At 42.8% G+C, this 72,089-nt stretch overlaps 1 protein-coding gene across 1 annotated transcript; it reads right to left on the reverse strand.

Annotated features, from left to right (window-relative positions):
- Positions 1-11,104: 11,104 nt before the first annotated feature.
- On the reverse strand, positions 11,105-59,352 carry LOC306878353 (putative killer cell immunoglobulin-like receptor like protein KIR3DP1). Its single transcript, XM_079430641.1, has 8 exons — positions 59,303-59,352; positions 45,206-45,241; positions 25,919-26,203; positions 24,755-25,033; positions 19,055-19,408; positions 13,696-14,001; positions 11,504-11,611; positions 11,105-11,419 (listed from the first exon to the last, which is right to left on the reverse strand). The coding sequence occupies exons 1-8, from the start codon at positions 59,331-59,333 to the stop codon at positions 11,364-11,366; spliced, it is 1,455 nt and encodes a 484-aa protein (XP_079286767.1). The 5' UTR covers positions 59,334-59,352; the 3' UTR covers positions 11,105-11,363.
- Between the last annotated feature and the right edge of the window lie 12,737 nt (positions 59,353-72,089).

Genomic DNA, 72,089 nt, shown 5'->3' on the forward strand with positions numbered 1-72,089 from the left:
CAGATTATTCAAATATCTGTCAGTCTGGGGCTGCTCACTTCTGTACGTGAGGACTCAAATGCCGTGACAGCATATCACACATAAAATCAATAACTGTTCGCAATTAAATCCATTTCCTTCCTTTTCTTGTAAGTCGATAAAATCATTGCAATGAACGCCATCAGAGATGTTTAATTCACAATCATTCGGAGCATTATCCCTGCCGGCATTCACATCAATCCACATTAAGTCGTTCTTATAGGTTAAGCAATGTAGAATAAAGGTAAATTATGTGAAAAATAATGTTTTTTTTGTTGTTGTTGTTTTTTTTTATACAAAGTGCTAACACATTCTAGACTGCACCCCATGAACACAATCAAGCCTTAAAAAAAGTCAACCACTCCTTTAAGATATTTTACATCACTTTTGGTATGGTCACACTATCAGAGACAAAATTTAAACATCAACACATGTATAAATGACTTAAAGTGAATATACTCTCACACACAAGTGACACATCAAGCCTATAAAATGATATTGATTCAGACTGGATGGAGTGACGAGCTGCCACAACAACATTTGAAATGTTTATTTCTTCTCTAAAAGGAGTTACAAGACAGCAGTTAAGAGTCCAGGAGACTCTTGTGGATCTTCAGCAGGCTTCTTTATTGAGAATATGCAGTTTTACGCTGCAGTCATTCAGTCTAATGCAGTGAAACACTGTAGTTTAACATAGATTTTGGAGAGCAGGTCAAGACAAAAGTGACTTTAAAATCTGACATTAGACAGGGTTTCTAAGAAGGGGAAGTAAATGAAAATGACATGCACATGAATCTTGTGGTTATATTTTGAAGTTTATGGAACTAAAGATGCAGAATAAGAATAGCTATCTTCCCCGCTGGTTAAAATCATAGAGCAGAAACAGAGCAAACGTCAAACCACAACCATCAGCTCGACTCTTTTATTAGGTCTCTTTCTCACCGCAAGCAGCTTCTAAAGTTAGCAATGCACAAATAATAATGTGTCTTCAATGATGAGGTAAAGAAGCTGGTGAAACACGTGAAAATATAACTAACGTTATTATTGCTAACATAGCGGACTCATTGAAAAATACATTGGCATCATCTGTATTAAAGAGAAAATAATCACTTAATCCGATGTTTAAGTGAATAAAATAGCCTTGAGTCTTGGAGTTCTACAGCTATTGACTTTGTTCTCTCTCACTGGACTTTATTAAGCAGACATTACAAAGAGTAGCATAAGAAATATATTATTTGATTATTACACATAAGCATTTAGACTACAATGGCCTAACATAAACTAGGGAACATAAAATAAAAGAATTTGAGAAACATCCCAGTTTGAAGCTACACCGTCCAATGAGCGCATGACAGCCCTGTGCTTAAATAGGTCTGTTTTTGGTTTGGACCGGTGTTGCTACTTTAACACTGTTGCCGCGGGTTGTTTTTGATGTCCGCGGGTTGAAGCAACCACAATGACATCATATTTAGCCCCTGAAACTCAAATTTATTAGGGGAACCCTGCCAAAAAAATGTGTATTTTATACCCCAGAATGCGATTTTTAATGGGAGACTAAAAATTGTTGGTAGAACCAACCAAAAAATAAAACCAAGCAAACCGCTTGTAAATCCACCGGAGGCAAAGCCCCGAGAAAGCAGCTAAAAGCAGGTTACTAAAGCTGTTCGTAAGAGCGCACCCGCCACCGGTGGTGTTAAGAAACCTCATCGTTACAGGCCCGGTACCGTGGCTTTGAGAGAGATTCGCCATTATCAGAAGTCCACTGAACTATTGATTCTAAAACTGCCCTTCCAACATCTGGTGAGAGAAATCCCTCAAGACTTCAAGACGGATCTGCGTTTTATATTCACTCTTTGTTCACCCGTCGTCTGCTTAGAATAATTTTCTTCCTGACTCGACCATTCCCGCTAAATTTAGAATCAGAATTAGCTTTATTGCCAGGTATGTTTGCACATATGAGGAATTTGTTTTAGTGACAGGAGCTCCATAATAAAAAAATAATGTATAAATATACAAAATGGCCAAAATGCAAAATAACACAAACACAACATACAAAATAGACAATTCAGTATGTACAGGTATGTTAGGTGCAAATTTGAAAAGTAATAAATATGTATGTAAAATAAAAAGTATGATAGTGTTGTGTGTTTCATGTTTATTGTTAAAGGGCCCATGACATGCTGTTTTTTGAATGCTTTTATATAGGCCTAAGTGGTCCCTAGTACTGTATCTGAAGTCTCGTTCCCGAAATTCAGCCTTGGTGCAGAATTTCAGCCACTACGAGCCAGTCCCAAAATGAGCTTTCCTTAGGACGAGCTCTTTCTGTGTCTGTAGCTTTAAATGCTAATGATGAGGAGAGAGGCGGGCAAGGTGGAGGGTGGGTGTTGTAACACCGAGTTGAAATGTTAAACAGCCCGGATGGGAAAACTGTGTGGTGCTAATAATGCACGGGAGATGAGAAACATTGTTTGCACTAAATTACCACATTGTAAATAGTGTTATATTTTATTATCTAGACACTCTATGGGACATTCATGTCTGCACTCAACTACTATACTGTAAATACTGTTACATTTCTATCCTTAAATTTATCTTGTCTATTATTATACTAAGTGCCTTCTTATTTTATTTTATACAGTAATTTTATACTTTTACTACATTTACTATGTTCTGTGTGCTGCTTTCTTGTTTTACTGCTGCTGGCCTCTGTGAGCTACCAAACAAATTTCGTTGTATAACTACAATGACAATAAAGTCTCTTTACTTTAAGATGGCGTGTTTTCCCCGAGTTTAATAAAGCACCTCAAGCACCAACACACTCGTTCGCATACATGAGGAATGAGTGAGGAAAAATGTACATAAGCATAGAACTCAGGTCACAAACAGAAATGAATAAAATTAAATAAAGATAGACAGAAAATAAAGATGTCGGTAGAGCAAGATAATCTCTTCACCTTTTCATATAGTACAGACAGACGCTATGCACATGCGCAGTTGTCAATCTGCCACAAAACTACCGTAAATGCTCTAGTGGCCGTTACAGTGTGTCCTTCAGCTTGCGGCCACGGTACCATGCGCTAATGTTGACAGTGGATGTATCGCAATGGCTCGTAGACACGCAGTCCTTCAAGCTTTTCAGTTTGACCCAGAATCTGATCCAGACAGAGAAGCACCAGATGAAGAAGTTGCAACTCAGCGGCTACAGCAGGACGTCTCCGAATGGTTAGTGTAAAATATTGTGTCTGGATACGGTCAGTGTTTCCCACACATAGACTTTACCTGGGCGGACCGCAACAATATCCACCGCCCGCTGCCATCAGCTCCCGCGTCTCACACACACGAGCGCGACTTTAGCACAATATTTAGTAACTTTCAGACCCTTAAGGCGGCTTTTTTCCCATAACGGGTACATACTAACAAACCTAGCGACTTAAAAAATATGCGCAGTTTATTACTCTGACGCAAAACAGTGCTTCGCTCGTTTGCAAGCCATGATGTCTCTCTCTCAAAAAAAAAAGCGCTCGCCTCGCACGGTCGTAGCTCATTTTCTCATGAGCGGGCAAAGCAGAGAAAGGGGAGGTAAACTTTTCCAGATTGGGCCATCTGAGCTTTCATTTTCTCAAAGGCGAAGCAGGATACCCAGGGCTCGGTTTACACCTATCGCCATTTCTAGCCACTGGGGGACCATAGTCAGGCTAAGGAAACTCATATTAATGTTAAAAAACCTCATAAAGTGAAATTTTCATGCCATGGGACCTTTAAGAGTTCAAATGTTCATCAGATGGATTGCCTGAGGGAAGAAACTGTTCCTGTGCCTGGCCGTTCTGGTGCTCAGAGCTCTGTAGCGTCGAACAGATGGTAACAGTTCAAAGAGGGAGTGTGCTGGATGTGAGGGGTCCAGAGTGAAGTTACCAGCCCTTTTGCTCACTCTGGATAAGTACAGTTTTTGGAGAGTGGGGAGGGTTGTACCAATGATTCACTCAGCAGTCCAGACTACCTTCTGTAGTCTTCTGAGGTCAGATGAGGTAGCTGAGCTGAACCAGACAGTTAATGAAGTGCAGAGGATGGATTCAATGATGGCAGAGTAGAACTGTTTCAGCAGCTCCTGTGTCAGGTTGAACTTGCTCAGCTGGCGAAGGAAACACAACCTCTGCTGGGCCTTTTTGACAATAGAGTCAATGGTTGTTTCTCAATATGCGTTCTTACGCGATCTTGCGTCCTTGTGTTCTCGTTCTACGTCATCATTAACCGTCGAAGTTCAGTTCCAATTCTCAAGAACGCAAGTACAGAGGACGCATGAAAGTGCCTGGATGTGTTCTTGAAATCGAGGATGCATCAAGTGCAGACTTGAGAGAATCGAACCGTTAGAAATCCCAGAAGACGCTGCGGGCGGCCGGTGTACGGAAGCCTGTGAACTTTAAACTCGCTCTAGCAAATACTTGACGGCTCTTGAAGTGTGGTGTCATCTGCATACTTCAGGAATAAAACCGAGTTGAACGTTATTCATGGACAGCACATCCACACTTTGCTCCATCCTTATTCTGCTCTGTCACTCATCACAACCTGCCTGTTCTGTCTGAGGGCCGTATATTCACCACCAGTACAGCCTGCTCTGAGGACCGTTATACACATGCTGCACACAGACCTCACAAATAAAACGCGTGACGCAGAAAGCAGTGGTTCATGTGTGCATAACAGTGCTGAGTGCAGGCTGTACCTGTGGTCAATAAGAATAAAGCACAGATATGCTGTTCTGAAAGGATATTGGGATATTGCTATGCTAGACCGCCCACTCCCATTCAAATTAAACCAGAGTTACCAACCGATACCGCGCTTTATTCGGGAATTTAATCCCGCGTCGCAAGAAATCTGGTCGGTTTCCGCGGGAGAGCCGTGGGAATGCAAACCTCTACATTCGAGTTCATTAAGATCGCCCCCAGCGGTGAACCATTGAACCAGCGTCTATGGTTTTTAGTGAAGTGAAGTGACATTCAGCCAAATATGGTGACCCATACTCGGAATTCGTGCTCTGCATTTAACCCATCCAACGTGCACACACACACCGTGAACACACACATAGCAGTGAACACACACACACCGTGAACATACACCCGGAGCAGTGGGCAGCCATTTTATGCTGCATCGCCCGGGGAACAGTTGGGGGTTCGGTGCCTTGCTCAAGGGCACCTCAGTCGTGGTATTGAGGGTGGAGAGAGCGCTGGACATTCACTCCCCCCACCTACAATTCCTGCCGGCCGGAGACTCGAACCTCTAACCATTAGGCCACGACTTCCCCGATTACCTGATCTCAGATCAGTTTCATCAATTTGTAGACATTTTTAACAAGATATTTGTGTAAATAAAAGGATGAGAAGTATTTAATATATCTTTCTGGCCTATATATACAAGCTCTCCATAAAACAAAACAAGCCCTGTAAATTAATATAAAATATTTTAAAAGCCATATTATACAGACACTTCGCATTTAATTGTATTTTATCATTTTTATGGCATTTAATGTATTATACTTTCAATAAAACATTTGCAATGGGGTTTTACATTTTTTTTTATACGTTTTAGTGAGTTTTTGTTGCATTTACACACTTTTGACCAGCAGGCGTCACCAGCACGTGGTGTTTCGAGCGCTTCGAATCAGTGAATCATTTTGTGAAGCATTGGTTCAATTGATTCAAGCTTCGAAAAGGATCGTTTCTCTCATATCCTCCTGAAACATAAAAGGAAGTCATATTTGAATTTGAAAACCCATAACATTTTCCTGAGTTGTTGCTTTGACAAACAATTAGAAAATTATTCAGATTTAAATGACAATTACAAAATATAATCATATTTCCATAAGGATGTAAATTTTTTCACTAAATTAAATGTATCCATCTTTAAAGAGCTTTGAGAGGGTGTGGTCCTGGTGAAACCTCCAATCATTTAGTATCTCTATAAAGCCCTGAATGTGCTCTGTACAGGACATCCAGACTTACAACTGTGACATAATGTTACGGAATGTTGTTGTGGAATGAGCGTATGACGAGGAATGATGAAAAGGAGTATCTTTATTCAGCTTCAACACAACTTCCATTATTAACATTAACTAACATCAATCCAAGACAAAGACTAAGGGAGAACTGAGGACTTCTAAAGGGACCGACCAAACAAGGAAACAAGATAATTAATATAACACAGGTGAAGTGAAGTGACATTCAGCCAAGTATGGTGACCCATACTCGGAATTCGTGCTCTGCATTTAACCCATCCAACGTGCACACACACAGCAGTGAACACACACACACCGTGAACACACACCCGGAGCAGTGGGCAGCCATTTTATGCTGCAGCGCCCGGGGAGCAGTTGGGGGTTCGGTGCCTTGCTCAAGGGCACCTCAGTCGTGGTATTGAGGGTGGAGAGAGCGCTGGACATTCACTCCCCCCACCTACAATTCCTGCCGGCCGGAGACTCGAACCCGCAACCTTCGGATTACAAGTCCGACTCTCTAACCATTAGGCCACGACTTCCCCACGACAGGTGATGAGGATGAACGATAATTAACTAATGACAGGAAACTAGAACAGGAAAATCCAAATAAGGGCAAAAGGGAAACTAAACAGGAACCAAACCGTGACACATGAGAGTCTCAGAGAAATTCACTGAAATATAATGTCCACTACAGAGGCAACAACTCCATAGCTGGGTCTCAGGAGGATAGTGACATTTAGTAGAACCGCCCATGATCATGGTTTCACCGAGGTCCTTTAGCGAAGTATAACATGCCCTTCTTCTCTATTGATTTACTCAGATTATTTCCACTGGTGTGAATAATATAGCAAGTGTCGGTGTGTGAAATAGGGGTGTGCGATACTGTAAATTTTGGTATCGATCCGATACCGAGTAAATACAGGGCCAGTATCGCCGATACTTTCCGATACCGAAAAAACAAATAAAAAAAAATGAACAATACTAATGTTGCTATGACTAATATTATATTCACCTCAAAGCTACATGGATATTATTTGCCTTTCTAAAAGGACTTTGCAGGCAGAGGAGCCCAGAACATAAAAGCAATAAACTGTTTCATGTTAAGTATTTTCCTCCCATAGAAGTTATAAAAATAATTAATGTGGCTTATTAAATTAAGCACGTAATATTAAGACAAAACTCAGTATACACCTTAATAATGTTTCAAACTAGATATACAAGTAAGCAGATGTGCCCAGAATATGAAAGCAACGCTCAAAGTTTTCACATTATGCATTTTCCTCCCACAGAAAACCATTATAAAGAAAAGTTTAACGTAAGTGGCTTATTAAATGAAGACATTGATATGAAAAATAACTTGTTATTATTGAAAGGATTTTAGTATGTTATGTACGTAATGTGTTTTCTGTTTGTTTTATACATACTGTAATATTTGTTTGTTATTATCGCAATAAAAAATAACTGATAGGAAAAGGCCAAATTCGGTATAGTTTATAAAAATATATAGGCCTACTATGTATGTACAGGTAAGCAGATGAACCCAACACATGAATGCAACACGCTGAATTGCATTCTCTAATTGCAATATAAAAACATTTAATATGGTGCAATTAATGGAGGAAGACAGTGCTAAAGACCAAATAAATAAAGACTAAATTCGGTATACAGTTTGTTAATAAAATATAATATGTTGCAAGCAGCTGAATCCAGAATATACAGTGGGTATGGAAAGTATTCAGACCCACTTAAATTTTTCACTCTTTGTTATATTGCAGCCATTTGCTAAAATCATTTAAGTTAATTTTGTTTCCTCATTAATGTACACACAGCACCTCATATTGACAGAAAAACACAGAATTGTTGACATTTTTGCAGATTTATTAAAAAAGAAAAACTGAAATATCACATGGTCCTAAGTATTCAGACCCTTTGCTGTGACACTCATATATTTAACTCAGGTGCTGTCCATTTCTTCTGATCATCCTTGAGATGGTTCTACACCTTCATTTGAGTCCAGATGTGTTTGATTATACTGATTGGACTTGATTAGGAAAGCCACACCTGTCTATATAAGACCTCACAGCTCACAGTGCATGTCAGAGCAAATGAGAATCATGAGGTCAAAGGAACTGCCTGAAGAGCTCAGAGACAGAATTGTGGCAAGGCACAGATCTCGCCAAGGTTACAAAAACATTCTGCTGCACTTAAGGTTCCCAAGAGCACAGTGGCATCCATAATCCTTAAATGGAAGACGTTTGGGACGACAAGAACCCTTCTTAGAGCTGGCCGTCCGGCCAAACTGAGCTATCGGGGGAGAAGAGCCTTTGTGAGAGAGGTAAAGAAGAACCCAAAGATCACTGTGGCTGAGCTCCAGAGATGCAGTCGGGAGATGGGAGAAAGTTGTAGAAAGTCAACCATCACTGCAGCCCTCCACCAGTCAGGGCTTTATGGCAGAGTGGCCCGACGAAAGCCTCTCCTCAGTGCAAGACACAAAAAAACACCTGAAGGACTCCAAGATGGTGATAAATAAGATTCTCTGGTCTGATGAGACCAAGATAGAACTTTTTGTCCTTAATTCTAAGCGGTATGTGTGGAGAAAACCAGGCAATGCTCATCACCTGTCCAATACAGTCCCAACAGTGAAGCATGGTGGTGGCAGCATCATGCTGTGGGGGTGTTTTTCAGCTGCAGGGACAGGACGACTGGTTGCAATCGAGGGAAAGATGAATGCGGCCAAGTACAGGGATATCCTGGACGAAAACCTTCTCCAGGGTGCTCAGGACCTCAGACTGGGCCTACGGTTTACCTTCCAACAAGACAATGACCCTAAGCACACAGCTAAAATAACGAAGGAGTGGCTTCACAACAACTCCCTGACTGTTCTTGAATGGCCCAGCCAGAGCCCTGACTTAAACCCAATTGAGCATCTCTGAAGAAACCTAAAAATGGCTGTCCACCAACGTTTACCATCCAACCTGACAGAACTGGAGAGGATCTGCAAGGAGGAATGGCAGAGGATCCCCAAATCCAGGTGTGAAAAACTTGTTGCATCTTTCCCAAAAAGACTCATGGCTGTATTAGATCAAAAGGGTGCTTCTACTAAATACTGAGCAAAGGGTCTGAATACTTAGGACCATGTGATATTTCAGTTTTTCTTTTTTAATAAATTAGCAAAAATGTCAATAATTCTGTGTTTTTCTGTCAATATGGGGTGCTGTGTGTACATTAATGAGGAAAAAAATTAACTTAAATGATTTTAGCAAATGGCTGCAATATAACAAAGAGTGAAAAATTTAAGGGGGTCTGAATACTTTCCGTACCCACTGTATATGCAAACATGCTAAACAACATGTTAAGCATTGCACTCCCATAGAAAACCGTTATAATGAAAATTTAAAGTGTCTTAATGCATTAAGAAATAATTTTAAAAAGCTAAACTCAGTACACACCTTACAGTGATAATGTATAAAAATGACAAATTCATTATACAGGTATAATATGCACTATGTGAATGATAATTTTTTTTTTATAGTGTAGCTAAATTAATATATACATATATAGACTTTGTATTCAAGAAATGTAGTATTCTATGACAGTCAACAAAAAACTTGATTACTTTAGTTGCAAAACGTTCAGCAATACGGAATTATAAACTGGATGTTGATTATTATGGAGAATTCTTTCTTTTCACAACTTATTAACGTAACGTTACCTCATTTTAGTAAATAGCCACGGCCCATTTAACTGAAAACCGATTACAATTTCTTAATTGGTGGCTAGTTTGCTACTTTTTTATATATTTTGTCCACATATCATGTGCTGGGCTCAAACTACAGTATGCATGGACAGCTAATTTTAGATGGCAAATTTCCGTAGACACTGTACACACTGAATACACAAATACAGGCTAAATTATTATTTTTTAATTGTATTTTATTTAAATGATAGAAAATACTTTCTATAACCAAGTACGCGTCGCAAGACGTTTCATGAAAGTGATTGTTTTGACATATCTCCAGCCTCCGGCTGACATACAGCACAAGACTTGCACTTCTAAGGAAGGGCTATCTATCACGCATGCGCAGAATAACAAAGAGAATTCAAATAAATACATAAAAAATCAGATCGTTTTTGCTTTAAAAATTAAATTGTAAAAATTATACTTTCAATAAATTTTGATAGTTTGATAGCTGATCATTTTAGGGGGGCTGAAATGACAGACACGGGGGCTAAATCCCCACTAAAAAGGGTCTAGAACCGCCCCTGGTAGGAAGTATGAACAAGAAAGAGGAAAAATTATAGAAGAATTAAAAAAAAAAAAAAAAAAAACTTACATTTTTAAGATTTTTATAAAATGGTTAAGTGAAGTAAATAGCAAAGCCTTCTATGATTTTATTAGAGATGGGATTGATAAATAGAATATAAACTCCACACTCCGGAGCAGAAGGTGGCGGTGATGCACCTATTTACATTGGTTGCCAGCCGCCGTTAAAAAACCAAGAAGAAAAAGAAATTTCATGCCTGAACCCGCAAAGTCCGCGCCAAAGAAGGGCTCAAAGAAGGCCGTCACCAAGACCGTCGGCAAAGGAGGAAAGAAGCGCAGAAAGTCCAGGAAGGAGAGCTATGCTATCTACGTGTACAAAGTGCTGAAGCAGGTTCATCCTGACACCAAAAAATGGTTAATGTGCTAGATACAAGAAGTAAAGTAATAGACTTAATCTGAATGTCACTTTTTTTCTTAAGCACGCGATTTATTAATCTAGGCTAGAGTTTCAACAAACCGACAGTTTGAGAAGACTTCTGAATGGTAAGAGGGTGTTTCTCTGAATCTGGAGAACTTGAGCACTTTTAATTGTCTTATTAGCACGTTTTTGGAGTAAGAAAATTAATTTAAAAAATAAATATAAATGGCTTGTCTTACTAAAAAAAGTGTTCCATGGTGAAAGGAAGTTGTTTGATTATTTGTTGTCAGCAGAGGTCTGTTCTCCTAAAATGTCTTAAGGAACCGTGGTGTTCCTCACATTGTTGCTTTTCAATTTTTAAGACAAAACAGCATTGTTTTTGGATTAGATGATGAATTACAAACAATGATACACATGCAAGACAAACCAAGGTATTAATTTACTCCGTTTTACAGTTTTTGGAATATACACATTAATTTTAACAGTTATTCATTCATACAGAGTAAAACTTTCAAACTACTGGAAGAACAGACAAACATTACAGTCATAATAATGTCACTGAGCTTTTTGTGTTTGTTTGCACAAAATGAGCATATAAAATTGGAATAAAACACTAAAATAGTTGTTTAATGAAAAATAAATGGTATAAGGTAAATCACATGTTAAAAACGTTAACATCAGATTGAAGTTTCTTCTGTCACTGCATACTGGCTTTGGTCTTCAGCAGATTGAACTGTGAAATACACAAAATATTTAATTTTATTTTAGTTTGTAAAAAAAGACAGATGGAGGGAGAGAGATCAGACAGATGTTTTACCTCTTGCTCTGTAGCATTTGAACAGCAGCACGACTGTCGACAGCAGATACGGACAAGCTGCCAGAAGAAAACTGAGGATGTTGAAGACAGAAATCTGGTGTCCTGGCACTGGAAAAACAGATGGACAAGCAAATGGAAGCACATTACTAAACAATATAGCTGTATATTATATTTACATTTAGCAGACACTTTTATCCAAAGTGACTTACAAATGAGGACAATAGAAGTAATCAAAACCAACAAAAAAGCAGCAACATGCAAGTGTTATGACAAGTCTCGGTAAGCCTAACGCAGTACACGTAGCAAGGGTTTTTTTTTTTTTTTTTTTTTTTTTTTTTTTATGAAACAAGTAGATAGAATAGAAAAATAAAGCTAGTGTTAGTTTTTCAAGAAAAACTATCAGTTAAAGAATAAATATGCAATTGCTGGAGGGTCAAGTATGTTTTTTTTATATAAAAAAAGAAGACTGATAGATAAAATAGAATTATAATAGAGAGTGTTCGAGTTAGAGGGTCAAATAAAGATGGAAGAGATGAGTTTTTAGCCATTTCTTGAAGATGGCTAAGGATTCAGTTGCTCGGATTGAGTTGGGCAGGTCATTCCACCAGGAGGGAACAGTTAATGAAAAAGTCAGTTAAAGTGATTTTGTGCCTCTTTGGGATCAACCATCGTTCACTTGCAGAACGCAAGCTTTTAAGAGGGCACATAGGTCTGAAGTACTGAATTTAGGTAAAGGGGAGCAGAGCCAGTGGTGATTTTGTAGGAAAACATTAATGCCTCGAATTTTATGCGAGCAGCTATTGGTAACCAGTGTAAATTGATGAACAGAGGCGTGACGTGCATTCTTTTCAGCTCATTAAAGATTAATCTTGCAGCAGCATTTTGGATTAATTGTAGAGGTTTGATGGAATTGGCTGGAAGACCTGCCAAGAGATTAAAGGCTTATTAAAATATATTAAAGGCCTGTGTACATAAGTGTAACTTTTCCATCAACTAAATTAACTTAACATTGTTTACAAATGCAACCTCAGTGTTTATGTGCTTTAATGAAAAACTCTCTTCCTTAACGATAACAGACAATGCTGAAGAATAAAATGTAGATGGGTTGATTTTAGCCCAAAGGCTGGGTTTTTAATTTGGGTTGTTTTTAACGCAAGGGCTGGGTAAATATAGGACAGAACACATTTGTGACCCTGGACCACAAAACCAGTCTTAAGTCGCTGGGGTATATTTGGAGCAATAGCCAAAAATACATTGTATGGGTCAGAATTATTGATTTTTCTTTTATGCCAAAAATCAGTTGGACATTAAGTAAAGATCATGTTCTATGAAGATATTTTGAATAAATATGTCAAAACTTATTTTTTTAATTAATAATATGCATTGCTAAGAACTTCATTTGAGAATGAGAGAGAATGAGAATGAGCTTTATTGCCAGGTTTACACATACAAGGAATTTGTTGTAGTGACAGATGTGGCTCAATGCTAATTGTACTTCTATTTATATTTCAAGATGTTTTCTTTAAAGCATTATAGATAGTGTGTGTTTCTGGCATAGAACCAAACTTTATTTAGCTATATTAATTTGATGCTATATATTGAGCAGCAGACTATGCTAAATCCATATATGAGATACATATTTGAGGAAAAATACATTGTTGGTCAGTGCCACCTAGCATGCAGGTGTGAATTAGCGGAAGGCTAACATTCGTTTCACACTCGGTGTGAAAGACAAAACATCATGTCTTTGGCACCGCCCACTAATGAGATGGAGAGAAGAGCAATACAGGATAACTGGACTATAAATAACATTATCTTCCCAGGGATCCTAATGCTAGGAAAGTGCTTTTTTATCTTCAACTATGTGGATGTCTCAGTAGTGCATTATTTGTTTGTTCAGTTCACTGTGGATTCTTTAGTAAATCAGTTGCAGTTTAGCTGCAGGTTTTGCAAACAGACTTTTACTGTAAGATATGGACTTTCCCTCTATCTTTCTCTCCACCTACTAGCTTGCACTTATTTGAACAATGGCTGAGACTTGGTGTTACGAGCACTTCCTCTGTCTGACTGCCTCTTCAAGATGAATCGCTTTTTGTATTCCCCAATTGTAAGTCGCTTTGGATAAAAGCGTCTGCCAAATGACTAAATGTAAATGTAAATGTAATCATTTTGTGACTGGAAACAGGACTCACCATGATGTTGTACAGTGATGTTGAGAGGATGACTTGTAACATTTACCCACAGTGCATCACTGTATTGTGTGTAGTAGACTGGTTTTCCTCTTCCAGCTCTACACCAGTACTGGCCTCCATCAGACACTGAATCAATCTTCACTCTGCAGGAGTTTGTTTCTGTCTTTGTCTCAGAGTTCAGTGTGTGTTTGTACCAGTAAAAGTCCCATCCAGTGCCTGGATCCTTGCGACAGGTCAAAGTCACTGTGTTTCCTGTCAGTGCAGCTTCTGCAGGATCTGATGTGAGTTCAGGCTTTGGCTTCAGATCTGCAGGAGAACAAGAACACATTCAGATCCTGAAGAGTCAGAGTTAGAAAAATCATTGAATATTTGTCTGCCTCAGAAAAAATAATTCTGACATTTATGCATCCTGCACATTTAACAATAAGATTCTTCTGTATAAAAACAGGCATGTTTGCCCAGAAAATATAAATAAATAAATAAACAACTTAAATTAACGTCTCAGGTTAAGAGACACTGCGTCCTCTAGGGGCCGCTATGGGGAACGCCGTCAGTGTGACCCATGTCTGAAGCATACATACAAAAACACCACATGTTGGCCGACAACAGCCTATGACGTCACTACTGGCGCGACCACAGTATAAAGGGGTGCCGGGAAAATATGTCATTCACTTCTTCGTCTGAAGCTTGCGTCCGAAGCATGGCACCGAACCTAGAGGGCGCAGTGTCTCGTTCCCTACTCTCAGGGAACCATGGTTACACACGTAACCTGAGACGTTCTCTTTCGAGGGAACTTCAAACTGCGTCCTCCAGGGGTCGCTATGGGGAACGAAATACCCATGCCACCATGCTGAGGGGAGTGCAAGCTAAGCACAAAAGGCGAGCACTAAGTACCAACTCTACCTGGCTAAGGGAGTTGCTCCTGGGACTGTATGCTGGCTGTCAGTGACATTATCCCCTTCGGCCAAAGGCCTGAGCTGCATACCCCAGAACTTAACTGTTAGGGGCCAGGGTAGAGCTCAAAGGCTTGGAATCAGAAGAAGAGATTCCTTTAAGGGGATATGACCAAGCGCCTAGGATAGTAACTATGTCTTGGCCTGTCACCCAGGGGCTACTGCTTGCTCTGCAAGAGCTCGCTTTAGGAACGGTCTCAACAGATCCATGGAAGCAACACCCTGTGCAAGTAGTATCACTGGGGATACATAGGTAGAGTGGGGCCAAACACAATGTTTGTGTTGAGTGGCTTTCAGAAAGTGCACAGAGACTGGCGTGCGCACTTACCATATCATGGATTTGTAAATAATCTCGGGATGGAGCAGCATGCTCATAGGTGACCCTCTATGCTGAGGGGAGCAAAGCTAGCTCTACCAACAAGGAGAGCAACTTAACAGGGAGGCAGAGAGAGGCCTAACAACCTGAAGTAGCTGACTCACAGAGCTGAATTCTTTCAGATGCCCGGGAGGGAGCAGCATGCTCATAGGTGACCCTCAAAGTGAGGGGAGCAATGCTAGCTCTACCACGGCAGAGCTCTGGAGAGCGGATAACTTAACTCTCAATATGAGAGGGAACTCAGCACCTACATAGGTAGAGTGGGGCCCAAGATGAGACCGAGGCCTGACCGACTCAAAGAATGGGTACGAAGCTGCAGCGCGTAACCCATACCGTACAGGATTTTAGAAACAACGCAAAACACTTGGTGTGCGATCTTACCACAACGTGGCTTTCAGAAAGTGCACAGAGCTCGGAAGGGAGCAGCATGCTCATAGGTGACCCGGAGGGGAGCAATGCTAACTCTACCAAGGCAGAGCTCTGGAGAGTGGAGAATTTAACTCTCAGTGTGAGAAGGAACTCAGACGCTCAGAAGGGAGCGGCATGCTCATAGATGACCCTCTAAGGTGAGGGGAGCAATGCCAGCTCGACCAATAAGGAGAGCTCGGAAGGGAGCAGCATGCTCATAGGCGACCCTCTATAGTGAGGGGAGCAATGCTAGTTCGGCCAACAAGGAGAGCACATCAGATGCCCAGAAGGGAGCGACATACTCATAGGAGACCCTCTAAGGTGAGGGGAGCAATGCCAGCTCGACCAACAAGGAGAGCTCGGAAGGGAGCAGCATGCTCATAGGTGACCCTCTATAGTGAGGGGAGCAATGCCGGCTCGACCAGCCAGGAGAGCATAGGGTGCAGGAAGGGAGCAGTATGCTCATAGGTGACCCTCTATAGTAAGGGGAGCAATGCTAGCTCGACCAACAAGGAGAGCACTTCAGACGCCCAGAAGGGAGCGGCATGCTCATAGGTGACCCTCTATAGTGAGGGGAGCAATGCCAGCTCGACCAGCCAGAAGAGCATAGGGTGCAGGAAGGGAGCAGCATGCTCATAGGTGACCCTTGATAGTGAGGGGAGCGATACTAGCGCTACCATGACAGACTCTGGAGAGCGGAGAACTCAACTCTCAGCCTGAGAGGGAACTCAAACTCTCAGATTCTACTTACACCCCAGCACCTTTTTTTTTTTGGCTCAAGGAGATTGCTACTGAAACCCCCCCGGAAGGGGAGCAGTCCCCGAGATAGCACATAGATATCCTCAGATATCCATGCACCTTTCTATTCAAGGGAGGTGTCCCTATGCCAAGAACTGATATAAAAAGACCCGCAGGTCCTAGGCATTGTAGTGCTGGAGACCTGATGACCAAGCAGGCTCTTTCCACATGATCCAGGGGTATGAGGCCAGAAACAGGGTTCTCATCCTGGCCTGGATCTAGTATCGACGAGTGAGGTCATCACTGCACTGTGTCGAAGGCAAGAGGTGAAACACACACACAACAGGTCCCAGAAACTGCAAAGAATGGCTTAACAATACCAGTGATTCTTAAAACTGGATCGCATGATCCAGCGCATGAGATCAGTCCCGGAGGCGAAGTCCAAAGAGTCGAGTCCGGACCATCAGTAAGGTAGTTTCTATGAAACATAAAACTTAACCAAAACATCATAAGTCCAGCACAGAGACTGCAATTTTCTTAAAGCGCAGGTTCCTAGGCTCCCACCTAGACTCTGTCAGGTGGAATTGACAGTGGTTGCAGGGGAATTAGAGAGGAGAAGATGAGGGCAGATGTACAGGCCCCCTGAGGGAAGGGAGTAGATGTTTAAGAGTTACACTGGCCTGGACGAGAGCGCGCCCTCACCTCCCTAAACATCTCGACCACCGTCTCGACGGAGGTACCGAAAAGCTCAGAAGGCGAGACTTCAGCATCAAGAAGAAAGCCCTTCTCTTTCTTCCCAACATCTGCCAAATTCACCCACAGATGTCTCTCCGTTACCACCATGGCCCGCCATAGACCTGCCCATAGCAGTGGCGGCCTGCTTAGTGGCACGGCGAGCCAAATCCTTGGTGCGGCGCAGCTCAGCTACTTCGTCAGGCGACAAGCCCTGACCCTTTTCCAGGTCTTTCAGCAGATCAGCCTGGTATGCCTAAAGCACCGCCATCGTGATCAACGATTCGGCAGCCTGACCTGCTCCTGCGTATGCCCTGCCATTTAAGCAAGATGTTTCCTGAAGGGGCTTAGATGGCAAGAAGGGAGCCTTGAGCGAGGACGTCTCACCCTCAGAGAGATAGCTGGCTAGCGTCTCTTCCACAGGGGGCATCCTCTCATAGCAGTTTTCACGCATCCCCTCAATGTTAGCATAAGTGGTATGATGAAACCTATGAATGCGAGAAGAAAACGGCTTCTTCCATTCCTTCTCAACCTCCGCATGGAGATCAGAAAGAAATGGGAGGCTCACTCGAGCTGGGGGGTTATGGCCAGAAATATAATGCTCATCGAGACGACCCTGTAGCGCCACCATCTTGGCCCGCTTCCGTGGCGCTTTCCATAACCTCCAACAGTTCATCATACGCAGGGCAGGAGGATTGATAGGGCTCAGTCTCAACTTCTTCACCCTCAGACATCTCCTGCTCTTCCTGGGCATCACCCAGCAGAGCACTAGCCCCTGGATCAGCGAGATCGCGTCATCATCATCCTGCGGCTCGCCCGTGCTCGCGGCCGACGAGCGTGAGAAGGAGATCCCCCTCTCTAACTCATCAGCCAGCTCAGCCTGCGAACCCCAAGAGTTCATTCTCCTCTGTGCCTCAGCATCAGTGGGTCTTGAACCGCGCGAAGCAGACGGCAGTCCCTCTTTCCTCGAAAAGAGAGACAGATGAGAGCGGAGCTTTCTCATGGAAAAAAGCTCACAGTGCACGCAGATTGCCCCCTCGAGAACATCGCGTGCATGCTCCTCACGCAAACAAAAGACGCAAAGATTGTGCTTGTCATCAGTTGTCAAATAACAAGGACACGGATGCACACATTTCTTAAATGCCTTGCTAGTGCTCGCCATAGTAGAGTAGAAAAATCGTTCTTACCAGTGGAATGCAGGCTTCAAACAAAACAGTCACTGAAGACGAATGACATATTTTCCCGGCGCCCATTTATACTGTGGTCGCACTGGTAGTGACATCATAGGCTGTCGCCGGCAAACGTGGTGTTTTTGTATGTATGCTTCAGACACGGGTCACGCTGACGCCGTTCCCCATAGCGACCCCTAGAGGACTCAGTTCGAAGTTCCCTTGAAAGGGACCCCCTTAACATGGTTACGTTTTAGTTGTTTGGGCATAATTAGTGAACTTGCAACTAAGGCTTCATATGCATATGTTGTTCTTAACTTACTGTAACATTTTCACAGTTTTTTACCGTTAAAATCACTGACATTTTTTACAGTGTGTTTTTACAGTGTGTTTTTTACAGTGTGATTTAGTTTGCTCGTAGTTTGAATCGATTACATAAAATGTTTTTCCAAATATTGGTTGAAATCCAGTGAAACATTAATATTTATTTTATTTACATTTATTCATTTAGCTGACGCTTTTATCCAAAGCGACTTACAATTGCTATATATGTCAGAGGTCGCACGCCTCTGGAGCAACTAGGGGTTAAGTGTCTTGCTCAGGGACACATTGGTGTCTCACAGTGGATTCGAACCCGGGTCTCTCACACCAAAGGCATGTGTCTTATCCACTGCGCCATCACCACCCAATACATTTACATGTTTCTGGCTGATTAGACACTACTGAATTAATAGGCATTAATAGGAATTAATAAATGTCATGAGGTTACGTGACAGCAATATCAAATATTACTATTAAAATAATTTATCATTGCATAATGTATTCCAAACACTAAAATATTAAGAACAGTAGGACATATACAGTATATATTGTACTGTACTGAGTAAGCAGCAAGTATTTAATTCTGAACAAAACTAAATTCTCTCAAGTGGTTGTGTTATCATTATTTAGTGAGTTTATGAGGACAGTGATATTCAACTCACCCGTCACAGAGAGAGAAACAGCAGAGCTTAAACGTGATGATTGTGGTCTTTTCTCTCTCTGTCCTCTACACCGGTACTGACCCCGATCAGACTCAGTAGCTCCTGTGACAGCAAGAGTGTCTCTGTTTACAGTGTAACGATCAGACGTCTGTAACATTACACTGTCTGTGCCGTTATACCACTCATATCTCAATTCATATGTCTGGTAATATGTCCAATCATTTCTACTTTCATATGTCAGGCCATTTCTCTGTGTCCAGTTACTGTAAGACTCAATCTCACACTTCAGATCGACGGTCTCTCCAGTGAATACAGGACTGTCTGGTGTCACAGTCAGTGTAGATCTGGGTAAATCTGTAAAAAAAAAACAAAAAAAACAACAACAAAAAAAAAAGCTCTTTTAGAGAACTATTCAGAAACAGATCTGATGATATGAGTGTCTGTATTTGTGTAACTGATGTAAAAGAGGAGAGATGTGTAGAGGAGTGTGATGGTTTATCTTTTGTCTGATTCACTACAGGTTTAATGTGATTCAACATCAGACCATCTGAAACAGTCATGAGACTTGTAAGTGACTTGACAATGAATGAGTGTTGTTTTTATTATTACAGTTTTTTTTTATTATTAATCTTTCACTTAATGTTGTGCAGTAGCGTGTTTACCCACCACACAAAGCACACAATTGTGTGGGCCTCGTGAGCCGTGAGCAACAGCCAATAATTGCCTGTCTGTGAACATGTCAAACCAGCAAAGACTACAGATTTTAGCCTAGGATTATAGGAATGTTTTAGGATTTGGCAAACACTTTTTCACACAGGACCATGTGTGTTTGGATTTTGGTTTCCCCTTCATTTAAAAACTAAATGTTGTGTTTACTTATGTTATCTTTGATTAATATTTAAATTTGTTTGATGATCTGAAACATTAAAGGGTGACAAACATGCAAGAAAAAATAAAAAATCAGGAAGGGGGCAACACTTTTTCACACCACTGTGTGTGTGTGTATATATATATATATATATATATCTATATATATAGTGGCGGGGTGGAAGGAACACACGAGAAGCAAAGCTTAGGTGAAGGCCCCGGAGGGTGGATTTTATTAACAAGTGAGAAAATACGTGGGCGGTGATGGCGGTCTTCCTCATGGCGGTGCTCTTGAACGTGTCCAGGTGTGGGTGAATCCGTGTGGTGCTCGTGGCGGTGCAGATCAGCCACACACTGCTGTCTGGAGGGAGAATGAGAACAGAGGATTAGGTCGCTGTCTCATGGAGAGGCTACTCAACCTTCCTTTGTGAGCACGCTGTTTAAATCCAGCCCGGCTGACGAGGCGCAGGTGTGGACGATCAATCCGTGATGAGCTGTGAACAGGTGCTCCATGTGTGTTTCCAGGGCAACGCTGATGTGGACTCGGGACGCTCGTCCCATGTCGGAGGCATCCATCTGCAGCAGGAAGGGGCAGCTGAAGTCCGGGGTTCGCAGGACCGGCTCCAAGGCAAGCGCCATCTTCACCCTCATAAATGCCTCCTCGGCTTCAGGTGTCCAGCACACCTTTTTTGGCTAAAGAGGAGAAGTTAGAGATGAAACAGCGATAGTACCCTGACAACCCCAAAAAGGCTCGTACCTGGGACTTCATGCTGGGTTTCGGGGAGGACCGGACTGCTTCCACCTTTTCCTGGGGCTTCATGAAGCCCCGCCCGACCTGGAACCCCAGATACTTTGCCTCGGACAGGCCCAGGGGGTTGGCGGTAAGCCCAGCCCTACGCAGCTCCATTAGCACCCTCCGCAGACGGTCTAGGTGGTCTTCCCAACGCTCCGAGTGGATGATCACATCGTCCAGGTACGCCACGGCGTAGGATTGGTGGGGCCGCAGTAAGATGTCCATCATGCGCTGGAACGTGGCCGGAGCCCCGTGCAGGCCGAAGGGAAGGGTCTGGTACTGCCAGTACCCACCGGGGGTACTGAAGGCTGTTTTGGGCTTGGCCGTTTCGGAGAGGGGCACTTGCCAGTATCCTTTAGTCTAGTCCAGCGTAGAGATGTACCGGGCCCTTCCCAGGCAATCGAGGAGCTCATCCACCCGAGGCATCCGTCGAACTCCGAGACTTCATTTAAGCGGCGGAAGTCATTGCAGAAGCGGAGGGTGCCATCTGGTTTTGGTACCATGATGATAGGGCTGGACCAAGGGCTGTTAGATGGTTCAATCACCCCTAACTTCAGCATTTGTTGGATCTCTTCCTCAATAGCCTGCCGACGAGCCTCTGGGACTCGGTAGGGCCGTTGCCGGGCGATGACTCTGGCTGGTGTGTGGAACTCGTGTTGGAGGATCTGGGTCCGCCCAGGATTTGGGGAGAACACATCGGGGGAACTGACCGACCAGGTGCTGCAGCTCCGTCTTCTGAGCCGCCGTCAGCTGTGGATCAACATCCACTACCACTGGGTCCACGGTGGCGAGGGCGGCGAGCTGGTCCCTTGTCCCAACCATTTCTTCAGCAGGTTGACGTGATAGAGTTGGTCTGCTTTCCGCCGGCCCGTCTGGCGGACCCGGTAGGTAACGGGCCTGACCTTCTCGGTGACAGTATACGGGCCCTGCCAGCTGGCCAGGAACTTGCAGGCCGAGTTGGGGACAAGGACCATTACCCGGTCTCAGGCTGGAACTCTCGGGGCTGGGCGGCTCGGTTGTAATGCCGTTGCTGCGCCTGTTGGGCCTTTGCGAGGTGTTCCCTGACAAATGGCATGATCCGGTCAATCCTTTCCCTCATTTCCTTCACATGCTCAATAACTGAGCGGTGGGGCGCCGGCTGTTGCTCCCACGCCTCTTTGGCCACGTCCAAGAGGCCCCAGGGCTGGCGCTCGAACAAAAGCTCGAATGGGGTGAAGCCAGTTGACGCCCGAGGAACCTCCCGAATCCCGAACAGCACATAGGGGAGCATGAGGTCCCAGTCCCGCCTGTCCTCGGCTACCACTCACCGCAGAATTTGTTTGAGGGTTTGGTTGAAGCGTTCTACAAGGCCGTCGGTCTGTGGATGGTACATGGAGGTCCTCAGTTGCTTCACCTTGAGAAGAGCGCACATGTCAGCCATTAGCCGGGACATAAAGGGGATCCCCTGGTCGGTCAGTACCTCAGTGGGGATGGCTAAAGAGGAAGAGCAGCTCACGGGCGATGGACTTGGCGGTGGCCTTTCGGAGGTGCACTGCTTCTTGGTACCGGGTGGCGTAATCCACAATCACTAGGATGTGTTCGTGGCCCCGGGCAGCCTTAGGCAACGGCACCACTAGGTCCATCCCGATGCGCTCGAAGGGCACCTCAATGATGGGCAGCGGGATCAGCGGGCTGGGGGGAGACTACCGCGGAGTCGTTCTTTGGCAGGTTGGACAGGCCTGGTAGAACCGCTTGACTTCGGCTTCCATCCCCGGCCAGTGGAAACGGTCACGTATTCGGTGGGTGGTATTTTCAGCCCCAAGGTGTCCCGCCAGGAGGTGCGAGTGGGCCAACTCTAGCACCGTTTCTGTCTTCGTCCGGGGCACCACCAATAAAATTTTTTCCTCCCCCCTTCGCTGCGCGACACAGTAGAGCAGGCCATTTCGGACAATGAAATGCGGGAGAGGATGGGGCACTTGGGCCCAGCAGTGCTTCAGCCGATCGTTCTCACGCTGTTCCTCACGCTGTTCCTTGGCAAATGACCCACCTTCGACCACCTGCTGAAACAGATCTTGGTAGAGGTTAGTGTTAGAATGTGGGGACTCACCATCTCTCCCGCTGTCCGAGGTCAGCAAGGCCGGGCGACGACAGGCTCCTTTCGCCGGCTTTTTCCGGTGGCGGCTCCCTTTTGTGGTGACAGGCTGTACGGCAGCGGCCAGCAGGCGGTCAAACCCTGGCCAATCTCTTCCAATAAGGACGGGGACCGGTAAATCCTTTACCACGCCCACTTCCAGCGGCCACGTGCCAGGGGAAGCGGAGATGGTCACTCTCCGGGTCGGGACATGTCGCGTGTCTCCGTGCACGCACGTGATCGGAAGGATAGCCTTGGTTTCCCCGCGGGGCGTGAGGATGCGGGACTGAACAAGGCTGACAGCACTGCCAGAGTCCAGAAGAGCTGGGAAAGCGTGGCCATTGATTTTCACCTCCGCTTCCAGAACCCCCGCGGGTAAGTCGCGATGCACAATACAGCCTGTCAGCCACGTCCGCACGGGAGATGCGGGCATGGGCTCATCCTTTGGAGTGGGAGCCGCCGGCCTGTCTACTGGTCGCAAGGTGCCCTCCGGCGCCCGTCGCTCCTGGACCACCCTCCGGGGAAACGGCCTCGCTTGCTCCCCAGCATCCCGGTGTTGGGCAGCATCCGCCAGCTCCACCGCCTCGACGAGTTCGGCCATGGTGGTGGAGTTCCGCACCCCGACAGCCTGGCGGTGAGACCTCGGAAGAGCCCGGAGGAACCGGTTGATGATGACGTGCTCCACTACTTGGGCAGCTGTGGGTTCTCCGTCGAGCAGCCAATGCCGAGCGAGGTGTGACAGTTCAGTGGCTTGATCTCAGGCTAGGAGGCGGGGTTTATACTCCCAGTCGTGGAAATACTGGGCTGCACAGACCGAAGAAAGCCCCAAGCGGGACAGGATTTCCTTTCTAAGCTCGCCGTAGTTGCTTGATACTTCCGACGGCAGAGCGAAGTAGGCTCGCTGAGCCTCGCCGGTGAGAAGGGGCGCCACCAACCGTGCCCAGTCGTCACTCTCCCAGCCCTCCCGGGTTGCTGTGGTTTCGAACATCTGGAGAAACGCCTCAACATCGTCATCAGCTGTCATCTTCATCAAGAGTTGCGTGACTTTCGCCCGAGGATCGGGTAGCAGAACGCATCACGCGGCTGCCGTGCGCAGCTCGTCGAGCTCCCGCTTGGTCTGCCCCTGGCGAACAGCAAGGTGCTCCGTGATCTGTTGCTGACAGATGCTGACCTCCGCTAGCCGTTGGAGGATTTTGTCCATGTTGGAGAATAGGGAGCAGTGGCCGTCTGGCACAAGGAAAACAGAGGGGAAAAGAAAAGGAAAAATTAGTGCGTTGCCGGGAGAGCTCTGGTCGGTGTTCCTCCCACTAATATGCCCGCATTCTCCACCAGTGTGGCGGGGTGGAAGGAACATGCGACAAGCAAAGTTTAGGTGAAGGCCCCGGAGGGTGGATTTTATTAACACGTGCAAAAATACGTGGGCGTTGATGCCGGTCTTCCTCGTAGCGGTGCTCTTGAACGTGTCCAGGTGTGGGTGAGTCAGTGCGGTGCTCGTGGCGGTGCAGATTGGTCACACACTGCTGTCTGGAGGGAGAAAGAGAACAGAGGATTAGGTCGCTGTCTCATGGAGAAGCTTCTCAACCTTCTTCTGTGAGCACGCTGTTTAAATCCAGCCCGGCTGACGACGCGCAGGTGTGGCCGATCAGACCATGATGAGCTGTGAACAGGTGCTCCATGTGTGTTTCCAGGGCAACGCTGATGTGGACTCGGGACGCTCGTCACACTATATATATATATATATATATATATATATATATATATATATATATCAGTTACATTACCTTAATAAAGTAATTTAATTAGTTACACTACTTATTATATTTTAAATAGGGTAACTTGTAATCTGTAAACTTTTACATTCCCAAAGTAACCTTCCAAACACTGTACATGTAGTAGAGTGAGTTTAGGAGGACAATGATATTCAACTCACCATACACATAGAGATAAGCAAAGATTAACTGTGATGAGTTTGGTCTTTCATCTCTCTGTCCTCTACACCAGTACTGACCCTGATCAGACTCAGTAGCTCCTCTGATAGTGAGAGTGTCTCTGTTTAGAGTGTAACGATCAGACGATTGTAACATTACACTGTCTTTATGCCACTCATATCTCCAGTTACTGTGAGACTCAATCACACACTTCAGATTGACTGTCTCTCCAGTGAATACAAGACTGTTTGGTGTCACAGTCAGTGTAGGTCTGGGTAAATCTGTAAAGAAAGACAAAATTAAGTGACTCAAACAGCTCTTTCTGGGAACAAAATATTTAGGAAATGTTTTACTAAACTATAATGTATTATTTTGTCTTATGTTTCATGGGATTTGTTGTGTCTTGCTTTTTTCCTATCATTATTTTTTCCGATCTGAGTGTTTTTCAGGAGGCTCTGACACCATCTCGTCCTCAGAAAAACACCTCCGACACGTCACAGAAAGCAGAATAAATCTCCTGCTGAAGGAGAGCTGAAGACCTCCAACTACAACCTCATATGAGGAGAAACTGAATCTCATTCAACTTCAACAGACTATCTGAAGACTTTATGAACTCATGTAACATTATTATCTATAAGCCACCTCATTCTTTTTTACACAATGCTATAATTAACCAGAACCCCCACAAAAGCCTGCAACAAATACAAGACAAGAATTTGAAGTGCAGAGGGACTGTCTTATTGTATGACTTAAAAAAACAAAAACAAACAAACAAAAAAAAAAAAACAGTTGCTCAGTGCTGTTTCATTTACGCAACACAGGTTTTAGTTTTCTAAAATTAAAATTAATCTTTGATTTGCGGAAAGCTCAATTAATTTTTTTTATTTGACATAAAGAAAGAAGAAAATTAAAAAAATAAATAAACAACTCTAGTTGCCCATTACTGTTTCATTTACGCAGCACAGGTTTTAGGTTTCTAAAATTTATATTTTTGATTTTCTAAAAGCTACATTTATTTTAATTTAATAAAAAAAAAAAAAATCATGTTTATTATTATTATTATTATTATTATAAATATTGTAACATATGAATGAATGTCTCCTGATTGGATGTCTGATCAAACATGTAGCAAAGAGAGTTTAGGAGGACAATAATATTCAGCTTACCCTTCAAAGTGAGATAAACCAAAGAGCTTGATAGTGATGATTTTGGTCTTTCATCTCTCTGTCCTCTGCACCAGTACTGATCCTGATCAGACTCAGTAGCGCCTCTGATAGTGAGAGTGTCTCTGTTTACAGTGTAACGATCAGACGCCTGTGATATTACACGGTATCCTTTATACCATTCATATCTCCAGTCACTGTGATTAGACTTTATCACACACTTCAGATTGACTGTCTCTCCAGTTGATACACTCTTTGGATCTATAGTCAGTGCAGCTTCAGGTATGTCTGTTAAGACAAAAACTTTGTATTTCAAACAGTGGAGACACAAGAGGATCAAACACAGTATTTATCGAAGGTGTAATCCACAAACATAGTCCCAAAAATGGGCAAAGGTCATACACAATAAACAATCCAGAAAATGACAGAGTTCGGGGCTGAGTTTAACAGAGTGATCCAGAATAACAGTCAGAATATCAAGAAGCAGACAACAAGACTCAGGAGAACCAGGACCCAAGTCTTGAAATGCAGCTGTGACACATGCAAAACTTAGCAATGAATGACTGAAAGAACCAGACTTATATGAGCAAACAGGGTTAATGAGACACAGGGGAAGGCAATCAGTGATGATGAGTCCAAGGAAAGGATGTTGAACAGTTTATACAAAGACTTTATCTAATATTTAATTAGGCATTGTTCTGTTTTTCTTTTGTACTGATCTCAGTGTATTTTGGAGGCTCTGGTTCAGGGGCGATTCTAGGAGGATTTTTTTAAATAGGGTGGCAAAGGGGGGTACCAAGAACCGGGGGGGGGGGGGGGGGGGGGGTCATGGGAAAAGTGGCACTGCACAAGTGCCTAGACAACACATCTCTCTGTTTATAAATAAAAACCACTGAACAGACAATAATTGTTCTCAACTTCTTTTAAGGTGTTTTCACGCCTGTCTTGTTTGGTTTGACTGAATCGAACTCAAGTTTGTTTCCCCCTTTGGTACAGTTCTTTTGGGCAGGTGTGAATACAGCAATCGCACTCGGGTGCAAACCAAACAACCGTACCTAGACCCAGCTGAAGAGGTGGTCAGCATATTAGAAAGATTTCCGAAGGATCATGTGACTGGAGTAATGATGCTAAAAATACAGCTTTCAAATCACAGGAATAAATTACATTTTAAAATATATTCAGATAGAAAAGTTTACTGTTTTTTTCTTTTTTTTTTCCTTTTCCGCCACTGAATAAAAAATTAAAAAGGTAATTCTGACTTTTTTTTTTCTCAGAATTGTGTGATATAAACTCGCAATTGCGAGTTAAAAAGTAGTAATTCTGAGATATAAACTCGCAATTCTGAGAGGTAAAGTCAGAATTGCATGATATTAACACAATTGCGAGACAAAGTCGTATATATATTAGGGCTGTCAAGGTTAACGCATTAATAACAAATTCATTTTAACAGCACTAATTTGATTAACTAAATAACAACCCTGTCCTTGTTTCAGTGGCAATGTTTTGTAGATTTTCAACAAAACTTCAGCTGAATTTGAGTAGCATTTTTCGGTAACACTTTATTTTAAGGTTACACGTTACATGTTCTTACTATTATAAAACAATAAATTATGCATATTTACATGCAACTAGCCCTAAGCTAAACCCTAGCCCTAATAGTAAGTACATGTAGTTAATTAATATTACTCAGTACTTAAATGTATAATTACACTGTAACAAGGACACCTTAAAATAAAGTGTAAACCATTTTTCTTTGAATTCCATGCTGATATATTTACTGCTATGTTACTCTAAAAGTTGTTTTAAAAAGGTAAAAAGTGTATTTTTTGTCTCACTAGCATTGCCAGATGCTAAACTTATGACTGGTTTCCTGAACATTTTATTATATTGGTTAGAAAACTGAAATCACTAAAATTCACATTATTGGTAATCAATGTTGCTGTGTTAAGCTGATCGGAATGCTCAACAATTGTTATTTACAATAAAACTATCTGCATTTACAATGAAACTAAATTGTATGTACAAAATACAACAGTAGAGTGAATTCAATTTACTCCACCTGCATAAATTTATTAAAAATAAAGCAAAAACACCTAATGTGCATTCTTTCATCATTTTATAGTATCTTTCTGTATTGTAGGGCACATTACCATCTTGCAATGTTGCTTCCTAACTCACAGATACAAACTTTCAAGGAGTATTGAATGCCTCAGAAGATTTAAGGATTTGCGTTGATCTGACAGCATGTCCAATTAACTTTTAACTTTATTATCAACAGTTCAAACTATTTTGAATTTGTCTGTGAGGTGGAAAGACTTTCTATTCCTCAATAAATTACATGAATATTGGCCTCTAAAGAGCAGTGAGATAAATTGATCTGTCTGTGGGAACTAACAGAACTGAGCATTCTGAAAAGGATTAATGTTTCATTTGTAATGGTGAATTAAGTTTATGAAATGTGTTTTTGTGACGCGAGTAATGACAGTTATGAGTGCTGAGATTTCTGATGGGAAGCTAGAAAGCTATTAGAGATTGTATTACACATTAAACTACATGAACTTCATTAAGAGTGACGCTTCAATGCAAATGTCCACTGGTGCTTTGAAACGCTGCTCAATGTCTGCCGTTCTGCTGAGAGGTTTGCGATTGTAGCTCCGTGTAACTTCGTTTTTCTGCTGAATTTTACTATCACTCTCTGTTGTTTAAAGTGATAAAATATAACTTAATTAAAAAAGATATTATCTATCAAACTAATCTTACTAATTTGATCATTCACTTTTAATCTAAAACCTCAAGTGCAATGCGTGTGCCATGCGTTAGCATTCGTTAGCCGGTTAGCTTGTCATTCGCATTTCCGTTCGCGTTTCTATTTGCGCCTATTATTGTTTTCTTTTTTACTCATCAGTTTCATATCTCACCTTACCTTTTACTCATCAGTTTCATACCTCACTCCGTTTGAACTCAAGTTCATCAAACAACAGTGGTAAGTAAATCTCTGTCAGTCTAACTAAGATATAGTTAGGCTGACAGAGAAGATTTTAGAACTAGAGACATGCATCCAAACTTTAACTGAGGACAGTAAGAATGTGAGGGCTGTAGATACTGCTTTGGATGCGACTAGCTCATGTACATTGTTTGGTTCCGGTAGAGTCCGTGCAGCAGGGTAACTGGGTGACAGTGATGCGGCATAATCGCGGGTCAAAACACAGCTGTTCCGTTCCGATCAAAACATCAAACAGGTTCTCCCCACTCAGTGACGCACCCACTGAGAAACCTGATGAAAGTGCTCTAGTCATTGGCGATTCTATTGTACGGAATGTAAAAATAGAGACACCAGCCACCATAGTCCATTGTTTACCGGGAGCCAGAGTGCCTGACATCTTGGCAAATTTAAAAGTGCTGGCTAATGCTAAACGTAAATTCAGTAAGATTGTTATTCACGTCAGCGCTAATGATGTTTGACTTCGCCAGTCGGAGATCGCTAAAAATAATGTTAAAGTCATTTACATTTACGCATTTAGCAGACGCTTTTATCCAAAGCGACTTACATTGCATTCAAGTTACAGTTTTTTTTTTTTTACATTTTATCAGCTCTTGCTTTCCCTGGGAATCGAACCCATGACCTTGGCGTTGCTAGCGCCATGCTCTACTATTTGAGCTACAGGAAAGCAGGTGTGTGAACTTGCAAGTACGATGTCAGACACTGTAATATGCTCTGGTCTTCTCTCTAGAAATATGGCACATAGTTCGTACTTGACAAACTGGGGCCCAGGTCAGGAAGCAGACAGACTGGCTAAACCGACCGTCTGCTAGCTGCCTTACGTCACAGAAGTCAGTTAATTCTCAGCTCATAGAGACTCCTTCACCTAGATATAAAAAATACAGAAAACGTCCAAACCAAATTAAGAGTAACAACCTAATTGATGTTCAACAAATAAAAAATGTTTACAATACAGAGAAACAATTGATAAAACTTGGCTTACTGAATATCAGGTCCCTTTCTACAAAAGCACTTTTTGTAAATGATTTGATCAGTGATCATAACCTAGATTTGCTCTGTTTGACAGAAACATGGCTAAAAGCAGATGAATACATTACTTTAAATGAGTCTACCCCCCAAGATTACAGCTTTAAAAATGAGCCACGTCCAAAACGTAAAGGGGGAGGTGTTGCTACAGTTTATAGCAATATTCTCAGTATTTCTCGGAGGGCAATAAATATAATTAGTTTGAAGATATGGTGCTGCGTATAACATTCTAGAGAAACACGTGTTAGTGATAAATCCCCTGTAAGGTTTGTACTGGCTACTGTATACAGGCCACCAGGGCACCATACAGACTTAATTAAAGAATTTGCTGATTTTCTATCTGAGTTAGTACTGGCTGCAGATAAAGTCTTAATTGTTGGTGATTTTAATATCCATGTCGATAATGAAAAAGATGCATTAGGATCAGCATTCATAGACATTCTGAACTCTATTGGGGTTAGACAACACGTTTCAGGATCTACTCCTTGCCGAAATCATACTCTAGATTTAATACTGTCACATGGAATTGATGTTAGTGGTGTTGAAATTCTGCAGCAAAGCGATGATATCTCAGATCATTATCTAGTCTTGTGTAAACTCCATATAGCTAAAACTGTAAATTCTACTCCTTGTTACAAGTATGGTAGAACCATCACTTCTACCACAAAAGACTGCTTTGTACATAATCTTCCTGATTTATCTCAATTCCTCAGCATATCCAACAGCGCAGAAAAACTTGATGATGTAAAAGAAACTATTGACTCTCTCTTTTCTAGCACCTTAGATACAGTTGCTCCTTTACACTTAAGGAAGATCAAAGAAAACAGTCTGACTCTGTGGTATATAAAGAGAGCAGCCCGGAAAATGGAGTGCAGGAAAACAAAAATAGAGGTATTTCGTATAGCTTGGCGGGAAAGTACCTTGTCGAACAGAAAAGCATTTCTTGATTATATGGCATTATTATTGATTATATGGCCCATCTGTATGATTATCATCTGTATGGACGCACATCAGCATGTGATTACTGACTGTATGACCATGTCTGCCAATATCAGTTTATGTCTGGTAATCAGAATATATACATACATACAGGGCCTGAAATTAACACCCGACCACGCGCCAAATGCGGGTGAATTTTGCAATTGGCGGGTAAAACTGTCAATCTACCTGCCACATTGGGTAGCTAATGAGAATTGAGTGATTCATTAGTTGTTGTTTTTTTGCGTCTGTTGTTTTTTTTTTTTTTATGTCTGCCATTTCGTTGGATTTTAGCTCAAAATGTGGCGGCACATTACTGGGGTAAAGAGGCCAGCTGAAACGAACAACCAACAAAAAGATGAGGATGAGTCAAAGAAAAGTAAAAGACGACGTTTTAATACAAAGTGGACAATTGGCGACAACGGCAAGGTTCGTGAGTGGCTCATTTATGACCACAGTACAGATGAAATGTACTGCAGTGACTGCCGTATGTATGGCTCAGAGAAAGCGAAGTCAAATCCTTTTGTAATCGGGACTAAAAACTTAAAATTAGAAGCAATTAAGGACCACGAGTCATCAAAAAGTCACCTACACACAATAAGTTGCAAAATATCAAAGACTGCGCTTCCGGAGGAGACCGCTGCGGTCAAGGCACTGACGTCCATGAAAGCAGCACAGTTTGAGAAGATGCGACTTCTGTTTCGGAACGATCACGCGATCGGCAAGAAGATGAGGCCCTTCTCTGACTACGTTTGTGTGTCACAGATGTGTGTGTGTAACACCGGTATCACACCACTTACTGTGCCACCGGACCAGTTCTAGGTTCTAAGGAGTGGGGAGCAAAAACAAAAAATACACCAGAGACCGTTGCTTTAAATACAAAAGGCCGGCAATTTACTGAATGCAAAACACACATAGAATATACAGTACGCAAAATAAACAAAAATAATACCCTGCAGATTTTCAGTATTGAGGTAGGTATAATAAATGGAAAGGTATTTCACTTCCTTTTTGTTGTTTGGTTCACCTAAGTTATTTTAGTCAGGCTAGTCTAGGTTAGACCGGTCTTTATCTAGGTTGCACCTATTTTAGAATTCCTATTTTTCTTCCTGAGTTAACTCTTTTTCCCTTTCTTTTACAGGTAAGAAAACACCTTCAATTTACACAACCAAATCAAAGTGGACCACAACAATTTCAAATCACATTCAAACATATGAACTCAATATGAAAATAAAAGTATAACACCTTAAACTCAAGTTCAAGTCCAAATGTGAGTTCAATTATTCAGTTCAATGAAGAGCTTCAGTTCGATTCAGTTCAAAAATAATGATTCAATCAGTTTCCAGTTCAGTTCAAAAATAATGATTCAATCAGTTTCCAGTTCAGTTCAAAACCAATTCCTGATACTCCTACCACTCGGGCAGTGAGTCACCATACGCAGGAGATTTCCTCACTGATGCAATGGAGAAAAGTTGGACGTCTGGGTCTGGCTCACCATCTTGAATCCCGTCTGTGCATGTGCACACCCGCACACTGCAGACCAATCCTCGCTCCGACCAAGCTTCAAACTAAGCAGAAAACCTGACCAAAACCGGTGTGGCTTAGTTCTCATAAAATCCCCGTCAGTTCCCGACCAGGAAAGTTATGTTATTCAACTGCACAATCAACTTTTTTTTCACTCTTTTCTCTGCTTATTAAACACAGCTCGTTCTCTCTGCTGCAACGTCACTGAAGTACTGTGTCTAGCGTCACTTGTCCCTTAAAGGGGCAGTGACATGAATTTTCTGTCAGCATATTTTTAATCTTAAAACATTAAATTGTTGTATTAACATTTTTAATTAACGCTGATGAATTAACTTACATTAAATGAATCACTTAACTTTCTAACTTATTTATGCAGCTTTTAAACTATTTATTCTTATTTATCATATTTTAACATGGGTTACATCCTCCCCTCTTTACCTAATGCACGTCCCTGTGCATCCTCCTGAATCTATACAGTCATAACTCTAGGGGTTTTTGGAAAGCTAGGCTCTTTAAGGGAATCTGTAAACACATCACTCAAGGTTTGAAATAAACACTGAACTATTGTAACCAACGGGTTCCCTAGCTCAGGGTAAGTCAGTCTTTTAGTCGCTTTTCTGTCTCTGATAGGTCTTCTAGAACAGTCACCTTCTGTCTGGATGTCAGTTTGGTCCATAACGCTTGTGTTTTCTTCGCCCTCCTGAGCAGGTTGAGTAGAAGGATGGACATTATCCAGGTCTTCCTCAGGTAGGTTTCCAGTTTCCTGTCCAGCGGTTGAACTGCTCTCTTCAGGATCAGGTAAGTCATTATTTCCAGGATCAGGTAAGTCATTTTCAGGATCAGGTAAGTCATTATTTCCAGGATCAGGTAAGTCATTTCCAGGATCAGGTAAGTCCAGGTCACAAGTCTCTACTGGAACATCCTCAGAGAAAGCTTTGGGTACGTCTGAAGGATATTGCTTAACAGCAGTCAACTTTTTGGAGGGTTCCGGTTCAATCCTTTCGGGTAGGTGTTCTATGGGTTCAGGGGTCGGGTCGAAACCTAGTGTTTCCACTCTTAGGTTTCTGTGTCCATCATATTGATATTCCTCAGAGTCAGATTGGGATTCATCCCCATCAGCTCCATCTGAACTGTCATTTTTAGGATGTTGTCGAGTTCTTGGTCGTCTCGCTGCCATTGACGGGTTAGTTTCACTTTCGCTTGAGGTCACAGGAAGGAAACCGCATGGCAGCAGAAGGTCACGATGAAGAGTCCTTTGTGGACCATCTTTTGTCTCAGGCCTCACAACATACACTGGGACGTCTCCAGACTGTCTCTGGACAACATACACATCGGACTCCCACCTGTCGGCCAGCTTGTGCTTGCCTCTAAAGCGGACGTTTCGAACCAAGACTCTGTCGCCTTCCTTCAAGGTGGAGTCAACAACATGTTTGTCAAACCTCGCTTTATTGCGACTGGCTGTCTTTTTGGCATTCTCAGTTGCTACTTTGTAACTGTCTTCGAGTTGGGATTTCAGGTTGCGAACATATTGCGAGTGTGAGCCTGGCTGGTGATTGACTGGCAGGCCAAAGGCTAGGTCAACTGGCAATCTTGGCTGACGCCCGAACATTAAGTCGTAAGGGGTAAAACCAGTAGTCTCATTTTTAGTACAATTATAAGCGTGTACTAATGGTTTGACGTAATCCCGCCAGTGACTCTTTTTCTGATTCTCTAGGGTTCCCAACATGTTGAGCAGGGTCCTGTTGAAGCGTTCTACAGGGTTCCCTCTCGGATGGTAAGGGGTGGTTCTTATCTTTTGAGTGCCAATGAGCTCACACAGTTCTTTTATTGTTCGGGATTCAAAGTCAGGACCTTGGTCACTGTGGAGTTTTTCAGGGATGCCATAATGGACAAAAAAATGGTCCCACAGGCTCTTGGCCACTGTCCTGGCTTTCTGATTCGGGGTGGGGACAGCCACTGCATATTTCGTAAAATGGTCGGTAATGACCAGAATGTCTTTGGTCTTACTGGAGTCTGGCTCCACACTGAGAAAATCCATACACACAAGTTCGAGTGGTCTTGTAGCGATGATGTTGACGAGTGGTGCGGCTTTCTCGGGCATAGTCTTGCGTCGTATGCAGCGGTTGCAGGTTTTGACCTTAGTTTCTACCTCGGCTGACATTTTGGGCCAATAGAAACGCTTCCGGACGAGATCTAGGGTGCGCTCTGCGCCCATGTGGCCCATGTCGTCATGGAGGCTCCTGAGGACTACGGATCTCAGGACTTCAGGGAGCACAAGCTGGTAGTGAGTCTGAGCACCCTCTTGCCGCTTGCGATACAAGACACCATTTAAGACCGTAAGTTTGTTCCACTCTCTTAATAAGAGACCAAGCTCAGGAAGTTCCTTCCTCAAGGATGGTGGGGGTTTCTCTTCTAACTCCACTTGCCGGAGTACTTCACGGATGCAGGGATCAGCATTTTGCTTGTCTCTTAGTTCAGCTGGTGCTAATGAGGGGATAACAGGTAAGCCACCAAGCTGATTCTCTTCTTCAAAGCTTTGTGGGAGAGCCTTTGGATGATGGGCAAGTGACACAACCAAGGTGGTGCTGGGTGATGTTTCCCCAGAGTGATTGTTGATCACTTGGCGAACCAAGTGCTTCTCACAGATAGCTTTGATGGTGTTTTCATCCAGGTGTGCATAATCAGCCTCTGACAAGTGTCTTTTCGTGAACTGTTGTATCCTCTCCAACTCACCTTTTCGTGATGATGTGTCATCAGGTAATCTACCGTGGGGACGCCTGGACAACCCGTCCGCGTCTTGATTTTGCTTACCGGCTCTGTATTGTAGCTGGAAATCAAATGTCGACAGAGCGGCTAACCATCTGTAGCTCGTGGCGTCGAGCTTAGCAGAGGTAAGAATGTATGTTAACGGATTGCTATCGGTGACAGCTAGGAACGCATTCCCGTATAGGTAGTCCTGGAATTTCTCTGTCACTGCCCATTTAAGGGCAAGGAATTCTAATTTGTGCGCAGGATACCTGGACTCACATTTCGACAGACCTCGACTTGCATAGGCAACAACTCGCTTCCGTCCCTGTTGCTCCTGGTAAAGGGCAGCACCGAGTCCCGAGGTGCTCGCATCTGTGTGCAAAATGTAGGGGAGCTTGGGGTCAGCAAACCCGAGGATGGGTGCTGTTGTCAGTTTTTCGATTATGATGTCGAACGCTGCCTGGCAAGCAGTAGTCCATCTGTCACCAAAGAGGTCCTTTGGGTTGTAGTATTTCTCAGGATTCTCTGTGGTTTTAGTGTGCTTTCTCAGCGGCGGATAGCCAGCAGTGAGCCCGTTCAATGGCTTCACAATCTTTGAGTAGTCTTTTACGAACCGGCGGTAATAACCGCAGAAACCCAGGAAGGTTCTTAGCTCTTTCAGGTTGTTTGGTTTTGGCCAGGTTCTTAATGCTGCTACTTTGTCTGGATCAGTTTCGATGCCCTTTTCAGACACAATGTGGCCGAGGTACTTTACAGAAGTTTGGAAGAACTTGCACTTCCCTGGCGACAGCTTCAAGCCAAACTCTTTCAATTGGTTGAGCACGCGCATCAACCTTTCCTCGTGTTCCTCCAGTGTCGAGGAGAAGATGATGAGGTCATCAAGAAAAACTTGGGCTTGCTTCAAGTTCAACTCTCCCATACAGCGCTCCATAAGCCTCTGGAACGTGCTAGGGGCGTTAGTTATCCCCTGAGGCATCCTATTGAACTCGAAGAATCCTAGTGGGCAGACAAATGCGGTTTTGTGTTTGTCTGCTTCCTCCATCTCTATTTGATAGAAGCCTGATTTGAGATCGAGCACTGAGAACCACCTGGAACCGGTCAACGCCGAGAATGACTCCTCAAGATTAGGTAAGGCATATGAATCTTTTACTGTTTGGGCGCTCAACTTTCTGTAGTCTATGCAGAGTCTGACATCGGCATTCTTTTTCCTGACGACGACAATCGGCGAGGAGAAGGGCGACTCCGATTCGCGGATGACTTCTGCATCAAGGAGTTGCTGGAGATGGTTACGCACAGCCTCTATATCTTGGGGGTGTATAGGTCTTGGTCTATGTTTGAATGTTGTCTCGTCACTGAGGGTTATATGGTGTTTTATTTTGTCAGTGCGACCAAAATAAAGCTCATGCAGTGCAAACACCTCCGGCATGGAACTTAATTTCTCAGTTATCCTCTCTTTCCACTCATTGGGTACAGGAGAGTCAGTGAAGTCAAGGTTGAGATTTAATTTTTGGTCAGGTTTTGTGGGAAGGTCCGAGTCAGGGGTCTTAATTGCTTGAACACTCTTGACAGCGTGTATCTCTGCTATTACAGCCTTTGGAGATAGAGTGATGTCATGATGTGACTCATTCTTGAGCATGACTGGTATGCAGCGTAGTGGTTTCGGTGGTAGGTTTACCAAGCCATCTGTCACCAGGATGCCACCTGGCAGGGAAAATGATTTTGGTGACTCTACCATCACCCACTTTCCAACATCAGTTGTCTTGCAGCTCACTGATCCTTCAAGGACTTTGGTCTGTCCAGCTGCAATAGTCTCAACGTCCCTACTATGAAGCCTCACTTCCCCTAGACTGGAATCAACAGTCTGTCTGTTCCTGATTTCAAGGGTCTTTAAGACAACTTTGTAGCCGTAAGGAAGAGACTCGTAGTTCTGAGGTGCAATATCTACATACTTTTCATAGAGAACATCCAAAGTATTTGTGCCTATAAGCACTGATGACAAGGTGGAACGCATGTCAGGTACAACCAAAACCAGTGTGGGCACCTCAATGTCCGCTCCAAGCAAGCTCTTTGGGAATCTGATGGTGGCCTCAACATAGCCAAGGTAAGGAACGCTTTGGCCGTTGGCTCCTTCCACCTCAAGCAGGTCATTCAAGGAATTCATAGGTAAGTGAGACAGGTTCTCTAAATAGAAAGAGTTGGGGATCGTTGTTACTTGAGAGCCTGAATCCAACAAGCATCTGCAGTCTTTGTTACCTATGGTCACTTGTGCAGTACACTTGGCTCCAATCAGTCCTTTTGGCAGGGTCACTGTCTGTTTTTGTGTGTGAGAGTACACACGGGCTCTGTGCAACTTCTTTTTGGGACACTTTGTCTGTGTTCCAGTCCCCGTTTGTCCCACAACCGGAACTGGGTCTAGTTTAAATGATCAGGCTTTGAAACACCATTTTCAATGTCCCATGTTAGCTGCTTTTCTCTTAGCTGCTTCCTCTTCTCAGCTACAAGAGATGGGTTCGGCTCACTTTCACACTGAGGCTTAATGTGTCCGTCCTCTCCACATCTAAAGCAATACCAGGGCCTTGGTCTATTGCCTGTGTTGTTGTTTACATCTCTGCTGTGGTGCAGCCTTTGAGATGTTGGAGTGATAGCTGTTTGGGGAGCTATTGGTCTGGCAGCTGATTTAACTTTTCTACTGTCTTTCTGTGTGATGCGTGTGAGCTGGGACTGTAAATCAGCTATTTGTTTCTTTAGGTCTTTGATTTCGAAGCTGTGATCAAGAACTGGCTGAGATGGGCTGCAGTCTTCACTCTGCACATAAATACCTTGATAATAAGAAGACACTTTTGGCTTTGCTATATTGAAGTGGCTTTTCATGCGGGATGCTTTGGAAGTACGCTTATCTTCTGCTGTGCGGAGTAACAGGAGAAGTTCAGCAAAGGTAGGTGGGTTCTGTTTCTTTTGTTCTAGCTGGAGTTCAGCTATCAAGATGTTGTCCCAGCAGCCTCTGACAAACTGTCTGAGAAGATGCCGGTCAAGGTCACTTGCGATTACACCTCCTCTCCTGAGGGTGGTGTTCAGCATCACCTGCAGCCGTTGTAGATAAGCTGAGGGTTTCTCACCATTATCTTGCATCGTGTTAAGATACTTTGCGAAAAGATCATCTCCATCCTCGACAGTGCCGAAAGCGGAGTCCAAGATCTCTAAGTACGCCTTAAGGGGAGATTCAGGTGTCAGGTGCTTCACAATATCGATAGCAGGTGATAAGAGACTTTCAAGAAGCTTCCGTGACTTGTAAAGATCAGACTGTGTTGTGTCTTTAAGAAGAAGTTCCACATTGGAACGCCATGTCTCATAATCCACTTCATTGTTGGATCGGGGGAAACGCCCAGAGAAGGGTCTGAGTCTCAAAGAAGTGTGCACCTGCAGAGCAGAATCTTCATTTCTCACAATGTGCTCGACTATTACTTTTTGTATGTCAGGAGGGTTGACGTCAGAAAGTTTCAGAGCAGGCTGTGTTTTCTCTTCAGATGGTGGTGGAGAACAACGATGTTGAACATGCTGTCCCGGGGCCGTACTGGGCAGGGGGCTTACTTGTGCAGCATTTTCAGGGCCATATTGCCCTGGGGTATCAGGTGAGTTCTGTTCCATATCTTCATCTTGGATTTCTGATTGATCTAGATCGACACTCTCACTGATGACGGAGAGCTCTTCTCTGAGGACAGCTGCAAAGTCTTTGCCAGTCAGTTTTGCGATGTCCTTTAACTCTGAAAGGTAAGTCTGTGTGGCTGTTTTGCTAGCTACAGGTGTGTAGACACTGGCTAAGGCTCTAATGTAATAAGTGACATCAGTCTGAGTCTTACTGTCGAGTCTGTGTGGCAATGAAGGTAAGAGAGACTGCATGGCTGTACCATACACATATTCTACTACAACCTGTTTGTCTGACGCTGGCTCAGCGAAATCTACAGGGATTACCCTTTGAATGGAACCATATTGTTTCAGGAAATCATATAGTTCTTCATAAGTTTCTGTACTGGCTATACCACTAACTATAACGGAGTTAGGGATTTTCACACTACTCGTTTGAATAACATCCATAATGGATCACTGATAACAATACTATACAGTCTCTGGTTTCTAGTTTTAAATGCTTTAAGCCACTCCTGGCTGGCTCGCCAATTTGTGACACCGTTATCACACCACTTACTGTGCCACCGGACCAGTTCTAGGTTCTAAGGAGTGGGGAGCAAAAACAAAAAATACACCAGAGACCGTTGCTTTAAATACAAAAGGCCGGCAATTTACTGAATGCAAAACACACATAGAATATACAGTACGCAAAATAAACAAAAATAATACCCTGCAGATTTTCAGTATTGAGGTAGGTATAATAAATGGAAAGGTATTTCACTTCCTTTTTGTTGTTTGGTTCACCTAAGTTATTTTAGTCAGGCTAGTCTAGGTTAGACCGGTCTTTATCTAGGTTGCACCTATTTTAGAATTCCTATTTTTCTTCCTGAGTTAACTCTTTTTCCCTTTCTTTTACAGGTAAGAAAACACCTTCAATTTACACAACCAAATCAAAGTGGACCACAACAATTTCAAATCACATTCAAACATATGAACTCAATATGAAAATAAAAGTATAACACCTTAAACTCAAGTTCAAGTCCAAATGTGAGTTCAATTATTCAGTTCAATGAAGAGCTTCAGTTCGATTCAGTTCAAAAATAATGATTCAATCAGTTTCCAGTTCAGTTCAAAAATAATGATTCAATCAGTTTCCAGTTCAGTTCAAAACCAATTCCTGATACTCGATAGATTTCCTCACTGATGCAATGGAGAAAAGTTGGACGTCTGGGTCTGGCTCGCCATCTTGAATCCCGTCTGTGCATGTGCACACCCGCACACTGCAGACCAATCCTCGCTCCGACCAAGCTTCAAACTAAGCAGAAAACCTGACCAAAACCGGTGTGGCTTAGTTCTCATAAAATCCCCGTCAGTTCCCGACCAGGAAAGTTATGTTATTCAACTGCACAATCAACTTTTTTTTCACTCTTTTCTCTGCTTATTAAACACAGCTCGTTCTCTCTGCTGCAACGTCACTGAAGTACTGTGTCTAGCGTCACTTGTCCCTTAAAGGGGCAGTGACATGAATTTTCTGTCAGCATATTTTTAATCTTAAAACATTAAATTGTTGTATTAACATTTTTAATTAACGCTGATGAATTAACTTACATTAAATGAATCACTTAACTTTCTAACTTATTTATGCAGCTTTTAAACTATTTATTCTTATTTATCATATTTTAACATGGGTTACATCTGCGTGTGTATGTTGGGAGTTGGGAACCAGTGAGAAAATGTCCGGTACCCGGTAACTTTACCAGTAATATTCATTTAGTTCTGCTTAACGGTTCCTGAAGGCTGTAATTAACAGTTGCCAGGAACTGTCTACTGACTAAATCAGCCATCAACACAGCCGTGTATGATTTGTTTACATACGAGCTGCGGTAACTTAGGTCTAACTTATATCTGTTGAGTTAGTACGGTGTGTGTGTGTGTGTGTATACCTGTTTTTCTATCCCGGTGTGACTATGACATATGACTATGTCTGTGACATAGCAAATCAATGAATAAAAAGATTAAAAAATATATAGTCTAAGAGTTATTATTACTTATAATGATTTCGTTAATAACTTGACAGCACTTAAATGTGTATTCTTACAAGTTAAAGAATAATGTTTGTGTGATTTCTATTTTTCACCTTTATGAGGCAAAAAAACAAACAAAAAAAAAAAAAAACTGGCTGGTAAAACGTTACTGTGGCAGGTGGATTTTTAAATCCACCTACCACAGTGGCTGGTGGTCAAAAAAGTTAACTTCAGGCCCCGCATACATACTCTATACAAAGCATTTTTTTTATATTTTCTTTTCTTTTTTTATTACTCAAATAATTATTTTTGTATTTTTTAATGCTCAAATAAATCACATATGATGTCTAAAGTTCTGTCTATTATTTTATAATTGAAAAACTATGCAGGAATATGTATAATGACTAAAATAGTTTGTATAATTCTGCAATCCATTTGGTGGTTATTTTTCCTCAAACAATGGGGTGGGAGGACTATAAATAGTTTCAGAAAAAATATTGCAGCAATCTCATTTTTCAAGGTATCTTACAAAAACACCACATGTTGGCTGGCGACAGCCTATGACGTCACTACCGGCGTGACTACAGTATAAAGGGGCACCGGGAAAATACGTCATCCTCTTCTTCGTCTTCAGTGACTGTTTTGTTTGAAGCGTGCATTCTACTGGTAAGAACGTTTTTCTACTGTTACCATGGCGAGCACTAGCAAGGCGTTTAAGAGATGTGTGCATCCGTGTCCTTGTTATTTGACACCTGATGACACACACGATCTTTGTGTCTTTTGTTTGGGTGAGGAGCACGCACGCGATGTCCTCGAGGGGGCAGTCTGCGTGCACTGTGAGCTTTTTCCTATGAGAAAGCTCTGCTCTTGTCTGTCTCTCTTTTCGAGAAAGGAGGGGCAGCCGTCTGTTTCCCGCGGTTCTGGACCTACTGTTGCCGAGGCATGGGGGAAAATGAACTCATGGGGCTCGCAGGCGGATCTGGCTGATGACTTAGAGAGGGGCCTTTCCTTCTCGCGCTCATCGGCCGCTTACGAGAGTGAGTTGCTGGATGATGATGATGCGATCTCTCTGACATCATCTTATCCAGCAGCTAGGGTGAAGAAGTTGTGACCGAGCCCTCTCAATCTTCCTGCCCTGCGTATGAAGAGTTGTTGGAGGTTATGGAATGCACCACGGAGAGGCTTGACTTGCCGTGGAAGCGAGCCAAAATGGTGGTGCCGCGGGGTCATCTCGATGATCGTTATCTTTCTGGCCATAGCCCCCTAGCTTGAGTGAGCCTTCCTTTTCTTGCTGATCTCCATGCGGAGGTTGAGAGGAAATGGAAAATGTTGTGGTAAGATCGCATATCAAGTCTTTTTGCGTTCTTTCTAAAAACCTGTATGGTAGGGGTTATGTGCTAAGGCTTCGTGCCCCTTCTTTGAGTTGGTCAGGCCCCAGTTTCGCCTTGGGCCCCACTCTACCTATTTCTCCCAATATTTCTGGGCTTGAACAGTGGGGTGCTACCAAGGGTCTGTTGAGACAGTTCCCTCAGCGAGCTCGTGCAGAGCAAGCGGTAGCCCCTGGGTGACAGGCCAGGACCTTGGCACTTGGCCGTATCCCCTTAAAGGAATATTTTCTTATGATTCTAAGCTTTCGAGCTCTACCCTGGGTCCGGGAGTCCTGGCCCTTAACAGGTACGTTTTTTAGGGTATGCAGACACTACGGGTCTTTGGCCGTAGGGGATAATGTCACTGACAGCCGTCTAACCGTCCCAGGGGCAACTCCCTTAGCCCGATAGAGTTGGTACTTAGTGCTCGCCTTTTTGTGCTTGGCTTGCACTCCCCTCAGCATGGTGGCGTGGGTATTCCGTTCCCCATAGCAACCCCTAGAGGACGCAGTTCGAAGTTCCCTCAAAAGGGAACGTCTCAGGTTACGTATGTAACCATGGTTCCCTGAGTGAGACACTGAGTGCTCGGTGCCATGCTTCGGATGCAAGCTTCAGACGAAGAAGTGGATGACATATTTTCACCAATTTACAACGTATTTATGTGGTGTTTTTGTATGTATGCTTCAGACACGGGTCACGCTGACGGCGATTCCCCATAGCGACCTCTAGAGGACGCAGTGTCTCGTTCCCTACTCAGGGAAACATGGTTACATACTTAACCTGAGACAGTCCCCCGAAATGAGGGAAAGAGACATTGGTCTTATTGCCGAGTCACCGAGCTCAGGATCTTAGAATGCCAAGTTGCTTCAGTCAAAGATTCTGAATGTATGACGTACAAGCACTGCCTTATATAGAGTGGGATTCCCACTCATATTTTGCGTGCTTCAACGCCATTGGCCAGTTTCACTAGCGTGATTCAATAAGGCTTCAGTAGTATTCGAGGAAAATTTATTTCCCATAGCAATGTCTCGTTCCCTCATTTCAAGGAACCGAGGTTACATGAGTAACCGAGAGTGTTTTCTCATACGAGTAAATATTCTCACTGAGGAAACATCACAGCATCACTCATGATTTTTTCTTCCTGTTTTTCTCAGGTATCAGATCACTAGAATGATTATAATGCATTTCTAAAATGGGTCTGAATGTTAAGAGTATACGTAACCAAATTAATCTTTTATAGACTGAGAATGAGAAATGTTTCAGGGAAATTTTGCATACTGTTATAGGTTAATATATTTGCAAAACAAAAGGAGTATCTACACTACTCTAACCGATCGATTGCGAATATGAGTTGTGAAGTGTGTTTATACGAGTAAATGTTCTCGCTGAGGAAACATCACAGCATCACTCGTGATTATTTCTCCCTGTTTTTCTCAGGGTGTTACACATACACATTTGTGTCCTCATAAACCATGAATGATGGATCACCAGAGTTGTTTTATAGTGCTGCCACTCAATTTCTCTGAATTTGTTTTCTGCTTTGTGGCTGATTTACTGACTTTATTTGACAAATTATCAAATTAATTATCTAAATTATTTGACATATTATTTATCCGCCATTCATTTCCTCTGCAGGGTCTGGGGAGACACCGAACATCCTAAATGTGAGTGCTATCTTTTATTTATCTGAGGGGATTAAGATTTAAAGGCACACAGTCATTTATTACAGTGTAAATTATTGCAATAAACTACTATAAGATTGGATTGGATTGGATTCAATTTATTGTCATTGCACATGTAGGTACAAGGCAACGAAATGCAATAGAGAAGAAGAGATACAGCATAACATGAGGAAAGAGAGGAGAAAAAAAGTGTCCTCACACTACGTCCTTGGAAGAGGGTGCAGTGAGAGAACAGACAAAAAAACCTCAGCATAAAGCACAGTCAACACAGAAACATAACTTGCATAGTAATCCTAGTTCAGACGAAACAGCCATCCGGCCAGCAGCCATTGCAGCGCCAACCCACGGACCCGTTAACACCTGACAGGATGAAGCGACGAAGGCGTGGGATGGGGGTAGGGAGGTGTATGAGTGTGTGTATGTGTGAGTTCGTGTGAGTTCGTATGCCTTGAAATCAGTCTCGCCAGCACTCCAAACCAGTCGACACAGTTCGCAGGTTGTGATGCGACATAGCAATTGCCATGGAAACGACCTTGGACAGAGCACAAGCGCCCGACAATAACAAGGTGTTTTTGGGAGGAGGGAATGGAAGAAAGAGCGTCTCCCTGCAGTATTCACCGGAGAGTTGATACCAGAGCGGCCTTGCCAAGCCGTTCTGTTGTGGGAAGCCGGAAAGAGATAAGATTGTTTTGTCTTAGTGCGAACAGCTGTCTTCCAGTTTCACAGCTATTCTCATTGTCCATTCTGATCTCTATGTCCGTCAATTTTTCATGACGGGCAGCCTTGAGAGGTTTTGGATAGCCAGTCCCGTCTCCTTAATTTTCTGATAATTTAGGGCAACGCCTAATCCAAATAGCAGAAACCCAGTTATCATTGTTCCGAATAAGAAGATGTCTTCAATGTCCTCCACGGAGAGAGCCGCCAGACACACGACCCGCCATCTCTCCCATGCGTCCATCGTGTAGCCAGCAGCAAACGTCCCAGCGGGACATTCCGGTTCTCCAAATCCCGCTTTCCTAGTCGAGAAGATGGTGTCAATTGCATTTAGAGACCAGTTGATCAGATCCATAATTTCGGTTTTGTAAATAGTGCAGCGAGAGTCTCTTAAGAGGACAGGACAATACAAGAGAGCAAGCAGGGAAGTTCAGGAGGGAGGGAGGGAAGAAAAATGCGACCGCCTTCGAACAGAGCCAAACGAGAATCCATGTAGTATTCATGTAGTATGGATCGGTGTGATCCATGTAGACAAATAAACTATTACAACACAATTCACATTTGTTTAATAAATCAAATACACTGCAGTAAAAGCACAGTACCTTCAGTGAGTCCAGCGTGGATGAATGACATCAGCACTAAAAGCAGAAGATACACAGACATGAAACATTTCCATTAATTCAGCACAATGCAGATCACTGAAACATGTTTAGATTTTCAACTGAAAGTGTTTTAAGTGTTTTGATGCTCATCCATGAGAAGCAATGGTGGAGATTGTCCATCATTTAACATCAACACACACACTGACGTCACAGGACTCATGAACTGATATGAGAGTCGATTCTCTGATGGATTCACTGCTGCCCAGCCAGAGAAGAATCACAACATACAACACATGAACATACTGTCATCGACCAATGTGATGCCACACAGTGAAGGTCTCTTTAAGTGCTTTTAAGTTTTCTTAGTATTCTTTATAAATGAACAACTTCTTAAACTCAAATGGATACCTGAACCATTTTTAAATCTGGATTCTGACCGCATCACAGCACAGAGACAGCTTATAAAGATAATAAATTATATTAACCCTTTCAGTGGTGAGTTTAAAATATTCTAGCGGTCCCCCCAGAGTGAGTTTTTTTAAGGCGACCGTTATTTTAGAATGTTTGCCCTTACTGTTTCCATGGCGACACGTCATGATTGTCACGTGACACACCGCGGCCACAATAACAGTGTATGAAAGATGGATCGCTTTTATTTCGTTTTTCCTTTTTTATTTAATATATTCACAAACTTGCTTACCATGTCATGGACATTCTGATATTCCTATTCACAAATATGTGTAAATGAGTGTGTTTTGTCAAACACCTTTATAAATAATATTGATCTGTAACGTGAGAAGGGTGCCACCATGTTTGTTCGCGCCACAGTTCAGAGAGTCCTGTCAGTCAGATTTACAGCATGTGAATTCATCAATTTCTCCCGAAATGCATGCAAGTAACTTAAGTGGCTGGTGAGCTGGGTGAAGAATAGAGTGAACTTTATAGTTACTCTAAATGTATTGTTTTACTAGTACTTATGTGTATTTAAATGTCTGAAACCTAAAATGTGCATTATGTGGTTAAGTGAAGTGACATTCAGCCAAGTATGGTGACCCATACTCGGAATTCGTGCTCTGCATTTAACCCATCCAACGTGCACACACACAGCAGTGAACACACACACACACACCGTGAACACACACCCGGAGCAGTGGGCAGCATTTATGCTGCAGCACCCGGGGAGCAGTTGGGGGTTCAGTGCCTTGCTCAAGGGCACCTCAGTCGTGGTATTGAGGGTGGAGAGAGCGCTGGACATTCACTCCCCCCACCTACAATACCTGCCGGCCGGAGACTCGGACCCGCAACCTTTGGATTACAAGTCCGACTCTCTAACCATTAGGCCACGACTTCTCCTACCCTAAGAACACTGAATAGTTCTGATAATATGACAATCGCAGTGCAAGTCTCTCTCTGGCTCAGAGCCAGTCAATGCACGAAACCAAGGCTGGACTGGGACAAAAAATCGGCCCTGGCATTTTGGCCCAGACCGGCCCACTACATACGATCAAAATACTACCCATCTTTGCACGCTCTTGAATATGTATACCAGCTCCTATTACATAAAAGCACTAAAGCCATATAATAATAGGTAGGAAAGAGTGAGAGTTGACATTAAAAACTTCTAAAAAGTGTAATTTATTAATATAATAAAACTATAATCCACACTGATGAATCCTAAAACTATAGGCCTATATAGTTATGACATCCTGTGTGTGTGCCTGTGTGTTTGAGGGAGAAAGGGATGCGACATGATAAATTGTTGATCAGATGATCACTGTTTCCCATAGTATAGCATTAAATATACTGTAAACTTACTTAGTCAAATTTGTTAACTCCTTGGATGAACCTTTAAAAGCATAAGAAGGCATCCTGTGTGTTTGTGTGTGTGTGTGTGTGTGTGTGTGCAGTGGTGTATAAAGTACCCGAAAGGTATAGGTGTTCCTCTATTTTGTTGAAAGTAACGAATATGCTTTGGGGAAATGTATCGGGGTAAAAGTAAAAGTTGACTGAAATATTAAAACTCAAGTAGGCTACAGATACTCCCAAAAAATACTTAAGTACTGTAACGAAGTAAGCTGCGTATGGCCCCCGAAACACCAGGGGGCCCCCTTGCTCTTAAAGATATTTTAGTTTCAGTTTTGAATTTGGCCAGCAGTTATAAAAATATGAATAATCATTTATTTTAATGCGGTGCGCTGTCAGCCTCTCTACATAAAAATCAGTCAAATCATATAACGTGAATGTTGTACAGTCTCTTGCTCGAGACTAAAAAAAACGAGTTGAAGCGTACCAAGAGATACTGTTTCTCGAGCGCTTTCCATGAGCGCGAATTGAGACGGAGAGAAACACGGAGAAATGCGTTTCATCCATTCTTTCAGAGGATGGAGAGTAAGGGATCATTCGCACAATCACAATCACAATCACTTGGTTGACCCACACCCACTTAAGTGATTACCAGCTTGCATCAGTTGCTTTTATAGTGTGCACTTAAACTCTAAAGATCACGGTTATTTTATTGCAACATTTTTTAGCGTTTGGATAGTTTTTGTGTAACCCAGCTCCTATAGGACAGTTGCAACAATCCAGTGTGAGTGCGAGCAGATATATATTCTCTTCGGTGAGAGCAGTTCTCAGTGCTGCTGACTTATGTCTTTGGTCAAATCATTGTAGCTGTTTATTCTTTGCTTTTATGGTTATGATTATTTTTATGATTATTTGGATTCCTTTTTGTGTAATGCACTTTCAATTACCATTTCGTAAGTGTATATATACACATTTATATGTATTCTATATATTCAAATACATACTTCAAATGGGAAATGTGTAATTCACACTTTATGGTGAGGAGAGCAAACCAATAATGAACTAATAAGAACAGGAACATAACCAAAAAGGATATGGGAGGAACCAACACAAAAGGACTAAACCAATAATACACAAACTATATGAGACAAAACACAACAAAAGAGTTCATAAATGTGACAGTAACAACTTCCCAAAGGTTTTTGGATCATTTTTGTACTTTGAGACATTTTAAATTTAAAAAAAAAAAAGGCTTGCCATTTTGTACTGGGAACACTAAATGCGCTATAGGGTTAATTGTGACATTATACATGAAAATAACAGAGACCCTACATGTATTCTAAATGTACAATATCAAAATCCTCTCAAATTTTTAAATGGGGATTTTTGGAGATCCGTATTGACAGCCAGGTTCATTTAGATGTTCCCACATAAAGTTCTCCAGTGAAGTGCAGACATGATGCAAGTGTTGTAAATGGCAGCTGCACTCTGTATAATTTTAAACATAGTCTAAAGTCTCTAGTATAAATAAAGTTTTTTTTATAGAAAAATTTCAAAGCACCTTTTATATTTCTCTAAATTGTTTATATAAAACATAATTAGTTAAAATTTTGTTTCAGAGATTCCTGGATTCTCAATGAGCTGAGAAGGCTAAGGACAGAGGCATGACCTCAAGCTGAAAGTGAGGTAAATAGAAAATTGTATTTAGAAAAAAAATTTCTGTTTCAATCCTCAAATTTGATTGACCCGTTGGTGGTCCAAGACATTTCACTGTTTGTATTACTCTGTGTTCACAATATTCCAGATTATGTATGTGGTGCACAATAGAAGCAAGTTGGGGAATGGATTGATCTGAATTGAGGAGCATGTTTTTTGAAAGCCCTCAATGCTCCTATTTAGTGAGTAGGGTGCAGAAAAAGAAAACCTAGAGTGGAGTATATGTGTTGCTCACATACTAAACACACTCTTTGTCACACACTCAGTTTCATAATGAACTGAAAACATTTGTACACTTCTCATGATAAAATAAAAGTTATCTACTAATGTGTTTTGCACAGTTGCTTTGGCAAAACATCTGTCAAACAAACTAAAATTGAAGTGTGTTATTGCTTAGTGCCATTGTCAAATTGCAAAATGAAATAAGATAAGTGTAATCAGGGATTTCTCTGATGCACTCAAATATACCAGAATTAATTATCTGTGGAACTATTGGTGGAAATTAAGTTATTGGTGCAATAACAATGTTTGAATTGTCCTTCTTATGGCCAATAATATATCATCTGCTGATATGTCATGCATCGCTACTCACTATTAATTACATTTTTAATGTACTGTTGTAAAAGATAAATATCAAAATTGCAGTCATGTTGTTGTTTTATCATTGTTCCTATGGACACATGATAGCTGTGCTCATATTCAGAACAACAGCAAAACAGTACAACATGGTTTTGGCTTTGGTCTAATAATGTATAGACTTTCCTGGAATTTTTTTCCAAAGGAAAAAAGGACTACAAAGGAATGTAGTCTGTGAGGAGTTTTTTTTTTCTAACACTTTATATCAGGGGTATCACACTCAGCTCCTCGAGGGCAACTGTCCTAGCTTTGTTCTAAACCTGCTCCAACACACATATCGGTAGTTTTCAAACCAACCTAAAGAACCACTTGTCAGTTATTTATTAATGTATATTATTCATGTCCATTTTTTTTTATTTTGCAGAAAAAGTGAGATGTGCTTTCCCTATTCTCAGCCTCAGACATCACGCCCACAGACCGTGGGCTAAACGTCTGATACATATGGCAGACAGAAGTGGAAACACTTCAGGAGTTTCGAAGTCATCATCGGATTGGTTGAATTATACAGGATTTCCGGGAGACGTCCGAGAGTTTTACACACTGGTTTGTTATTGTGGTGACATTTCCACACCCAGAAACATGATGCTGAACGAAATGAACTGTGATTGGTTGTTTGACATGTCGGTCAAATGACCTCATGGTCATTTGACACAAAAACATGACCTCATGGCCTTGGTCAATGAAAGCTGCCATGGATTCCAGACCTTCAGCCATCAGTCTGAAGCTCTGACTACGCAAAACAATGCTTTCCCTAAAGTGGACACAGGATCCCTGAGAGAGGCTGCTCACAACAAATTATCACATGAGCGAAAGCTTAATTGTGAGATTTTAATATTTGAATACTGTGAATTTGCATTTTCATGCTTAGTTTAATTGTGCCTTATGTTGTTTTATTGTGTCATATACCCTAGTTTGTAGTGTACACAGATGATATTACACATGGTGAATAAATGTTTAAATGTAATATGGCAGATGTAGTATGGTGTCACATTTTTGTATTTGTAACATTTTTAAGATTATGACAAGTATGCTAGTAATACCACAGGATTATGACAGAAAAACTATGGTTTCACTCCGTCTCGAATCGCGCTCATGGAAAGCGCTCGAGAAACAGTATCTCTTCCGTGGCTCGGTATGCTTTCAACTCATTTTTTAGTAAGATCAAGAGACTGTACGACAATCATGTTACATGATTTGACTGATTTTTACGTGACAGCACACCGCATTAAAATAAATTATCATTTATGTTTTCATTACCGCTAGCCAAATTCAAAAACAAAACTAAAATTAAAACATCTTTGAGAGCAAGGGGGACCCTGGTGTTTCGGGGGCCCTATGCAGCTTCCGTATTCTGCGTATAGGGAGGATTGGCATTTTCTGAATGTCAAGCATTAGTGGATCATGTTCATATGTTAATGTACTGAACTAATGCTGTGCTTTTACTGCAAAGAACTGGAGAATAAGTGACTTCACACATCCTCTGAAAATGACAGACAAGCTGGTTAAAAATATGTGAAAAAAGTGTCTCAGAAAACAGAAGTTAGTTCTGAGAAAAGCTTGAGCATCATTTGTTGGCAGATGCTTTGACACATTGTGCTTGATGCAATGAAAGTAATTTTAAGTGTGATTTAAGTAAGCATCCACATTTTTTTTTGGGGGGAGGGCACTATATTAACAATTAATTTTCAATAAGAGGGGCAGAAAGAATTAAAAGTGTTAGAGAAACTTTTGTGTTTCGCCACTGTTCTCAAACTCTCTGAATCTCTAAAGGAGAGTCTATTAAAAGATACAATATCATACAACACAAAACGTCTCAGGTTACGCATGTAACCATGGTTCCCCGAAGGGAACGAGATGCTGCGTCAGATATGCTTTGGGACCGCCTTCAGCGTGACCATGCTCTGAATTATCTGTACAATCAGTCCAATGGAAGGGCGAGGCGTCACGGGCGGGTGACGTCATGACCAGGAAGCTTTAAAAGCACGTGAGTTGGAGCCGGCTTCAGCTTCTAAGAATGAAGCAAGCTCTGGCAGGGATGCCGGAGGAATGGCCTCGAGACGCAGCGTCTCGTTCCCTTCGGGGAACCATGGTTACATGCATAACCTGAGACGTTCCCCTTCAGGAACTCGAGCTGCGTCAGATACGCTTTGGGAACGAGATACCCACGACGCCAGACTGACAAGTCCCTGACTAGTGTGTACTAGGACGAGAGGACAGAAGTGCCCAGAGCAGCTCGAATATCGAGGTCATAAAACCTTACAAAAGTGAGGGCCGTGGACCACCCAGCAGCGTTGCAGATGTCCTGCATAGACACACCTGCTAGGAGGCCTTGGAGGCCGCCACACCTCGGGTTGAGTGAGCTCTGACTCCCATCGGCGAGGGGAGCTGAGAGGACTCATAGGCAATATTAATAGCATCCACTATCCAAGCTTCTGCTGGTCGGGCTCCCCGAAGGAAGGAGGACAGAAGGCCTGAAGTACGACGGGCTGTGGCATCACAGAGGAAACTTTAGGTACATACCCCGCTCGGGGGTAGAGAAAAAACTTTGGCCATACCGGGCACAATGTCAAGATAGGCAGGGGCCACTGAAAGGGCCTGCTTGCAAAGAGCCTCTAGTACCACAGCCAGGTCCCACGTGGGGACACGTGAACGTACCGGCGGCCTCAGCGCACCGTGGAAGAAACATGTAACTAGGGGGTGTCTAACCACTGACTGACCACTGACAGGAACGTGGTAGGCCGCAATGGCCGCCACGTACACATTAATGGTGGAGTGGGTTAACCCTGCGGAGAGACGGGCCTGCACAAACTCCAGAACTGTACCAATCGGGCAGTTAGCTGGGTCGAGCTGGCAACCTCCGCACCATGAAGTGAAGATCTTCCACTTCAGGGCGTACAGTTTCCTCATAGAGGGAGCTCTGGATTGGAGAGTGGTCTCAGCAACCTTGGTTGAGAGACCAGAAGCTATGAGCTGTGCCCCCTCAGTGGCCACACCCACAGCTTCCATAGCTCCAGGCGAGGATGGACGATTGTGCCCCCCGCCTGTGAGAGGAGATCTACCCTGACGGGAATCTCCCATGGAGTGCCATCGAGGAGAGAAATCAGGTCCAAGAACCATACTCGGCCTGGCCAGAACAGCGCTACCAGAAGTAGACTGACCTCATCCCGGTGCACTCTCGCCAGAACTCCCGGGAGCAGAGCGATAGGGGGAAAAACGTACAGACGAAGCCTCGGCCAAGTCTGTACCATAGCATCCAGTCCTAGAGGAACTGGAGGAGTCAGAGAGGACCAGAGGGGACATTGAACTGACACTATAGTCGCAAACAGGTCCACCTGTGCCTGGCCAAACACTCTCCATATCTGCTTCACCACCTCGGGGTGAAGCATCCATTCCCCTGGCCTCGGCCCCTGTCTCGACAGAACGTCTGCTTCCACATTGAGATGCCCAGGAATGTGCACTGCTCTTAATGAGAGGAGTTTGCCCTGGGACCACACAAGGATCTGGTACGCCAGCTTGTACAAGGGTCGCGACCGCAGACTTCCCTGGTGGTTTATGTACGAGACCACCAACATGCTGTCGGTGCGCACCAACAGGTGGTGGTCTCTTAGGTCTGGGAGGAAGTGTTTGAGTGCTCGAAACACGGCCAGCATCTCCAGCCAATTGAAATGCCATGTCAGATGGCAGCCACTCCACAGACCGCGGGCAGGGTGGCCACTCATGATCGCTCCCCAACCGGTGAGGGATGCGTCCGTCGCTAGTGTTACACAGCGACAAGGAGCTCCCAACACCTGGCCCTGGGACAAGAACCAAGGTTTCCTCCACATGTCTAAGGCACGTATGCAACGTCTCATGACCTTGAAAGTGCAGAGTGGTTTTCCCCTCGGGGAGAACCCCTTGGTCTTGAGCCACCACTGTAGGGGTCTCATTTACAGCAGGCCAAAAGGTATCACGTTGGACGCAGCTGCCCTCAGACCCAGCAGTCTCTGAAACTGCTTGACAGTGAGTGACTGGCCTTCTTTCACTTTCTTGACTGTGAGGATCGACTCGTTACGAGCAGGGGACGAACGTGCCTGCATCGTGGTTGAATCCCACACCACGCCCAGATAAGTGGTCCTCTGTAATGGAGAAAGCGCACTTTTCTTGGCGTTTAGTCTTAACCCCAGGTCTTTCATGTGGGCGAGAATGACACCTCGATGTCGAATCGCCAGCTGCTCCGATTGAGCTAGAATCAACCAATCGTTGATGTAAAAGGGCAGGGTGAGAGGGAAAGGCCAACGGGAAGAACCCGATACTGAACTATGAGGTACCGGCTGTAGAACCCGGACTCTCTTTCCTGAGGAGGGACCACCTCGATGGTCTCCTTCCTCAAGAGAGTACTCTACTTCTCGTTCCCTTACCAGAGCCTGCTCAGGGCCCACCTGAGTGGGATTAACCCCGTTGAATTGAGGCGGAGGAGAACCAAACTGGATTCTGTATAGCCAAATAGTCTACTAAGGGAACCAGTCTCTCGAGACTGGCTTCTGGTGTACCCAGAGCGGCTAGCTCGGTGTCCTGGAACGGCACACCGGCAGGAGACGGCCGAACTAGCTGCTCTAGAGACCCCCGAAGGGGTGGTGAGCTTCTCAGTTCTGCTACGGTTCCGGGCGGAAGTAACTGAGAGAAGTGCTCGCTGGAGACCGCTGTGCCCTGGAACACTGGCAGGTTTGGCAGACCGATCTCCCGAGGGCACTGAGGAAAGATGGGCACCGTGTACCACGGTGTACACCGAACTTCCCCAGAGGGGCCTGCCCTCATGAGTCCTGGACCATAGCACCAGGACTGCCTCAGCTGAAGTCTCCTATTGAGATGACGGTCCTCAAACCCGCATCATTTATAGGAAGACTAGACTGATAGAACCAGAGCCTGCTCAGGCAGGACCCAATGAGACATGCTTAGCAGGGGCTCCCTCACCGCCAGATGCCTACTGAGGGAACCAGTCTCTCGAGACTGGCCTCTGGTGTGCTTAGAGCTGCTAGCTCGGTGTCCTGGAACGGCACACCGGCAGGAGATGGCCGAACTAGCTGCTCTAGAGACCCCCAAAGGGGTGGTGAGCCTCTCAGTTCCGCTACGTTTCCGGGCGGAAGTAACTGAGAGAAGCGCTCGCTGGAGACCGCTGCGCCCTGGAACGCGGCAGGGTTGGCAGACCGATCTCCTGAGGGCACTGAGGAGAGACGGGCACCGTGTAATTCAAGATTCAAGAGTTTTATTCGTCACATACACAATTATACAGAGTATAACCAGCAGTGAAATGTAGGTCAGGTCCGCTCCAAGGACAGTGCAATTATAAAGTATACAAATATTAAGAGAAGAAAAGTAGAAAAAAATAAAAAAAATAAAATAAAATAAAAAGAATAAAATAAAAAGATAGATAAAAAATATAAATATAAATGTGCAGGTCAGTATGTTGTTGACTTAAATAGTACTAAGAGGAATGTGCAAAATAATGTGCAAAAAAGTTGTACAGGGTATATAATAGCAGCAATATGAGGTAGAAAAAATTATGAATAGCTTATTGATATGGTGATATTTACATGGAGTCAAGTGATGTTATGACACAGAGTTAGAGTTTAGGAGCCTGATGGCCTGGGGGAAGAAGCTCCTCCTAAGTCTCTCAGTTTTTGCCATCAGGCTACGGAAGCGCTTACCAGATGGAAGCAAAGTGAATAGCTGGTTACCAGGGTGATTTGAGTCCTTGATTATTTTGACAGCTCTATTTTTGCAGCGTTTGAGGTAGATGTCCTGCAGAGAGGGGAGAGCAGACCCTGAGATGCGCTCAGCTAAGCGCACAACTCTCTGTAGTGCTTTGCAGTCCTGATTTGAGCTGTTTCCATACCACACTGAGATGCACTGAGTCAATACACTTTCTATGGTCCCTGAATAGAAAGTTTTCAGGATTGCTGGTGAGACCCTGAATTTCCTCAGCTGTCGCAGATGGTACAGTCTTTGCCTGGCTTTCTTTACCTGAGTTTGGATGTGTGTAGTCCAAGTCAGGTTCTCGGAGATGTTTACACCGAGGTACTTGAAGCTACTCACCCTCTCCACAGGGGTCCCACTGATCATAAGAGGTGTGTAGGGCTGCTGCTGTCTCTTCCTGAAGTCCATGATCAGCTCTTTAGTTTTGCTCACATTCAGAGAGAGACAGTTGTCCTGGCACCATGATGTGAGTCTCTCTACCTCGTCCAAGTATGCGGTCTCATCGTTGTTGGAGATGAGGCCCAGAACCACAGTATCATCAGCGAATTTGACAATAGATGTGGAGCTGTGAGAGGACACGCAGTCATGCGTGTAGAGAGAGTAGAGCAGGGGACTCAGGACACAGCCCTGTGGGGCTCCTATGTTCAGAGTGATGGAGTTTGAGGTGAACTGGCCAACTTTCACCACTTGAGGTCTGCCGGTGAGGAAGTCTTGAATCCAGTCACAGAGTGAGGAGTTTAGGCCGAGGTCTGTGAGTTTAGATGCCAGCTTGATGGGGACTATAGTGTTGAAAGCTGAGCTATAGTCAATGAATAGCAGCCTTACATAATTTCCATTGTTGCTATCCAAGTGTGTGAGGGAAGAGTGGAGAACGTGAGAAATGGCATCGTCCGTGGATCTGTTTGGGCGATAGGCAAACTGAAGAGGGTCCAGAGTATCAGGGATGGAGGAGCAAATGTGGCTCTTTACAAGTCTCTCAAAAACCTTCATGACTATAGATGTGAGGGCAACTGGGCGATAGTCATTCAGGCAAGAGGGTTTATTGTTCTTTGGCACAGGGATAATGATGGATTTTTTGAATGAGGTGGGAACCACGGCGGTAGCAAGGGACTCATTAAAGATAGAAGTGAGCAAACCAGCGAGCTGATCGGCGCAGGACCTCAGAACACGGCCGGTTATCCCATCAGGTCCGGCTGCTTTCCTGACGTTCACTCTCTTTAGCGCCCTCCGAACCTCATCCTCCGACACGGTGATTACAGGATCATCGCTGCTCTGCCTGTTGCTTCCAGACGCGCTGGTCGGCAGAAACGCGCCACCGCCGTTGCCATCGAAGCGGCCGTAGAAGATGTTTAACTCGTCGGCCAGCAACGGATCTGCTCTCGCCTCCGCGGAGGATTTGTTTCCGAAGTCACAGATGGTCCTCAGTCCCTGCCACATCCGTCGAGAGTCGTTGAGCTGGAAATGAGACTCAATTCTCTCTCTGTATCTGTGTTTGGCGGCTCTTACTGCGCGTCGGAGAGCATAGCACGATGCTTTGTACTCGCTCGTATTCCCAGACAGAAGAGCCTCATTGTAAGCGGCGGTGCGTGTGTTAACCGCGGCACGGATTGTTCTGTCCACCCACGGTTTCTGGTTGGAGAATGTCCTTATCGTTATTGTTTCTGTAGCTTGCTCGGTTAGCGTGTTTACGAAGCTTAATGCTACATCTGTGAACTCGCTGACGTCAGAAGAACTCGCCCGGAACATGTCCCAGTCGACGTCATCAAGCGCCGCCTGCAGCATAGTCTCTGAGTGGGAGGACCAGCGCGTCACTACTCTCTGCACCGGAGGTTCCTGAACGAGCCTTTGTTTGTATCTCGGTGTTAGAAAGATGGCGGTATGGTCCGATTTGCCAAAAGCCGGTAGTGAGCGGGCTTTGTAGGCATCCTTGAACTGAGTGTAGCAATGATCCAGTGTGTTTGGTCCTCTAGTTGGACAGGATACATGTTGGTAAAAGTTCGGCATGACCTGCTTGAGGTTGGCTTTGTTAAAGTCCCCCGCGATGATGAAGGCAGCGTCAGGATGTTTGTTAATGTGGCCGCTGAGCACATCGTGAAGTTTAGACAAAGCCAAGCCAGTGTCCGCCTGTGGTGGAATGTACACAGCAGTAACAATGATCGATGAAAACTCCCGGGGCAGATAAAATGGGCGGCAGATAATGGAAAGATGTTCCAGATGAGGCGAGCAGGAACGCGACAGAATGGAGATATTCCTGGGGTCACACCATTTCTTGTTGATCATGAAACATACTCCTCCACCCCTGGATTTACCGGCCTCTGCTGTTCTGTCCGTCCGAAAGACAGAGAAGTTATCACTCGGCATTACAGCAGTGTCCGGGACCGAGGACGAAAGCCACGTTTCTGACAAACAAAGGATGTTACAGTCCCTAATGTCCCGTTGGAAACTAATCCTGGCTCTAAAATCGTCCATCTTATTCTCCAAGGATTGGACATTAGCGAGGAGAATGCTTGGGAGAGGAGGACTGTGAGCCCTTTTCCTGAGTCTGACTCGAATTCCAGCGCGCTTCCCGCGGTGTTTCTTGATCCGTCGCCTCGGGGGGGTGTTGTTTATCTCCGCGTTCCGAAGAATCTCCAGAGGCCACGCAGGATTTGTGGATAAAGTGTCCTGAAACAGGTTGGTGTAGCGGTTTCCAATGTCCAAAAGTGTTTCTATGTTGTAGGTGATCAGTGCCGACGTGAGATGTGTAAAAAGAGAAAGTAAAACTAAGTAAAAAGGAAGGTAGAAGCAAATTCTCAGTGGAGCGAACCTAACGGCGTCCGAACACAGCGGCGCCATCTTGTGTCCAAGCCGACACAAGATGGCGAAGTAATGCGATGTACGCCGCTCTTCCCCAGAGGGGCCGGCCCTCAGAAGTCCTGGGCCATAGGCAGCAGGACGTTTTAGCCAAAGACTATCCAGCGAGAATGACGATCCGCAGATCCGCCTTCTGCTAGAAGCCTTTGGCCCGGGAGCGCGACTCTGACTCCAATATTATCGGAAGTACGAGAGGTGATGCTCCCTAAATGAGGAGCTGGACCACATTTGGGGCTGCTCCGCCCAGCAGCCCCTACTGATAACCTCAACCTCCTCAGAGGAAGAAAGGTAAAGCATCGTGCTCTCACTCGAGAAAAGTCCCAAGAGGCTCCTATATACACATATATGTATGTGTATACACATATATAACTTCTCCTAGTTAGATGAAATACATCATTTAATTCCTCAAAAATTAAGTGCAGACAGACAACCAGACGAGTGAACATGGTCTGATATGAAAAGGATTCATAATAAGAATGAGAATGACGTAATGCATGCGGTCGCCTCAGCAACGCACGCTGCAACAGCGAGCTCTCACTCAAAGGGGGAAGAACCGCACCGCGGGCTTCCAGCCCCAAGCGAGAGTGCTAGTTCTGGGGAATGCAGGTGGAGATAGGGCGAACCCGTCTCCAACCCATCCACCAGATCCATGTTGCGATCCCCGCGATCTCACTCACCGCGAGATCTTACGGCGGGGAGAAGCACAATCAGAGCAGTGAGGAACACACAGCCTGAAGTGTGATCCGAGATCGCCCTTATGCTTTGATTTACTTGTGGCCTGGGACATAGTGCTTTATCTTGACAAACATCACCAAATAAGACTTACAAAACAAATATCAGACTGACAGACACACAGAGCGCTTGCTGAATGACAGAAAGCTGAAGCCGGCTCCACCTCACGTGCTTTTAAAGCTTCCTGGTCGTGACGTCACCCGCCCGTGTCGCCTCGCCCTTCCATTGGACTGATTGTACAGATAATTCAGAGCACGGTCACGCTGAAGGCGTTCCCAAAGCGTATCTGACGCAGCTCGAGCTCCTGAAGGGGAACTCATATTTGCACAAATACATCTGATTTAAGTGAACTACATTAAACAGGAAGAACAAGTTTTACAACAAAACCAAATATGTCCACAGGGCCTCCATCTTTCACGTGCAACACAGATAGATGCATGTGCTCTGAAACTCTGTATCTGATTCACACGTAACATATCACACTGAATCTGAACAATAAATAATAAGATAAGCACTGAGGCCCTCCTAAACACAGCACAACCACTCTTTTATCTTCAACTGAATACTGAAATAAAAACAGAAAAACAAAACAAAAGATAGTGTAGATTATAATGAAATACTCACAGAGCATGAGAGGTAGTGCACTGGACCCCATACTGACACATTAATAGACTGTTTCAACAGGGATGAGTGTGCTAAATGAAACGCTTCCTGTGTTTCACAATTCAAGAAGAGATGAGGGAGGAGACAAAACTGAAATGCATGAAGAAAAAGGAATAAACAGAGATCTATTCTAAGATATGTAGCTGCTCTTTCAGTGCATGCAAGCTGTTAAAGCTTCTACTTGAAAAGACTTTCACAGAGAATGTCTCCAGGTAATTGTTCTCACACTGCATTGTTTTGTTAGTTCACAACAGTCACAGCTGCACACATTACAGAGAGACCAGTAAATACCAAATCAAATCATGAGGTGAATCCTAATTCCTCTGCTTGTAAACAAGGTGCAGCGCATGTGTGTACTACATCAGCAGCACCACACGTGTGCATTGTGGTTCTCTCGACAATGGAGGCGGACTGTCCCAGGAGAGAAGAAATTGTTGAATAAAGTCATTATTTTTGCTTTCTTTGAACACAAAAAGTATTCTTGTAGCTTCATAAAATTACAGTTAAACCACTGATGTGACATGTACTATTTTAACAATGTCCTTACTGTGTTTCTATGCCTTGAACATGGTACGACCCTTGCTGTCTGTGGAGAGTCAGAAAGTACTCAGATTACATCAAAAGTATCTTAATTTGCTTAAAGGTCTTACAGGTTTGGAACGATATGAGCGTGACTAATTAATGACAGATTTTTCATTTTTGGTTGAACTGTCCCTTTAAAAAATATTTTGCATCTCTTTTGGTATAGTCCCACAATCAGATACAAAATATGAACACCGACACATGTATAAACTACTTAAAGTGAATTACATTTACTGTCACACACAAGTGTTACATACAGTCCATAAAATGATTTTCATTCAAACTGGATGGAGTGACGATTTGCCACAATGTTTAAAATGTTTATTTCTTCTCTAAAATGAATAGTTACATGACAGCGATTACTTCTTAGACCAGGAGACTCTTGTGTATCTTTAGCAGGATTCTTTATTAAAAATGTGCTGTTTGATGATGCAGTAATTCAGTCAAAGCGTAACACTGTAGTTTAATACACATTTTAGAAAGCAGTTGTTAGAGACAAAAGCAACTTTAAAGCATACAAAGCAACAATGGACGTTTTAGGAGGATTAACAGTTATTAGGAGCCAGATTGTTCACACCATAAGTAGTTATGGTCATAAACACTTGCCACAACTTCAAAGACTGTATCAGGCCCACCAAACGCCATAAACAGATATTTCAGAATCAGAATCAGAATTAGCTTTATTGCCAGGTATGTTTGCACATATGAGGAATTTTGTTTTGGTGACAAAAGCTCCACAGTGCAACAGAATGACAGTGACAAGACAAGACACAGATATGAAGGGAAGGTGCTTTGTTGCAAATGGCAAGTGTGTTTTCATGTGTCTTCACTAAGGAGAAGATTGACTTTGGCCATACCACCATAAAGCCCAGATTGGTGGCGTGTTGCAATGATGTTTGTCATTCTGTAGGTTTCTCCCATATGATCATGGAGCTCAACCAGAGTGACCATCAGCTTCTGGTAACCAGTCTAACCAAGGCCCTTCTCCCTTCATCAATTGCTCAGTTTGGTCAGGAGGCCAACTCTAGGAAGAGTCCTAGTTTTTCCAAACTTCTTCCATTATGGATAACAGAGGCCACATGCTTCTCAGAACCTTCAGTGCAGCAGCATTTTTTCTGAACTCTTCCCCAGATCTAAGCCTTGACACAATCCTGTCTCTGAGCTCTACAGGCAGTTATTTTCACCTCAGGGCTTGTTATTTTGCTCTGATATGCATTTACAGCTGTTAGACCTTTTATTAAGACGTGTGTTCCTTTTGAAATCACACTCATTCAAAGTTTCCACAGGTTAACTTCACTCAAAGTGTAATAACATCTACAAATGATATGAATGTTCCTGAGCTAAATTTCAAGTGCTCCATAAAAGGGTATGAATATGCAATGAAATCATTTCAGGTTTTTTTTTTTTTTCTAATAAATTTGCAAATTTGTTACAAACCTATTTTGTGCTTTGTCTTTATGATGTATGGACTGTAGATTGATGTGGGGGGGGGGGTAATTTAAAGCAGTGTAAAGGGATAGTTCACCCAAAAATGAAAATTTGAAGTTCATCTGCTTACCCCCAGGGCATCCAATGTGTAGGTGACTTAGTTTCTTCAGTAGAACACAAACAACAATTTTTAACTCAAACCGTTGCAGTCTGTCAGTCATATAATGGCAGTCAATGGGACCCACAGCTTTGAGAGACAAAAAAACATACACAGACAAAATCAAATTAAACCCTGCGGCTTGTGACGATACATTGATGTCTTAAGACAAGAAACAATTGGTCTGTGTAAGAACCTGAACAGTATTTATAGAATGTTTTACCTCTAATCCACCGCAATGTCCAACTGTCCTGAGCGCGTTCACAACATCCGGCGCGTGATGCGTCAACGTGCTCTGGCATAGTAGATGCATCTGCGGAAGCGATCTTCTTCTTCTTCTTCCTTGATGTTTAACGGCGGTTGGCATCCAACTTCAGTGGTTTCTTACACAGACCAATTGTTTTGTGTCTTAAGACCTCAATGTATCGTCACGAGCCTCAGGGTTTAATAAGGTTTTGTCTGTGTATGTTTTTTTTGTCACTCAAAGCCGTGGCTCATTACAAGATACATTAGATGCATACAATAAAGGAAATACAATGCACATTGTGCTGTTTAGGTCTATTTTTGTAGTTCCGTCTCTGAACAAAGCTAAACAGATGAAGGACAAGTGTGGGCGGGAACCACAAACAGTTTGAAAACATGAGACGCACAGCCATTGGCCAGCTGTTATTTCAAGACGCCAGACAATAACCAATCAAATTCTCATTTAAAGAGCTTGATATTACATTGCATAATCGTTGTCTGGCAAAATGAAAAGAGCTATCATTAAGGCATTTATGAAATTAAGAAACTCTTAAATGCTAAAAGAACAAAATGCTAAAATTATGAAATTATACTTTTATTCTGAGGCCGAAACAGAGGAAAAATATGCAATTTGGTGCAATGCTGATATTTATATGGACAAAATTCTGATGTATAATGTAAATCAATGAGATATTTATAACAGTATAACATAAAATTATATTAATATCAGTTGTCACTCTGTCTCCCAATGTCTTAGTACGATTACATTACAGCTCTTTAGTTTCAAAACATATAATGCAATACAATACAATGATGACTGAGAAATGAAAAAAATAAAATAAGTAAATAAATAAATAAAATTATGTTTCGATAAACGGGTAAACATAAATTCGCTTCAGTCCGGTAAATGTATAATGCCCCTTTATTTGTAAAAAAAAGTATAATATAAATCAGATGACAAAAGACAGAAGAATGTTACATGCGGTTTGAAGAATGGATGAAATCAGGTTGAAGTTTGTTCCTCTGTTACAGCAAACTGGCTTTGGTCATCAGAAGATGTAACTGTGAGACACACGCAAGCACACACATACACACACACACAAAACCTTTACTTTCACAATTCAATTCAATTTGACACTTTCTGTTTCGCTTCCACTGCAGTTGCTGCTTATGAATGACCTCCATCTGTTGTAAATATTGATTTATAACACATAAAAAGACAGAGAGTAAAAGACATTTCTGTCAGTGAATGTGAACGGTTTGGGAAAAGACACTCAGAGGATAGACGGATCAGACAGAAGTTGTACCTCTCGCTCTGTAGCATTTGAACAGCAGCACAACTGTCGACAGCAGATACGGACAAGTTGTCAAAAGAAACCTGAGGATGTTGAAGACAGAAATCTGACCTGAACATGACAGAAAAACAGAATTAAGCACTTATTGAGCAACGTTGGAGATCTCCTTAAGGCTTTCAAAAAGTTTCTCAGGGAACCCCAAGTTTTTAGAGTATATTGTCTGGGTATTTTAAACAACTTTATTTATTTAAAAAATGACTTTATTTATCACTGTATTTACCATTAATAGACAGATTTATTTGGTTACTGTCCTGTGATGATTTTGGTCTTTCATCTCTCTGTCCTCTACACCAGTACTGATCTTGATCAGATATAATTACTCCTCTGATAGTGAGAGTGTCTCTGTTTACAGTGTAACGATCAGATGTCTTTAACATTACACTGTTGTTTGTGTCTTTATACCACTCATATCTCCAGTCACTGTGATTAGACTCAATCACACACTTCAGATTGACTGTGTCTCCCGTGAATACACTCTTTGGTGTCACTGTCAGTGTAGATGTGGGTAAATCTGTAAAATATAAAACCAGATAAATACCAGATATGAAATGTAAATTAAGTGTTATATCATTTTAATCTTTACATGTAAAATCTCAAACTTTACATTCTGTAGGAGCTTTCAGTGTTAACTGAATACAGTAACTGTTATGTTTTCTCAGAAAAAAAGCTTATTTTCATGCTGTTAAATGAGGAAATAAATGTGTTCAACTAATGTGATCAACTTTTGGTCTAACAGCCGTATCAATAATTTACTGGTGATTTTTGTTATTTTCTAAGAGCCACTGGTGGTATTTAAAAGAGCAGACAGAACATTCAGCTATAAACAATGCCATTTGGGTTCCAGGGAATAAAGTCATGCAGGTTCATAAAAATATATAAGTTTGAGTACATGATGACATGTTTCATTTTTGGGGGGCAAACTTACTCTAATTATTACCATAACCTTATGAAGTTACTTTTTTTCAGGCACAGATAGGACAAAATAAGTGCCACCATCAGAATGACATTTATTTCTGAGATTTTAATGCTTTTAAACAGTGTACACTGCCATCACTACATACTGTGCTTCTATCAATCTAATTCAGTGCTGAACACTGTTTTACACACAACGTTTGGCTATTTACAAAACTGACAACTGCATTCTGAACTGAATTTAGCTGCAGTTTGTACTTGGCCTTTGTGTTTATCATCTGAGACTGAGGTGTTTGGTTCATTTGCATCACACAACTGTACGACCTTCACTGTGTCTGCAGTTTATAGAATGGAAACTGTGTACAAAATCTCAGCCTACGACACCTAAAGAGAACTGTGAACAGAATACAGATTCTCCATAGACTGATACATTTGCTAAAATGTGCAATGTATAATTATCAGCCACAACCACAGAGAGCTTTCTTAAAAGTTTAACCAGACTTCCAAGTTTGAATTAAGTCTACAAAATATATATATTTTTTGTTGTTGAGCTGATATCTGGATGTTGTGTGTGTTCATGTAGTAGAGTGAGTTTATGAGGACACTGATATTCAACTCACATTTAACAGTGAGAGAAACAGCAGAGCTTGATTGTGATGATTTTGGTCTTTCATCTCTCTGTCCTCTACACCAGTACTGACCCTGATCAGACTCAGTAGCTCCTCTGATAGTGAGAGTGTCTCTGTTTACAGTGTAACCATCAGACGTCTGTAACATTACACGGTCTTTATACCACTCATATCTCCAGTCACTGTGAGACTCAATCACACACTTCAGATTGACTGTCTCTCCAGTGAATACAGGACTGTCTGGTGTCACAGTCAGTGTAGATCTGGGTAAATCTGTGAAGAAAGAAGATGGAGGTATTTCACTGAACTAGTCAGAAAACATGATCTGATCATCTGAGTTCCTGTATTTGTGTAACATAAATCTTAAAGAGAAGATATGTGGAGAGCAGAGTGAAGGTTTCATTTCAAGGTTTGTGTATTTAGGTATGTATGTATATATTCATTATTCATTCATTCTGAGAACTTTAAACATGAACTTTTATTTCCACTAGTAAAGAAATTAATAGTTTACATTTTTCTTTATTTTTTTCTTTAATTTTTTTGCTTACATGAATATATGATTGAAAAAAAAACTTTTTTGAGTGTAACTGCCATATTGATTAATAAACACTGACAAATGTTCCACTTCTTAACAGCTTTTTTTTTCTTCTGCATAATACTCACTAAAGATGATTCTGCATGTCTGCTGTGAAACAACTGGACATCTGAACTTTCTTGAGTGTTATATAGACCCTTTTTGTGCCGATGTCACAATTACGTCACAGCGCTAGGCAGAACAAAGGGAAAACTGGAGGCGGACAATTCAAACCAGCAAAGAGTCGACTACATAAGCAGCTTAAAATATCTTATTGTTGTGATGTTGAGTGCCAGAATTGACGTAGTACAGGTTCCAATTTTCTGCCTCTGTCTTTATCTTGAGACGAAAATGTTTTAGTCATTTGAGTCTTTCATAGTTTTAGTCGACGAAAAGTCATTGCATCAACTTTTAGTCATTACTTTTAGTCAAACTGCAGTTACCAGCATTTATTTTGGTAGCTATTTTATATGTAGTCTTCAAACAAAAATAGTCATTAATTCCTCTCTCTTTAGACCAAATAAATTGAACTTATGAGAAATTTGAATCAAGGATTGAATTTGGAAAAACTGGAATAAATGTAAATTTTTTTGGTAGAGATACAAATTAAACTATTTTTTCAGTTACAGTAAATTTACTTAACAAGTATACATTTATTTAACATATTTTGTTGGTTAACATTGATGACAAAGATAGGTATTTATTTAGGAATGCTGTCCCTTTAAGAAGGATGCATGTAATACTGACACACATTCAGTTTTCACCCACCTGTTAACACTCACTCAAGCCATAGCCGACTGTATTTATGTGAGATACTCTGACTCTACACTATAGACATTTGGACTGCTGTGTGTGTTTTTGAGCACTGAGAACTGAGAACTGATTGCACGCAGTATGAGACTGAAGAAGTGGAGCATGCGTGAGAGACAGCTTTAAGTTAATCGACAACGAATTGTGACTGCCGGGAAAAACAGGACGTCTGGTCACTCTATCCCTAACCCTTCAGGTGCTGACGCCATTGTTTCAGATCGCTAGTTCACGTTGTGGTAACCTATCCGTCCACTGCGGCTGCCATACTGTATGGTGACTGAGAGAGCTCAAAGCACTGCAAATTGAAAAAACCTTTGAGCATTTGCAGTGCGTTTCTTTATTTGTTTGCGTTGTGAGCATTTGCACCACCTGCTGTCAAAATTGTTAATTGATTGATTGGTTAATGAGTATGCTCCCAATTATTATGGATTTCTCTCAGGTGTGTTTGTCATGTGTCCATGCCATGTGATGTTCTATTTAAGCTGCACCTGTACCAATAAACAATTGACTGCGTGTTCTCACTGCAACCTGTGTGAAGCATGTTTATTCTCTGTCTTAGCCGGTATCTAGTCAAGCTCTGTTTAACAGGTTATGGGTCCAGATGCGCTGACGTTTGTGCAGATACGGCGTGAGTAGTAAGACAGTTTGTCTGCACGTTTGGAATTCGTGTCTCAAGGTTTGGAGTGCCAGCACTATGAGCGAAAGGATAAGTTCACGTTGGTCTCGTCTTGTGTTCGACGGAGACGAAAAGTATTATGAACTGTGGGAGACAAAGTTTTTGGGCCATCTGCGGTTGCAGAAATTGAAGGACACAATTTTGAATGGGCCCGCAGTGGGTGCGGATGCAGACGCACTGGCTGAGGATACAGCAAAGAATGCTGAAGCATATGCAGAACTGATCCAATTCCTTGATGATAAAAGTTTGTCCCTGATCATGCGAGAGGCTGCGGATGATGGGCGTGGAGCACTCAAGATCTTGCGGGACTATTATGCTGGAAAGGGTAAGCCCCGCATTGTGAGTCTCTATACAGAATTGACTTCCCTGCAAAAGCTGAGTGGTGAGAGTGTGACTGACTACGTCATACGTGCCGAGACCTCAATCACAGCGCTGAGGAATGCTGGAGAAGTATTGAGTGATGGATTATTAGTTGCAATGGTTCTGAAGGGGCTGCCAGAATCATTCAAGCCTTTTTCCATTTTTGTCACTCAAAGGGATGAGACTCTCTCTTTTGCGGATTTTAAGACAAAATTGCGGAGTTACGAGAGCACTGAAGGTATGCGCACAGCTGTGGCCGAAGACAATGTCATGGGGGCCCGGGCACATTCAAGGAAGGCCAGTGCCCCGACAGGTGCAAGGGGGTTGCGGAGCGCAGAGGAGAAGCAGAGGTGTGTCTGGTCGACAGCAGGGGGAGGCACCTCAGTGCCACACTAAAGCAGGCGCTGTACATTCCCTCCTATCCCCAAGACATCTTCTCCGTGAGAGCTGCAACTTCCAGCGGGGCAACAGTGATCTTCAAGGAAGGTGAAGACGTCCTGCAGTATAAAGACGGTACACGTTTTCTTATTCATGAACATAACGGGCTGTTCTATTTGCCTACTGTGCCAGTGAACAATGACTGTGATGATCAATGTATGAGTTGCCATGATATTCAGAAGTGGCATGAGATTTTGGGACACTGCAATTTTAATGATGTTCAGAAGTTAGAGAATGTTGTGGATGGTATGTCGATAAAGGGTAAAGTACCCAAGTCTATGCAATGTGATGTGTGTGTCCAAGGTAAATTCACTCAGAGTAGGAATAGAAAGCCTGATGTGAGAGCCAAGTTGGCTCTAGAGTTGATACACACTGACTTGGCAGGCCCCATTGACCCAAAGTCCAGAGAAGGGTATAGGTACGCACTTTCCTTTACTGATGACCACTCAAGTGCAGTGTTTGTGTACTTTTTGAAGCATAAAAGTGACACAGTGGACGCCACAGAGAGGTTCCTAGCGGACACCGCTCCATATGGGAATGTTACATGTATCAGGTCTGATAATGGTGCTGAGTTTACTGGACAGGGTTATCAAGTATTACTTCGCAGGAACAAAATCAGACATGAGACATCAGCACCATACTCACCACATCAGAATGGCACTGCTGAGCGTAACTGGAGAACCCTTTTTGATATGGCTAGATGTATGCTCTTAGAAAGTCAGTTACCCCAGGAGCTATGGCCGTATGCAGTCCAGACCGCAGCAGTGGTGAGGAATAGATGTTTTAACAACCGCACCAAACAGACACCTTACTTTATGCTAACAGGAAGGAAACCCAATATGTCCAGGATGCAGACGTTTGGTACTGTGTGTTATGCCTATAGACAGGACAGGAAGAAGCTAGAATCAAGGTCTGACAAAGGCATCTTCGTTGGGTATGATAAGAACAGTCCAGCCTATATGGTCTACTATCCTGACAGTAGAAAGGTGATGAAACACAGACTGGTGAGATTTATGTCCAATATTGAGGGACAGGAGACTGATGAATTGTCTGATGACGATGACGTTGGTGTGCGGTTTACCACAACCAGACCTGACCCTGACAAACCCAAGCAGTGTGACATTCCAGAGACTAGGCTAGGCCCAAGCCAGATAAGGCTACAGTCAACTGAGGTCAAGCCAGAATCGTATTCTCCAGATACCCGGAGTAGAGAGAGGCGATACCCTGGTAGAGAAAGGAGGCCAGATTTCTATGGTGTAGAGAGTGATCAGGTGCAGATCAGCATTGATTATTGCTATAAGATGGTTTCAAATGTACCTCAGACTTTCAGAGAAGCTGTGACTTCATCCAACTCAAAAGAGTGGGTAGATGCAATGGACGAGGAGATGAAATCACTGAGGGATAACACCACATTTACTTTGACCACCCTACCTGAAGGCAAGAAAGCAGTGGGGGGTAGATGGGTGTATGCTATCAAAATCAATACTGATGGATCTGACAAGTATAAGGCCCGCTATGTCGTTAGGGGGTATAGTCAGGAGATGGGTGTAGATTATGGAGAAACCTTTTCTCCTACTGCTGACCTTACCAGTGTGAGAGTGTTAATGCAGAAAGCTGCTCAGGAGAATCTGATCCTCCATCAGATGGATGTTATAACTGCCTACCTACATGCACCGATTGATTATGAAATTTACATGGAACAGCCAGAGGGGTATGATGTAAAATCTCAGACAAATAAGAAAATGGTATGTAAACTGGAGAAATCATTGTATGGGCTAAAACAATCAGGTCGAAACTGGAACAAAATGTTACATGACTATTTGTGTGAAAACCTCTTTGTACAAAACCCAGCTGATCATTGTGTTTACAAGAGAGAAACAGAACATGAGAAAGTGATAATATTGATATGGGTTGATGACTTGGTTATTGCTGCCAGTGATGAGAGCGTTTTAAAAACTGAGATGCTTACTGGGAAATTCCAGATGAAAGATTTGGGAAGACTGAAGAATTTTCTAGGTATCACTTTTCACCAGTATGATGGGGGTGTGACTATGTCACAGCAGAGTTATGTTGGCAAACTGCTGGACAGGTTTGACATGCAAGATTGTAAACCCAGGTCGACACCTTGTGAACCAAAGTTGAATTACATCGATGGTGATGAAAAGCTGAGTGACCCCAGGAAATACAGAGAGGCAGTGGGTAGCCTAATCTACCTAACCTCATGCACTAGACCTGATCTGAGTTATGTTGTTAGCAAACTGTCCCAGTATTTCAGTGAGCCAACAGAAGAGCAGTGGACAACTGTAAAGCATGTACTGAAATATCTGAAAGGTACAAATGACAAGATGCTCTGTTACAGGAAATGTGATGAAGGGTTAAGGTTGGTGATTTACAGTGATGCAGATTGGGCAGGTGATGCAAATGACCGACGTAGTACATCTGGTTATTGTGTTAGCCTATGTAAGAATGGTCCTCTGATTTCTTGGAAGACCAAAAAGCAGCCAACTGTAGCATTATCAACATGTGAGGCTGAGTACATGGCATTAGCTGCCACAATACAAGAGTGTTTGTACTTGAGACAATTGCTTGAACATCTTGATGATTATCAGTATGGTGTACCTATGATCTATGAAGACAACCAAGGTACAATTGCATTGGCAAAGAATCCTGTTAGCAGACAGCGATGTAAGCATATTGATATTAAATACCATTTTGTGAGATCAACTGTAAACAATGGTGAAGTGTTTTTGGAGTATTGCCCAACAGATCAGATGGTTGCTGACCTAATGACTAAACCAGCTACAAAAGTGAAGCTACTTACCTTTTCCACGTTCTTGTTTGGGTTATAGCCAAGCTTCAGTTGGTTTCCATGATGTTTTGTTTTTCTTTGTGACTGAATATGAATGATTGTGGATAATGTGTGAGCAAGTGGGGGTGTTAATTGATTGATTGGTTAATGAGTATGCTCCCAATTATTATGGATTTCTCTCAGGTGTGTTTGTCATGTGTCCATGCCATGTGATGTTCTATTTAAGCTGCACCTGTACCAATAAACAATTGACTGCGTGTTCTCACTGCAACCTGTGTGAAGCATGTTTATTCTCTGTCTTAGCCGGTATCTAGTCAAGCTCTGTTTAACAAAAATGAAGACGTTTTCTTGATTTATGGTGCTTTTTCTATTTGCATGTGTTTTCTGAAGTTGCAGCGCGTTGAGCTCTCTCGGCCACCGTAATACTGAGACTAGATATGCGAACGCCCCTCATCCGATTGTAATCCAATGACAGGGACGCACATTTTGAAAGACAAGAAAGTTCAGTTACATTACATTTATAGTAGGGATGCACCGATACCGATACTGGTATCGGGTCCATACTGAGCTCATGTACTCGTTAAAATGCCCCGATACTAAACGCCAATACCACGCATGTGATCAGTGCCATATTCAGACAAAGAAACACCAACAACAGAAAAACAGACAGCAGAATGTAGTTATTAGAGATTAAGGATGTCTAAAAATGTACATGCAATTAATATAATGTTAAACATTCAGTATTAATGCCTGTATAGCTGAGGTGAGCAAGCTGATAAGCAAAACACGCTGAGTGGATGGAGCAGCTCTAATGCGGTTTAAGATGATGTACCATAGAGCAAATAAATAAATAAAAAATTAACAGTGAAAGTAACAAAAAATTGTAAATTACATTTTAATGGGCATAATTAAGTGTGAAAAATAACCAAAGGATATACAGTCAAACCAAAAATTATTCAGAGACCAGATATCATTTTTTATTTTTTTTTTACTAGTGGGTGCAGGACACTATAGTTAATTTAAGTAACTGAGGATAGCAAAATAAAGTAAACTGTGACAAATTATACCCAAAAATTATTCATACAGTGGACTACCAGTAAAATTGATACAAAAGTGAGACCAAAAATTATTCAGACCAAGTAATGGAAAAAAATGTAAATTCAGGCTTTCATGAACCTGGTTGACAGCATGCCCAGGAGACTACAGGCTGCCATTAAGGCTAAGGGTGGCCCCACAAAGTATTGATAGTTGTGTAGATATTGTCATACCAACAGCTGTCTGAATAATTTTGATTGATTGATAGAAAGGAGTACTGGAAAAAGTGGTATCGGTGCATCCTTAATTTATAGGATGTATTTTGAATGTCCGGTAGCCCTCAAATAACATTCTAGTCCCGTTTCGTCTTAACAAAGACAAGGCATACATTTCGTCATAGTTTTTATCATCAGATATTAGTTTTAGCTCGTCAACGTCTCATCTTAGACACAGATAAAAGGTTCGTTAACAAATTTTTTCGTCGTCATCTTGGTTGACAAAATTAACACTGGTGCATCTTTAACTCATCGGCAACAAAGGCGCAAAGTTTCCCCTCAGGAACATAATTAGGGTCTTTAACTCGCTTTTTCTCCAGCGAAGCAAGTCTCAATTGACATTTTGCCATCTTCATTCATAGCTCCGTCATAAAAACAGTCAAAAACTAACCAAATGTTGATAGTTTTACTGAGAAAAAAAACAAAAAAAAAAAACAGATTAAAGATCCTGAGTCAGGGAGCAAT

Source organism: Barbus barbus (genome assembly GCF_936440315.1).
Source record: "Barbus barbus genome assembly, chromosome: 1".
NCBI classification, from domain to species: Eukaryota; Metazoa; Chordata; class Actinopteri; order Cypriniformes; family Cyprinidae; genus Barbus; species Barbus barbus.

What these genes read in the sequence shown, in the direction of transcription:
- LOC306878353 (XM_079430641.1), bottom strand. Translation starts at nt 59,333, where the DNA reads ATGGGGTCCAGTGCACTACCTCTCATGCTCT. An exon ending in TGCTTATCTCTATGTGTATG is followed by an intron (nt 19,409 to 24,754) that starts GTGAGTTGAATA and finishes TTTTTTTTACAG; the next exon opens with ATTTACCCAGATCTACACTG. An exon ending in TGTTTCTCTCTCTGTGACGG is followed by an intron (nt 14,002 to 19,054) that starts GTGAGTTGAATA and finishes GTTCTCCTGCAG; the next exon opens with ATCTGAAGCCAAAGCCTGAA.